Here is a 72,089-nt window from a genome sequence, read left to right on the forward strand (position 1 = left end):
GAGAGAGGGGCTTATTTCAAGATTCTAAAAAACAAATCATGCCCCTCTAAAAACTAAAAACAATAAACGACGATGGGAAAATAAAATCTAATAACTTAACCCGTAAACATAATCTTGTATACTCCTGTAACTCCACACTAAACCTTCGCACTTGTAGCTGAAAATGATGGAAATAAATAGGGAGTAAGAACTCGAGAGTTTTTAGTAGGGTCGAGGATAGTTAGTCAAGTCAAAATTATCACAATTTAATTAATTCACAACGAAATATACAAGTGCCACAGAGAAATATTTAATCACAACAATTTAGAATAACATTAAGGATTGCTTAAACACAAGAAGACAATCATAAACAATTTTACCGTATCAAGTAAAATGCAAATGCGCAACAAGGATGATGCATGTCTAGCCCTATTGCAGGTCATGAGCTCATGTGTCAGTTGTCTATCTGCTCCCGACATTACCCGGGTACGAGTCCCAGATATACCTTTCCAGATACATACAGTGTGCATATAAGTCTTACGGCCAGGCCGCATGCAGTGTGACTTTTAAACATGTTGTAATATGCTTACATCTGGACAACAGTTCACAGTGTGTTGGTGTTCCCACTATACATTTAGCCATAAAACCCAAACAACGTTGCATCTGCTCTCTTGTGGCAGGCAGTCTTTTTATCTTTGTCCTCTACTCTCCTGTGGCAGAGATATGCTCTCCTGTGGCATATATCCTTTTAGTTAATACATTCTTTTCTTTCCTGTGCTCTGCTCTCCTGTGACAGAGGTTCGTTAGATTCTTTTAGTCTTTGCTCTCTGCTCTCCTGTGATAGAGATTCCTTTAACTAATATATTCTTTTCTTTTCTGATCTCATTATTTTTTTTAATTCCTTACTTTCAACATCACAAACTATCTTCACACTCTTTCCTCATATTTTCCTAAATGTTCTATGAAAAGAGGATCATGAGATCCTTAACTTAGATTTGTCTTTCTAAAACTTTTAGAAAAATTTGTCTATTTACCATTTTTTGTTTTATTTTTCATAATACATACAATAATGTTCTTATAAAATAATATCTTGATAAATAATAATTATAATAATAATTTACTCTAATGTAAATGAGTAATTTTAAACAAATATTTAAAATAATATTTATAATACTCTTAAAACTTATTTTATAAAATTTTATTTTCAAATTTTTATTAACTACTTTCTAAACCACGAACTCCTCGATATTTTATAGAATTATATTTAAACATTCACTCTTTATTTCATATTTATAAAAATAATCCTGAACTTTTATAAAATATCCGGTTTATCCCTAAACTTTATTTATTATCCAAATTACCCAAAAAAAACTTATATAATTATAATATTAAACTTAATCTTTTCATAAAAATACATTTATATCTCTCAAAAATAATTCTTCATAGTTGTTTCTTCTCTTCACAAAGAACCGAAACTCTTCTTTCAAAAGACAAAAGAATAATCATTTATTAGTTAAATCCCTCGACAAGGCCTCTAGACTTTTAGGGAAGCGACAACCAATCTCATTTCAAAACCAACTCATTTAAACTCAAACATAATTCATTTTTTTCTTAAATAAATCAAAATCAAATAAAACAATTCTTCAATTCAAATTAACCAAAATAAAACTTCTCAAAATTCTTCTAAAAATTTCGGTAGCACCTCTTCTAAAATTCGGACCTTGCCACCCTTCTCGGGTCCCATCCAAACCATTTTCAAATTCCAACAGCAAAATCATTTATAAAATCGAACCAATCTTAATATTAAATCTCTTTTAAAATCAAACCAACTCGAAATCCAACCGCTTCCAAAATTAAATCATTTTCTTTAATAACTCAAAATCAGCTAATATAATTCTTAAAGTTTTTAAAATTTTATTTTGACCCCTAATCTTTTTAGAAATTACATTTTAATCACTAAACTTCTAAAAATTCTATTTTAACTCACAAACTTTCTTTTATTTAACTTCTAGTCCCAAAACTCTTTCTTAATTATATTTTGGCCACAAAATAGTCAAAACATGAGGTTTTTTGTGTTTTTCAAATTACCAAATCAAACTCTTCAAAAGTTCATCAAAATTACTTGATTTTTAACTAGTATTTCAACAATTTTGGTAAATAAATTTTCACAGCTTTTGATTTAATCTCGTGGCTATCAAACCTCATCAAATTTATCTCGAAATACCACATCACAACAATCCCAAAATTATTAAAACAGCCACAGCTGAGTTATTCCTCATAGTCGAACCAACAAATCACAAGCAACAATAATAATTCAACATAAACTAATTTAAACTCAAACAATAATAAACCAAATCAACATTCACTTATCAAATTCATATTTAATTATTATAAAGTTACCAAACTCTACCTTCGTACGAAATCAAAATACTCGAAGCCCTGGAGAAACTTTTTGACCAAGATGCCTAAGAAGAAAACGTCAGAAATCGTCTATGCCTCCTAAAACTCCAATTGGCCAAACTCAAAGGGAAGGGGAACTATGTCACTGTCAACTCCTACCGAACAAAAATAACATTAACATGAAGAAGAAGAAGATACGAACACTTTTATCGGATTAGATTTTTTATTGGAAATACAGATCTCAAGAATTTGAACGCGGAAAATTTGGTATTCATGAAGAACACGTTCACTTTCTCTCTTTCTTTCTTTTTTCCCAAATGGCTTCGTGAATTGATGATGATCAATGGTAATAAAAATGATTTAGGTAGTTTGGTGACACATGGGGTATGTATTACAATTTGGAGCTGTTGAGTCAGCAGTTTAAGTTATAAATATTTTAAACGGAGAACTATTAAAATTGAATATATTAAAACATAAGTAATAATATGTATAGAAATAAATATATATGAATTATTAATATAAATGATATTAGTACCAAAAAGATAAAAGATATACGATGAAGTATTAGAAAAGTTAAATTTACCGAAGAGTACCGATATTTGTTTATATAGACAAATTTTGAATTTGATAATAATAATATTAATTAAATTTTATTTTTAAATTAAAAATATCAATTATTTAAATTAGAATATACATATAATTATTTTATTATTTATAAATTATTAGAATTATAGTTTTTAATTATGTAAAATATTTTATCATAAAAAGTATATGTATAATAATATAAATTTGATTAAATTCAAACTGTTATAAAATTAATTTAATTATTTATAATAAAATAATTTTTAAAATTGTGGGTGTAGTTACATTTATAACTATGACTCAGAGACTTCTCGTGGCAATAATAATCCATTTCTTCTCTGTTCTGTTAATTTTCACCCTTCTATTTGGTGCTCTCATTGACTATGGCGGTGGCGGATAACACTCGCTTGAAGAGTATGGAGACATACATCAAGTGCTTGTTTCAAATGCTTGAGTTGGTGATGGAAGAGTCCCGAGTGGAACGCACACGAGTGATGGAAGCTACTGATCGGAAGGGCGAGTTACAGATTCTCCCTGACCCTTGTCGCAGTCATTCTGTGAATTACACTCACCCCATGGTTTGCACTCAGGGGCTGACCATCCACAGTGCAGTCTAGCGCAGTCTACCCCCATACTGAGGGGTGAGCTTTGATCTTCCCAAATTCGACGGCATAGATGAACTAGGTTGGATTTTTGCCGTGGATCAATATTTTGATTTCTTCCGCATTCCGGAGGAGGAGCAAATCAGGTTGCTTCAATCCACATGTCCGGTATGATCGTTCTGTGGTTTCAAATGTCAAAACGCACAAGCCAATTTCGTTCGTGGAATCATCAGTTGAAGCGTGCGATCGAATTGGAGTTTGGACCGTTACTCTTAAATTTTCTCGTGAATTACTCTTTAAATTCTAGCAAAACGGGTCAATAACTGATTACTATTCGAAATTTGTGACTCTTGCTAATAGAACTAGCATAGACCCTCTAGATGCTTTGGGTGATTACTTCATTAGTGTGCTTCGAGCCGATATTAAATGGAAGCTTAAGGCACAATGTCCCCCATCCCTGATGTGTGCTGTGAGTCTCGCCCGGTTATATGAAGATAAATTCTCCACAGTTTCGCGAAACACCCAGGGTCCTAGCTCTTATCGTGCTCAGCCAACGGCACCCAATTCAGGTACCACAACGTAACTCCTTACTCCCTTCATTGCCCTCGCCAAACCCTCGACCCCCTACTAGTACCAATCGGGCTCCAGTCAAGAAGCTCTCCCCTACTGAACTTTAGGCCAAAAGGGAGAAGGATTTGTGTTTTTGGTATGATGAAAAGTTCACAACCTTTTACAAATGTCCTATCAAACATTCGTTGTTATATCAACTTTACGAGGATGAAGAGCAAAGTGTTGCCGAGCCTAGTACTGATGATGTGGGTATGAAAAATTCCTTACTGCGGTTAGAGCTGTAGGTCATGGCTCACCACTTGTCTTACTATGCCATGCATGGGACCTCAGGCACAACCACTATCCGCGTCAATGCTCTCATTCAAGGCTTGGAAGTTAAAGCCTTCATTGATGGAGGTAGTTTTGACAATTTTATACAACCACGAATTGTCAAATTCTTAAATCTGTCTATTCAACCTGCACCAGGGCTGAAGGTAATGGTTGGTAATTTTGTTGTTATGATTGTGGAGGGATATATCCCTACTGTTGAAATTTCAATGGATGGTTGCAAGGTTCAAATTCATGATGTATTTGTGCTGCATGTAGCGGGTGGTGACTTAATCATTGGCACACCTTGGCTCAGGCATTTGCGTGCTCATATTGTGGATTATGATGCATCTTTTATTCGCTTTCTACATGAAGGAAATTTTGTTACGGTGCATGGTGAAAAACCAGCATTACCACAGCAGGCCCAATTTCACATAAGACGGTTACTACATATGAATGCCATTGCTAAGGTCTTCACCTTGGAATTGCATCAACCACCCGATGAATCCCCTCATACCTTTCAACTGTCAGAGCAAATGGAGCCTGAACTAATAACATTGTTGCATGCATATGCGAAGGTTTTTCAACTCCCTTCAGGTTTACCCCCGAAACGCTTCCAGGATCATAGCATTCCACTGATTCCAGGGGCTGCCTCTGTGAAAGTTAAACGTTACCGTTATCTGCATAGTGAGAAGGCTCAAATTGAGGCTATAGTCCAGGAAATACCTGAGGAAGATATTATTCAACCAAGAAGGAGTCCCTTTTCGTCCCCTATTTTATTAATCAAAAAGAAGGATAGGTCTTGGAGGTTTTGCACAGGTTATCGCGCATTGAACAATATTACCGTGAAGGATTGTTTTCCTATACCAACAGTTGATGAGCTTCTTGATGAGCTGTTTGGTGCGAGGGTGTTCTCAAAGCTGGACCTCAGGTTTGGTTATCACCAGATTATAGTAAAGTCTGAGGATAGGTTCAAAACGGCATTCCAGACTCCCCAAGGCCATTATGAGTGGCTTATCACATTGTTCAGGTTTACAAATGCCCTGGCTACATTTCAAAACCTGATGAATGACATATTCTGCCCTTGCTTGAGGAAATTTGTGTTGGTCTTCTTTGATGACATATTAATTTATAGTCTCTCATGGCCTCAACACTTACAACACCTTGAATAAGTGTTGCAGATCCTCCAACATGAAGCTTTATACGCAAAGCTTTCCAAATGCTCCTTTAGTGTCAATGAGATTGACTATTTAGGACATACTATTGATGAGGTGGGTGTTCACATGGATAAGGTGAAAGTTCAAACCATAATTGATTGGCCTGCTCCTCAAAATTTGAAACAACTTCGAGGTTTTCTGGGTCTCACAAGATATTATAAATGCTTTATTAAAAATTATGCCTCCATAGCTGCCCCTCTCACGGACCATTTGAAGAAAGATTCATTCACTTGGAGTGCCAAAGCAGCTTCTGCATTTACCCTCTTAAAGGCTTCCATTACGTCTAAACCGGTATTGGCCCTACTGAATTTTGACTTACCCTTCATCATTGAAATGGATGCTTCAGGGTTTGGGATTGGAGCTATTTTAATTCAGTAGAAGCACCATGTTGCTTATTTTTCCAAGAAGTTCTCTCCAACCATGCAACGTCAATCCACCTACACAAGGGAGTTTTACACCATCATTGAGGCAATTGCCGAATTTTGCCATTATTTGCTTGGAAAGAAATTTATTATTTAAATGGATCAACAAAGCTTGAAATCACTATTCCATCAAAATCTGCATACTTTGGAGCAACACAAGTGGTTACACAAGTTGCTTGGCTATGATTTTGAAATTCAATACAAGTTGGGTATTGATAATGTTGCTGCTGACGCCTTATTTCGGAGCTTCCTTGGGGCGTGGTCTTGTCCCAGAGTAGATTGGTTATGTAATCTAAAGGTAGACGTTGAAGCTTATTCGAATCTCAGGTCCATCGTGCAGTCTTGTTTGGAGGGAAGGCATGACATTGGTAATTATTCTATAAGAAATGGAATTCCCTTATGGAGTGACAGGGTGGTGATACGTTTGGCAAGCCCCTTGATCAAGCTACTTCTACATGAGTTCCATGATAGTGTGATTGGTGGGCACTCCGGGGTTGCTAAGATAGTTGAACGAATTGCCTCAAATTCATAGTAGCCGAATATGCAACACGATATCTGTGACTGTTCTTTCTTGCACCATATGTCAGCAGGCCAAGGTAGATACTAAGTTGCCAGCTGGGTTAATACACCCTTTGCTAGTACCGTTGCAAGTGTGGGAAGCAATTTGCATGGATTTCATCACCGCGCTTTCCCCCTCCCATGGATATTTTGTGGTCATGGTAATCATTGATAGGCTTACTAAGTTTACACACTTTGTTCCCTTAAAGCGGGATTTTGCCGTAGAACAGTGGCGGAAGCATTTATCAGAAACATTGTGAAGTTACATGGTTTTCCTAACACCATAATTTCTGATCGGGATCGAGTCTTCATTAGTAGATTTCGGCAACAATTATTTAAAATGCAGGGCACAGCCTTGGCAATAAGCTCTGCGTATCATCCTCAAACCCATGGACAAAGTGAGGTGTTGAATAAAAACCTCAAAATGTTGCGATGCTTTTGCTTTGAGAATCCAAAGAAATGGGGTAACATGCTTCTGTGGGCGCAATATTGGTACAACACCTCTTATCATAGCGGTATTAAGATGTCTCCTTACAAAGCATTATATGGCCACGACCCTGCCAGCCTCATTTGTTATGAATTTTCTTCCCATGATGAGCCATCCATTCAAGAGTTGTTGCTAACTCGAGACAAACTGTTGGAATAGCTTAAGGCTAATCTCGCAAGGACCCAACAATTCATGAAGACTTATGCTGATAAGATTCACCGAGATGCTGAATTTGAGAAAGGCGATCTCATTCTAGTCAAACTCCAACCCCATTGGCGGCATTTAGTGGCTTTATGCAAGAGTCAAAAGTTGGAAATGAGATTTTTTAACCCTTTCTGAATCATTAAGAAGTTAAGTGTTGTTTCTCACAAACTAGCATTGACCTCTGAGGCTAGGATTCATGATGTTTTTCATATAGCACTTTTAAAAAAGTTCAATAGTGACTCGCAGGCATATTACTTACCCTTACCGTTGCAATCAAGTGACTTTGGACCCATCTTGGAGCTGGCAGCAGTTTTGGATTCTCAGACAATTCTTAAGCATGGAAAGGAGGAAAGACAACTCAAAGTAAAGCGGGGCATTGGTGAAGCAGCTGAGGTCACTTGGGAAAGTGCAGCAAAATTCACCAAGAATTTTCCCCGGTTCAACCTTAAAGGCAAGGTCGAAGTGAAAGAGGGGAGTAATGTAAGGAAGAAAATTGTTGCCCATGAGATTGTTGAGGGCAAGGATGAAAATAGTGAGAAATTAACTAATGAGGAAAGATCAGTTGAAGGCAAGAGACACGTGGCAGCCGATCCAAACAATTCAGGTGCTACAAAAAGCAACAAAGAGAGAATATTAAATAAGAGGCTACAAGACTATGCTTGGCAACAAATTACTGGTATTGCTCCTTTTTCTCTCTGACAAATTCTGTTAGAGCCTCTCTCTCTCTCTCTCTCTCTCTCTCATTCTTCTTCTGCATTCCTTGGCTACCTTCTAAGAATTCTTCTCCTTCCTTCTATGACAGGTTCTCATGCCCGATGATGGGTCCCTGAATTCTTTCTATTCCTCACATAACCTTCATACTTTACTGTTACATTGCTTTCTTTTCCTGCAAGTTATAGTTTACGACACTCATTTTTCCATTTCTTATTCTCTGTAATTCATAGACTTCTCTTGTGGCAATAATAATCAATTTCTTCTCTTTTCTGTTAATCATCACCCTTCTAGTAGCATTGAAGTCTAGTCTTTATTAAATCTTGAATAGCAAGATACATAAATGAAGAATTATGATTATTGCCATTTTAGTGATCCCAGTTTCACCAATTATTTCCCTTCTCCTCCTTCTAGTCCATCTTCTTCTTGTGTTGTGGCATTAATCCAATCAATTTTATCACCAAAATAAGAAAAATGACAAAAGCAAAGCTAAATAGTAACTTCAAGTCCTAATCCCAGAAAATTTTTCATCCGATTTTTTCAACCGTAATCCATTATTCATATATCAAACTGATGATCTACTATAAAATATCCGAAATAAAAATATAAAATTTTCACCCCAATTACATTGCATCTCGACATTCACTTATACATAATAAATACATACAGGCATTCTGATGAAAATTTCCAGAAAAAGAAAGCAAGAAGAGAGAAAATAGTTTTGGTAAGACAAAAGATTGATACTTGAGCCAAATTTGAGAGTTTTCAAAATTATGAATTTTGATCGCTAAATAGTAATTAAAAAAATGTTGATTTCTCAGTGTGAGAAGAATTAAATATAAATTTGTGTACATACTCGTGTTTTGATTTCTTTTTTCTTGCTTGTAGTTGTGGTTCTTGCTACACACAGATTTTGTTACCTTCATTACTAGCTAGCTTTCTCCTTTGCCAGTGCCAAACAGTAGAGAAAGAAGAACCCTAATTATGGCATTGTTATTGTTATTTTCATTTTTCAATAGAAACTACGTTTTCTTTTGGTCCACAGTATTCTTAGTCTTAATAGCTCAAAGAATAATCCGTCACGAATCTTGTATGCCGCTAGCCAACAGAAACTGTGCTACATGCAGAAGCATGCATATGAAACAATTTTGTTTTTGGTATTGATAAAATGAAATAATTTAGTAGAGGTATGAAGAAATGAGCCGAAATGAGAGGCTCATTTATATAAATGTTTCATAAGGGAGAAAGTGGGCTTTTAATTCATGCCAATGTAGGCCTAATGAAAGGTTAGCCCAAATTGGTTTGCTTAGCTTACAATTCACGCTATGTTGCCTGACCCATTTCAGAACCGAAAATATTAAAATTAGGTGATTATTCATGAAAATATTTTGATATAAAGATATTGAGAATTATTTAAAAATTTCAAAGTAAAATTAAAATAAAATACAACTTAAGAGTAAAATTAAAAATACAAAGGTTATGAGTATAAAATATATTTTTTTCTACCTAAAACAATTTATATATCTCATTGATCGGATACATTATCAATATAAAACAATGTTATATACGCATTCAATTATATAATGTTATATCAGTAAAAATAATTATTTTTTATATTGATCGTATGAATAATTATCTAAAAGAACAGATAAATTATACGATTATATAAAATATTTTACACAATTAATATATCAAAATTAAACTTCATATTTTATAAGAAAAAAGTTTATTCTCAGGAATATGCTCTCTTTATCTTTCTCTCCCCTAAACGGCCTCTAATAATTATTTAGAAAGATAATGAGGCACCAACAAAAAAAAAAAAAAACTCCTTTTCAACCTTTATTTTCACTCTAGGTTAATGAAACACATACCTACGTAATACATAAAATTGTTGATTTGTTTATTAAGTATCAACTAGGATTGACAGCTTTTTATCTTGGAGACCTTGTTATCTTTTAGGAGTAATTGTCAGGATCGTTTAAAATTTTTTTTTTTTACCTTTTTCATATACATTGGTTAAATTTACTATATAAAAACTGAAAAAAAATTTTATTTATAAAAATTAAATAGAAGATATATTCTTCTTTTAATCTTTTTATTATTGCTTAAAAAAGTTGTTAAGATATTATATTATTAGAATTATGTTAAATCTTAGGTGTATTTAATTTAAATTAACCATCTTAATTCATATAAATTTATTATTATTAGAGGAAGTGCGTATTCTATTTTATGATAGATAATGAAAAGTTTACGTAATATTTTATCTAAAATAGATACAATAAATAAAAATATTTATGTCAACTAACTAAGTAAATATAAAATTAAAGATTCAAAGTACAAAATTTTGGAATAAGTAGTAAAAATAAATAAGATTGATAACAACAATCAGGTCATTCTTATTAATGTCATGATATATATATATTCTATTCAATATTTATAAGTAAAAAAATGACTAATATTTTTTAATTCTTATATAATAAATTTAGCTAATGTATATAAAATTAAAAATAAAAATAAAAATAAATTTTAAACAATTCCTGATAATTATCCGAAAAGAGATTCCTAACAAAAAAAATTATCAATTAATCAACTTATTAATGTGTCGATTCTTTTGTAACCCTTGTTGAGGTGATGAGTTCCATGCGGTGTTTTTCTGTTCGATTGTTGTGGTCTATGAAGCACGGACACTTCGCTAAGTTATCGTGTCTGCGTGTCGGACACATTTCGGACACGACACTCACCGACATTCGTCCGACACGCGTGTCTGCTGTGTCCAATCGTGTCTTAATAAAAAATAAAATTTTTTTTTCGGACACGCCTGGACACACCTAAATACCATCACTTGTCCGCGTGTCCAGTCTTATTCTTAACATATATTCTTAAAATAAATTTATATATAGTATATATTATTATTTATTAAAACAAAAAATATTTTAAATACTTGATATAATTAAAATAAGATATTAAAAATAATTAAAAATTTTAATTTATATTTTAATATCAATAAGATATCAAAATATCATTACAATTTATCTAAAAAATACTTTATATTTTATATATATGCTTGTCCCCGTGTCGGCGTAAGATTTTAAAATTCGCGTGTCGGCGTGTCCCGTATCGTGTCGTGTCCCGTGTCCGTGTCAGTGTCCGTGCATCATAGGTTGTGGTTGATTGTACTACAGTACTACACGTCCATGTTTGAGTCTTTGTGAATATTAACTATAGAGAGATATTAAACCACCATTTTAATCATAAAAATGACGGTTAATGTAATCAATTAAAACGAACAAAAAATTGTCATTTTAATTCGATAGAAATGACGGTTTTAACCTCTTTTTTAAATGACAAAAATTGCATTTTAGCTGTTATATTAAATGATCAAAATTTTTGTTTTTACTCGATAAAATAGCACTTTTAAACGCCATTTTAAATAAAAAAAAACCCATACTAGTAAAAACGGTCAATTTGAATTTTCGATTTAAATAAGAAAAACTATTGTTTTATCTAGTTAAAACGATAATTTTAAATATAATTGTTAAAACTGAATCGAACCGATCGGTTCAACTGAAAACCAATAAATCAGATTCTGTATCAGTCCGAGTTAGTGTTCTAACCGTTTAAGAAAATAAATCGATCAAAATCAATACGAACTAGTCCGGTCAAATAATCATCAAGCGAGATTAACCCGCACGCTGATGATGTCATGCTGACGTCAGCGCGGGGTTGAGAAATTTGTAAAAACACATTGCAAGAGATGGGCTGACTCTTCTTATATGAAGAGCAAGCTGACAACGAGAATAGATCCTCTCAATTTTTTTAACAATTGAAAGAGTAAAGTATGATCTCTCACTATTAATTTTTATATTCAACATTTTTAAATTAATTAGTTTTTTAATTGAAGTACAAATTAATTAATTTTAAAATAAAAAATAATTAATATAAAATAAAATAAAAATTACTTATTCTGTGAAGAAAAATAAACTTATATATAATTATTTAATTATATAAAGATATCCAAATTTTGAAATTACTCTTTGGTTATAGTTTATGGACTGTTATTCTTATTGTATTCAATTAAGATGCTATTACAATAGTACTAACTAATTTTATGTTTATCTTTATATTAGTTATTTTTAGAATTCGAGACTTAATTGTTCTTAAAATGTTAATAAAAATATGTATTTCAAATTTTAATTTTAAATTTTTAACTATTTTATATTTTTTATTTATGTATGACCGATTTTACCGTTCAACAAATAATTTACGATTAAACTAATAAACCAGTAACTGACCAGTTCAATCACCGGTTCGGTTTTGACAACTATGATTTCAAAACCATTTTAAAATGGTAAAAATAATCATATTAACCATAGTAATTGTGGCCACTTTTGGAAACGACCAAAATAACCATAATCCAGGATTATAGCATTTTTTGTAAACCCCGCTAAAATCGGTAAATAATTAGTTAATAATTAAATTTTAATTAGGAAAGCTAAATGCAAAACTAATATCAAAATAGAATAGAGCTCGTCGAAACGAGAATTTTGATACCAATTTCGAAAATTTGGCCCAAAATCGGACCGAAAGGACCGAACCATTTGAACCGGGACCCAAACCGGACCCGTGGGTCCAACCGGACCCATAACATAAAAGAAGTAGCAGCTTCTTCCCCTTCATTTTACACCAATGCTGCAAACAGAAAGGGGAAGAGAAGGAGCTTCCCTAACCCTTATCTTCCTTCTCACTACCATAATTCCTCCGTCTGGGCTCTGATCGCCACACCGTTCGCGGCCACGCGCTCAGCGCGTCGAGCTCTACCTTTCTATCCGAATAATTTCACTGGTAAGCCCCCTCTTTCTTTGGTAAAATTGAAAACCTATAGTGAATCTTGTCCAATTTTTGTGTTCTAGGTTCAAGTTAGCTTTCGAGATTTATGGGCTCAAGCTATTGAGCATATGGGTATGGTAAGAATACCCTAAGCCTAGCTCAATCTTGTATTTATAATGGAAAAACTGAAATTGAAACATGTACATGTATTAGGTGTAGATTAAGTGGGTATATATGCATTGGAATTGAATTGGGAGTAATTGGAGGCTTGTTGGTGATCAAAGTTTGGTTTGGGGCTATATTAATTGAGCTTGGAGGGGCTGTATTTTCTGTTGTGAGGCTGCCTTGGGTGAACTAAGTGATTGGCCAAGGTATGGTTTAAGTTTTACACGTTTAATATTTACGGTGTTGTGAAAACTTAGGTTAGAGGAACCATATGATAAGTTGAATTTGTTAATTGCATTTAATGAGTAGTTTTGTAACGTTGTTGGCACAAATTGTTGATGAACATATATTGGAATTATGAGTTATTGATGTTATTAATTTTATGCTCTTGGACTTGCTATGATGGGTTGTGTTGGTGTTGATATAGATTGATGGAATATGTTGGTGTTTGTTTATAAAGAGTTGATATCAAGGTAGTAAACTCGTAGTTTTTACTTTAACTCGACTGACTATAATAAAATCGTAATTTGTAAAATCGTAAGACGAAACGTAAACATAATTCGTAAATTATAAAAAAATATAAAAAATGTAAAAAAAGATTAACAAATAAAATAAATTTTATAACTAATTCTCAAATTAATTTTAACAAAAACAATTTAGTAATTCATAATTATATCATATGTATATATGTATATGCCATAAGCCCAAAACACCACTTGAACAAAAAAAATTGACTAGGCTAGGCTCTTCTAACTAAAAACAATAAAGCAAATAATAAATAAAGGATATAAAAAAAACAATCAATTGGAGATATTCATTAAAAAAAACCGACTCCAAAAAGAAAAGAACAAGGAAAAAAGTTTAAAGTTTTCAAAAGAAAAATAAAATAAAAATAAACCAGTTTTATTAATCATTTCAGTTCCAACGCCACTCTCTTTTCGATTGCCCTCTTCCATCTTTACTTTCCTTCAAAATTTCCATTTTCCACAATACCATTTCAACTTTTTACTTCTTTTTATTTTTTTGTTCAAAATAATAATTTTTTTTTTAGATATGTCCTTATCCCTCTTCTAATAGAATAACCCCTATTGAAGTAATGAAATAGAAAAAAGAGACATAGTGGGTTACACACATAAGAAGCAAAGTCTGAGAGGGAAAAATGGAGGAAAATCGAAGGTTCCAACTCCTTCTCAGCACATTATGCTTGGGATTCAAGTTGGATTCTGTATTGCACAGCAAAACCAAATTTTTTGTCCAACTTTTTTCTCCAACCGTAGGTGCCTGTAGAACTGCGATTTTGACAACTCTGCGATTTTTCCGGCGTTTCTGTGCATAAGAAACTCCATGACTCGGGTATTAGAAGCGTGACGGAAAGAGAGAGTAGAACGTAAACTCATACGTTTTCGCGAGTCAACTCGCGATTCTGTCTACCTTGGTTGATATGTGTTAATGAAGGGTTGATTTATGTTAATGGTATTTAATTGGTATATGTTGATAATTATTGATGATTAAGGTTGCTGAATTGGTTAAAGGTAATGTGGATAATGGTTGTTAATGAAATAGGTTGATAAGGTATTAAAATGCAAGTTGTAAAGGTAAGGGACATGATGGGTGAAAATGAGGTTTTGTTGGAAATTGGTTAAAAACCAAAATTTGATGAACTTTGGACGTCCATAATTTACTCCTCAAATTCTGCAAGTAAAAGATGATTTTAAGAGCTTTTGATTGATATCAATTTTGTGAAAAACAGAACTTCGTAGAGAAAGTTATGGACGTTGCAAGTTTAGGGTATAAAGTTGTGTTGCAGGGTGGCAAAAACTGGTTGCAGTATGCTTCTGGACATTCTGCCCATTTTTTTCAAAAAACGCCCATCCACGCGTACGCGTGGCGTGGAATTTTGGCGACGCATGCGCGATAAGCATGCATACGCGTGTGTGTATATTCACGCGTACGCGTGGATGCTGCCTGCTGCAAAAACCGGTTTTGACTGTTTTTAAACCAAATTACCACTTCTAAACCTCCATTTTCTTCTCTTTAAGGCTTAAAGTATGGTTCTAGGTCCAGTAGATAAAAGAAGCTAGGAAAACAAGATAACTTGAGGGTGAAGAAAGTTGTAAATGGTGGTTTTTATGAAGAAAATAAGAATGTTAACGAAGTTTACCGCTAAGGCTTGATATTTGATGATGTATTGATGATAATTGCCATGACTTATGAATAATGATATCTGAGATATGAGTTTTTTTGGGTAAAAACCGTGGCTCACCACCACGTGTTCCAAGTTGAATCTCGATACTCTGTTGACTCTACGTCGTAAGGGTGACCGGGCACGTATAAATTCCCGGGTATGGATAGCCCCCATTGAGTGATTATATGATGATTGAATGTGAACTCTATGCATAGACTCTTGGGGATGCGCGACGGGGGACAGTCTAAGGTTTTCGGACTTGTCGGGTTGGCTGGATAACCGACAGATGGGCCTCATCAGCCATAGGACAGCGATGCATCATATGCATTTGTTTGTTTTGATTGCTATGCATTTCCTGGGCTTGCCTAATTGATATATATCTGACGATTGGATTTTTGACGATTTAGAATTTCACAAACGAAATCTCGTTGTAAAGTATAGTTTCTAAACCAATCACTAATCCTTTCATACAAAAAGTTGTTTGTCACAAGTACAAACCCCTAAAATTTATAAACCGAAGTATTTAAACCTCGGGTCGTTCTCCCTAGGACTTACAATGAAGTGTCTTGTTATTGGTTATGAGTTATTTTGGGGTTTTGGATAAGGAGCATGAAAAGTAAATGGCAATGAAAATAAACTAACAACTATAAAAGGCTCTTGGCAAGGTGTGAGAACTAGAAGTCCTATCCTAGTTATCCTTCTCAATTGTGATGAGAATTGTTCATTGCTACCACTTAGTTAACCCTCACTGATTGAAGGAAAGTCAAGTGGATGAATCGATTTGATTTCTCAAGTCCTAATCAACTCCTAAAGGAATGACTAGCTTTAGAGGTTTTCAAATCAATTAGCAATCTATCCAATTATCAATCAACAAGGGAATTAGATAACTCAAGTGTCACTAATTACTCTACCAAAGCCAAGAGATACAAAACCTATACTAAAATCCAACCAAGCATTTCATCAAACACTTGGAAGGCACAAAAGAAAAACATAGTAAATCAACAACAAGAATGAAATCTAACAACAATTATTGAGAAGAATAAACAACAACAATCAAGGAAATCACAATTATCATGAATTACCTCAAATTGCATTATTAAAAGAAAACCAAGGAACAACAATATATCCAAAACAAAATGAAGAATTACAATTATTAAAGCACACATCTAGAAAGAGGAAGAGGAGGAGATTAAGAATTGGTAAATGAAAAGTGAATCAAAGCATGAGTTTAAACCTAGATCTAAGAAGAGAGATTAACCTAAACCTAATCCTAATCCTAGAGAGAAGAGAGAGCTTCTCTCTCTAGAAACTAATTACAAAGATAAAACTAAACTAATTGGTAACTAACACCTAAAAGTGATCAATGATGATCCTCCCTTAATCCTTCATCCTTTTATTCCTTTCCTTTAGCAATTTGGCGCCAAAATGGGTTCAGAAAACCTCTCAAATCGCCAGGCACGTGTTGCATTAATGAGTTCATGTGCCATCATCGGCGCATGCGCGCATGGTACGCGTGCGCGTCCCTAGTCGATTCTGCAATGTGCGCGCGAGCGCCTTGTGCGCGTGCGCGTGCATGGCTGACTTTGCTTCTTTGACTTTTTTATGCTTCTCTCCACTTGTATGCTTCCTTCCTTGCTTCCTTTGATCCATGCCTAGTTTCAACCTGAGGTTACTAGCAAACACATCAAGGCATCGTATGGAATCAAATAGAAACTAGAATTCACCAAGACAAGGCTTAAAAAGCATGTTTTTTTACACTTAAGCACAATCATGGAAGAGATAACAAAACCATGCTAATTCTTAGGCTAAATGTGACAAAAGGTTATCAAAATGTTCTAAATTCAAGGCAAAACAAACCGTCAAATTGGGGTTTGTCAACCTCCCCACACTTAAGCCTTAGCATGTCCTCATGCTAAAATAAGAAGGAGCTAAGGGGTATGGCATTTATTGAATGCAACTAAACTATATGAGTCCTATCTAAATGCAACTATCTAAAGCAATTAGAAATGCTTAGTTCAAACAAATCAATTCCCAAGAGAGCATGTGTAAGTACAAGAGCTAAGTAATAAGGGCCAAGTTCAAACCACAATTGTATTGAATTGTTAAAAGGAGTTCAAACTTGCAAGAATATAGATGATGTGGGTGAACACATGTGATTGAACTTTTGAACCCTTACCGGATGTGTATCCGCTCTATTCACTCAAGTGTTTAAGGGTTAATTCACTCAATTCTCTTCTAATCATGTTTTCCAAGATTTGATTTTCTTCTAACAATCAACGTTTATTCAATGCATGCATACATTTATCATGAGGTCTTTCATTTAGGTTGTAATGGGGTTAGGGTCAAGGTAGGATCATTTATGGTCAAGTGGGCTAGGATTTGAGTCTTTGATTAGCATAGACTTTCCCACCTAACCTAATTAATGACCTATACAAATGCGAGCTATTCTAACTACCCATTCTTCACTTTTTTTCTTACATACTCATGCATTTTTTTCATTTCACAACACTTATGCATTGATTCCTTTTTATTGACTTCACTTTGGGGCATTTTGTCCCCTTTTTTTTCTCTTTTTCTTTCATTTTATTTTTTTTCTTTTCATCATTTTTTTTTCTTTATATATATATATATATATATATTTTTTTTTCTTTTTCTTCTTTCAAGCTAAATACAAGAACATCAATGCATAAGGTCTCTACATTTGATTAATACATGAGTATGTGCCCAATTCCTAAACATACAAGTGTATTGCCCCTTTCTATCCCGTCCAATGTTCCCAAGCCTCACCAACTTGAATAATACACACTCTCACTAGCCTAGGCTAATCAAAGATCCAAACAAGGACTTTTCATTGGTTTTCCGCCTTGGGCTTGTAATGAGCTAAAATAAGGATGAGTTGGTTAAGCATAGGCTCAAAATTGGCTAACAATGGAGAGTAAAAGGTTGGCTATTTGGGTAAGTGGCAAGTGAAATAATGGCCTCAATCATATAAATGCACAAACACAAGAAATAAACGGATATATAGAATCAAGCAAATTAAGGATCACAATCATGGAAAGAGAACAATTTCACACAAGAATGGAAAATAAGTGGTTATAAAATGTAACCACATCAATAGGCTCAAGTCTCACAAGCTTGTGTTCTCAATTCAATACATGCTTCACAAGGTATGAATTTCAAGCAAGTTTCAAAAATTTTCTTTCAATCAGTTGGGTTAATGCCCTATATTTAAACTTTCTTGAAAAACCTCAATGTTTGACTAAGCATTGTTGTGATTGAAAAATTCAAAAATTTTTCTTAGTTTACCCTTTTCTTTTTCACTCAAAACCAAATTCTTATGCAAAAAGGGGTGACTAAGTTTCACTTAAAACATGATTTCTAATCACAACCACAAACTAAAAGGAGAATATACAAAAGGAGATATGCAAAAATGTATAAAGAAAAATCAAACTAAAATATGGAATCTATCATCCAAAATATCTAAAAGTATCCAAAAGCATCAAAATATCTAAAATCCAAAATAAGCAATAAAAGTATCCAAAGCAAACTAGAAATGCATCAAAATATATACAAAAATGTGCAAAATGAGATAACTAGGCCGAAAAAGAGTTCACCGGTTCCCAAATAATGCTACCGGTGCCCTCCCCACACTTAAAACCAAGCATCGTCCTCGATGCTAAACCGGAGGATCAGTGGGAGGTACAACGATAGGCTCTGGCTCTGACTGTGGCTGTGGGACCGGCTGAGCAACAGGCTGAGGAACAGGCTCCTCCTGAGTCTGAGGTGGCTCTGTAGTGTCAGGGGCATCCTGCTGAACCGGTGCCTCCGCGTCCTCCTCCGGATGATCCTGCTCATCGGAGGCCGGAGAATCGGGAAGCGGAGGTAGCTCGGCGCCCAGAGAGATAAGGGCCTGGTCCATCCGATCCAAACAGCGTCTGACATGGTGTCGCTCGCACTCTAAGAACCGGAAGAGACGCTGGACCAGGAGATATGTAGGCTCAGGTGCTGCTGGAGGGTCTGTAGATGGTGGAGGAGCTGCGGCTGTAGAAGATGATGGGCCAGCTGCAGGGGCTGGTGGTGAAGGTGTCCCTATGGCAGCCCGAGCCCGAGAGCGGCGGCTAGCAGGTGGCTTCTCATGCACCCAAACACCCCAGGGGATAGTAATCTCCCTGTCATCTGCATCAGCTGGTGGTGGTCGCACATCATCATCTGACCACGGGACATCGGCCAGGGCTGCCATACTCGTGACCAAGGTAGGAAACGGGAGTAGGCCACGAATATGCGCCCGCCACATGCACTGTCGGATAAGTCTAGGGAAGGAGACATCCTTCCCTTCCATAACACACCCGATCAGCAGAAGCATCTCCATGGGGACCTCAGAAAAGTGGGTGGTAGGCAGGACGTAGTGGGCGAAGATCATTTGCCAAGTCTTGGCCTCCCTAGTCAAATGATTGAACAACATCCCCTTTGGCCTGGTGTTGCCCGCATCCATAACCCAAGAAGCCTCCGGTATCCCAATCACGCGCCGAAGCGCCTCATAATCAAAAGTCATGGTGTGGATGGCTATCTCAACTTGATGATGGGCACACTGGTCATGTGGAATGTGCCGGCAATGTAGTGCCTCTCCAATGGCGGCCTCGGTGAGCAGAATCTCTCTACCCCTCACCTGAACTGAATCCAAGGTCGGACGGAAGAAGTTGTAGTAGAATTCCTTCACCCAAGATATATTGATGTCACCCAAGTCCCGGTCAACAAAATCAATACCTAACTCAAGGATCCGACCGTTAATGCGCCGTCTCACATCATTAGGCAGGAGCAACTTCTTCTCAATATTCAGCTTCGTGGTTCGATATCTAGAGAACCGAAGCTCACAGTAGAGATTGGGGAATTTGCCAGGATTGGTAGAAGGCAACTGCTGATTCTCTTTATCCTCGTCCTGCAATGGATTCCGAGCATAATTCTTGTAGATGGAAGGAATGGAGGGGGTAGAGTGTTTTCTCTTTTTGGAGGCGGTGGCTACGGCTTTGCCTTTATCCGACATCCATGGTGGGGTGTCTCCCACCTAGCACTTTTAGTTTAAGTCCTTAAGTTGGACATTTTGAGATGCTTATTGTCATGGTGGCTTATGTTTGTATTCATCCTTGAATCTCCAAGGATCCTTGCTTCTCAATTGGTTGACAGAATTTCCAACCATATTCATCAAACTTGGGTAAAGTTCTACCCAAGATATGAGTCCCCATAGTTGGTCTTTACATAGCGAACCGGGATCCCATATCTTGTCTTCACACCCATCCGTTAATTGAGTTTCATGGTTCTGTCGGATGAGCGGTTGACATAAAGGTGATTGGCACATAGAATTCTCTTTACTCCACCAATGCTTTCTCCTAGATCCATATAAAGTAATTCTTGTCCCAACATCATCCCTATGCCTTGAAGCTTTGACCTCAATGAGCCTAATTCCTAACTTGCAACCACTACACAACTCATTCTTGCTTTTAATTCCACAAAGAGCTCTAAGTTGTCCATCCGTTTCAATCAAACCATATTCAAGTGAGAGATTAAAGCTCAGGGATAGAGATTTTACCCGCTTAAATGTCGTATTGGATGGTGACTTGGGAAGTGAGACTCCCCCACACTTAGACAATGTACGGTCTACTTCCTTGTGCTCTTCTTTGTGTATTTCCACCTCTTGACAAATTTCTTCAATTTCAACCTTTTCCTTTTTACTTGGCTTGGTGTTATCTTCAAGAACTTCATCTTGTTTAATGGGGGACGATTCAATTTTGGATAGAAATTCATTGATGAACGAGGTCATCTCTTGATCAACCTCTTCATATTCGTCAATTTCAATATACACCATGCCCTTCTCATCTTCCTTGGGAGGTTGTGCACACTCTTCTATAATTTCAACTCCATGTCCAATGGGTGAAGATTCCATTGTAGAGAGCAATTTATCTATGATTGAATCCATTTCTTGATAAACTTCTTCCAAGTCTCCATCGACGATATGCCTTGGAGATTGCGCACCCTCCTCAACATCAATATCAAGCTTCTTGGAAGAGTTCTCCATGATGCTACATTCCCTTGGACTTTCAACATCTCCTAAATCTTCAACCACTTCTTCCTTTTCTTCAATGATTATAGGTTCCTCTAGTTGCTCCAATACAAAATTTGACTCCTCTTTCTCCACCGAATTTTCCAATTTCACCTTCATACTTTGCTCTTCTTTTGACTTTTCACATGTGGTCACGGAAGTACCTTGAGTATTCAAGCATTGGTGGGCTAAAGTGTGCACCACCTTGGTCAAATTGGTCACAAATTCAAGTGTATCCCGCTTCATGGCTTCTTGTCCTTGGAGTAACAAAGTGAGAGGATCGTCTATTGGGGCTTGGGGTGAATAGGAAGGTTCATTATTTTGGAGAGAGGGTTCATAGTTGGAAGGTGGTTCTTCTTGGTAAGGGTATGGAGATGATGAGTATTGAGGTGGTTCTTGGGAGTAATCTTGATATGGTTGTGGTGATTCTAGAGGTTCTTGCTCATAATGGTCAGAAAAATATGGTATGGATGATTGGTTATATGATGGATATGGATCATAGGGTGGTGCTTGGTGGTGAAAGGCTTGTGAGAATGGTTGAGGTTCATGTTGAGGGTGAGAGTCATAGGCATATGGTGGCGGTGCTTGGAAGTCACAAAGTGATTCACCATAGCCATTGGATTGACATGCATTAGGATGAGAATTATACCTATAAGTGTCCGGAGGTTGATGCCAATAGGAGTGATCAATTCCTTGAGGCTCCTCCCATCTTGGAGTGTTCCATCCTTGGTACATGTTAGCATTGAAGTTCACATTCCCTACAACACAATTAGAGCCAAACTCATAGCCAAAGTGAGAATTCATTATGGAAAAACAAAATAAAACTAACAAAATCTAGTAAACAAGCAAAAGACAAACTATTTACACTATTCACATATGTACAATAACCAATAACATAACACCATTGCAGATCCCCGGCAACGGCGCCATTTTGACGATTGGATTTTTGACGGTTTAGAATTTCAAAAATGAAATCTCGTTGTAAAGTATAGTTTCTAAACCAATCACTAATCCTTTCATACAAAAAGTTGTTTGTCACAAGTACAAACCCCTAAAATTTATAAACCGAAGTATTTAAACCTCGGGTCGTTCTCCCTAGGACTTACAATGAAGTGTCTTGTTATTGGTTATGAGTTATTTTGGGGTTTTGGATAAGGAGCATGAAAAGTAAATGGCAATGAAAATAAACTAACAACTATAAAAGGCTCTTGGCAAGGTGTGAGAACTAGAAGTCCTATCCTAGTTATCCTTCTCAATTGTGATGAGAATTGTTCATTGCTACCACTTAGTTAACCCTCACTGATTGAAGGAAAGTCAAGTGGATGAATCGATTTGATTTCTCAAGTCCTAATCAACTCCTAAAGGAATGACTAGCTTTAGAGGTTTTCAAATCAATTAGCAATCTATCCAATTATCAATCAACAAGGGAATTAGATAACTCAAGTGTCACTAATTACTCTACCAAAGCCAAGAGATACAAAACCTATACTAAAATCCAACCAAGCATTTCATCAAACACTTGGAAGGCACAAAAGAAAAACATAGTAAATCAACAACAAGAATGAAATCTAACAACAATTATTGAGAGGAATTAACAACAACAATCAAGGAAATCACAATTATCATGAATTACCTCAAATTGCATTATTAAAAGAAAACCAAGGAACAACAATATATCCAAAACAAAATGAAGAATTACAATTATTAAAGCACACATCTAGAAAGAGGAAGAGGAGGAGATTAAGAATTGGTAAATGAAAAGTGAATCAAAGCATGAGTTTAAACCTAGATCTAAGAAGAGAGATTAACCTAAACCTAATCCTAATCCTAGAGAGAAGAGAGAGCTTCTCTCTCTAGAAACTAATTACAAAGATAAAACTAAACTAATTGGTAACTAACACCTAAAAGTGATCAATGATGATCCTCCCTTAATCCTTCATCCTTTTATTCCTTTCCCTTAGCAATTTGGCGCCAAAATGGGTTCAGAAAACCTCTCAAATCGCCAGGCACGTGTTGCATTAATGAGGTCATGTGCCATCATCGGCGCGTGCGCGCATGGTACGCGTGCGCGTCCCTGGTCGATTCTGCAATGTGCGCGCGAGCGCCTTGTGCGCGTGCGCGTGCATGGCTGACTTTGCTTCTTTGACTTTTTTATGCTTCTCTCCACTTGTATGCTTCCTTCCTTGCTTCCTTCCTTGCTTCCTTTGATCCATGCCTAGTTTCAACCTGAGGTTACTAGCAAACACATCAAGGCATCGTATGGAATCAAACAGAAACTAGAATTCACCAAGACAAGGCTTAAAAAGCATGTTTTTTTACACTTAAGCACAATCATGGAAGAGATAACAAAACCATGCTAATTCTTAGGCTAAATGTGACAAAAGGTTATCAAAATGTTCTAAATTCAAGGCAAAACAAACCGTCAAATTGGGGTTTGTCAATATCACCTGCTACTTGTTATACTTGCTACTTGCACTATCTGCTCATTACTTGTGCGTGAACTTGTTTGGTTGCTTGTTTCTGTTGCATTATAAATGATGGAGGAATGGAGGAAATGGAGAAACAGTTGGGTGTCAGGTTAGGATTGAAATTGAGTAAGTTAGGTAGATTTAGAACACATATCCCTGTTTATGGCTTCTGTTTAGTAATTAAGTTGGATAACTGAATAACGGAGTTCTAGGATTGCCTATGGCATTCTCAGGACCTTATTTATTATATGCGTGACACTTTTACCATGCTAAGAACCTCCGGTTCTCATTCCATATTGCATTGTTGTTTTTCAGATGCAGGTCGAGAGGCTCCTCGCTAGGCGTCTGGATCCTGGGAAGCAAAGTAGTCCTAGGGTGTATTTTGGTTTTCTGTTTGTATATATGTATATATGTATTTAGCTTACTCTCCAAGTAACTTATGTATGCGGCTCCTCTTAGAGGTTGAGGGAGAGATAGGAGTTTTTCTTTGGTATTTTGGTGTATTTTGGGGATACTTATGTATGTTTATATGTATATGTATATATATATCCTCTGGCCAGCCTTAGCTTCGCGGGCTGAGTCAGGAGCTAGTTATGCTGTTTCCTTGACTTTCCTTTATGTTTTTGCTTATCTTTATCATGTTCCTATTAGGTATCTTAGCACGCAAGTAATCATTTCTGTTGAGCATTGCGCTTTTCATTTTGCGATTTTTGTTTACCGTTTTGTCTCAAGGCTCCTAGTATATTACCCTCTTCTCTATTATGTATTTATTTTGTTGTTTAGAGGTCCATAACACCACACTACCTCTGTTCTACGACTTAAGCGTAAAATTCTGTGTAGTAGGGTGTTACATTTCTTGCATATACCATTTAATTTTTGGGGACAATGACTGTTAAAATCGTCATAATTAACAAAAAAAAATTACCGTTTTAATTAAAGTTTTTTGTAGTAAAACATTTTTGTAATGAACATAGTATCAGTGACGAATTCAGAAAATTTTGACAGTTGGGCAAAATATACATAGTATAATAATAATTTTTTATTATTGTATTATGATATTGTAAAATATGATTACTCTTTAAATTATCTAACCAACAAATTAAAAAACTAAAACAATAAATCAAAATAATAACAAATAATTTATAATTCCATCCTTCTTGGTTTCATATTTTAAAAAGATTGAATAATATTTTTATTTTTAATACAATCAAATATCTCTTTTTTAATATATGTCACAAAACAATCATTTAAAAAGGTGAAGAATAAAAGAACAATATCCGAAATTCCTAATTCAAAATAAGTCGATACACACAATCAACAAGTCACTTAAATTAATTTTTAACAACAATATAGAGTGAAGAACAGAAGAATAATATCCTAAATTTCCAATTCAAAATAAGTCAATACAAAGTTACACAAACAATTAACAAACAAAACAATGAAAGTATCAAGTATGATACCAATTTAGCAAGACTCTAAACAAATTACTAAATCTAAGAAATGAAACAAGAAGGTCACAGATCAATGAATGTACCAAAATTGCAAGACTTCAGGAGGCAGCAACAAGCAGCAATGTGGTGCCCAGCAGGCAATAAGAACAACCAAACTTACTCAAGAGGCTGAAGAGTCGAAGAGGTGCGATGCGGACAACGCCTGAAGTAACAGGAAATTGGAGATGACGGAGTGACGAGAGACGAAGTGGCGTGATACAAAGTTGGAGTGGTGAGATACATCGGCAAAGAGGAACGCAGTGTTAGGAAATTATTTTAATTTCCTATTTTGTTTGTGGGCAATACATATTATTAATTATAATCACAAATTATGCTATTTCAAATTAAATGACTTATATAATGGTGATCTCATTTATTGTTATAAATGCTAAATTGAATAAGTCGTTATTACTTTTGATTTGGAATTAAATGAGAATAAAATTGGATATTATCTTTTGTTCCTTAGATAATTATCTTTTGGATTTTAGATATATTATCTTTTGGACTTTAGATACTATTTTATTTGGGTTTTAGGGTTTAATGGGTGCCATGCTCAAATATAAATAGGCCTTCAGGGTTTCGGTCCCCAATATACCAAAAGTCGCCTTTGTTGCTATTTCCCCATCAAAAGAGTTGCAATTCAGCCGCCTAGGAATACAGAAGGCTTTGGTTGAGGAAGATCGAAAGAACCACAAGATTGAGACAATCCTTCTATCAATATCTGATCTCTAATTCCTGATTTCTATGAGTAAAGGAGCGCTTCCGCATTATGATATATTTTGGTGATTCAATATGGATGATCTGGGTTATTGAAATTAATTTATTCCAACAAGAGGCGTTTGTGCCATAATGATGCCGAATTCTCATTTAGTTTTCGTGTTGTTACCTGTTTGCAGTATTTCATTATTATAGGAATTTAGGTCAAGCGTATATAGATTATCCACCAAATGACCAGAGCAAATATTATTCGAATTATAAAAGAGACTGACTTTATTATCTCCGAATGAACAAAAATAACCTGATTTGTCCAAACGAGAAACAGAAATCAAATTCCGTCTAAATGACGGTACATAAAATGTCTCTAATAAATCTAAGTAAAATCCACTCGTGGAACATAATCTAAAGGTTCCTATAGCTTCGACTGCAACTATACTGCCGTTTGCCACATAGATATATCTTTCAGCATCACTTGGCGGTCGGCTCCACAGGCAACCCTGCATAGTAACACTTACATGAGTATTAGCAGCAGAATCTATCCACCAAGTATCAATAGGTGCATAACTTAAACTAGCCTCAGAACAAATGAAAGTAAGAATTATACCCTTCTTTACACACCAGGTAGCATATTTGATACAATCCTTCTTCATGTGTCCCACCTTCTTACAGAAAAAATAAGTTGAAACTTGATCCTATTTTTTATCCTTTTTCTACTGAGAAGGCACATCCGCAGTAGTATCACGCTTTCTTTTATATTGAGAAGATGAAGCCATGTGAGCACTTTCAGTCTTATCTTGCTGTAGCCTTTCTTCTTCTTGCACACAGTGAGATATAAGCTCATTTAAAGACCAAGTGTCCTTCAGAGTGTTATAACTCACTTTGAATTGCCCAAAGTGTGCAGGAAGGGAAATCAAAATGAAATGCACGAGTAAATCTTCAGACAACTCTAACTTTAGTGCTTTCAATTTTGAAGCAAGATGAGACATTTCCATAATGTACTCCGTTATGTTCCCTTTACCTTTATACCTCATGGAGACAAGTTTGCTCAAAAGACTACTTGCCTCCGCCTTTTCATTCTTAGTAAAGAATTTTTCAACATCCTTTAAGAACTGTTTGGCATCTTTATCCTCAGTAATTGAGCCCCGAAACGCTTCAGGAATTGAGCGTTTCATGATCATAATGCTCATTCGATTGGATCTCTCCCGCTTCTCTATTTTAACCTCATTAAGGCTTTTCGGAGTGGAAGTAGGTTTCTCCTCTCGAAGAGCTATATCTAGATCGATACAACCGAGGACAATCTCCACGGTATCCTTCCAAACTTTAAAGTTTGTACCATTCAACATAAGAATACTGCTAATTTGCGCAGAAACATTGATAGCTAAAACCATAGTTTCTGGATTAGAACAAAAAGAGCATGCAGTAAATATTAGTTAAATAAAAAAAAATCCATATTGAGATATGTAGAACATTAATTTTCAATCTTTGGATAGAAAAATTAACTGTAAGTGATACTCTCATTGTAGTAATCAAATATTGTCAAAATTCCTGTCACACATTAAGCCTTTCTTTAGACCGACTTAATGCACACATGGAAACTTAAACTTTGCAACCTATTTATTACCGCATATATTTTCTATTAATTGGTCAAACAATAATCTTTCTTTGGGCCAATTATTGACCGCATAATTAATAAAAAATAAACAAAAGTGTGTAATACTTATTATTTGGCCAAACAATAAACTTTCTTTGGGCCGATTATTGTCCACATAAATAATAAGCATTACTTTATTCTTTATTTGTTACCCAAACATGTATTTACCATCAATATGGGTATGTAATTCGGCCAAATATAGACCTTTCTTTTGGCTGATCAATATTTGCATGAATTACATATCACTATATTCCTAATGTTTTGAATGAATCAATTTTCACAAAAGAGACTACTTTAGCAGCATAATGTTTAATCAATTTATTCCAAAATCAAATCCAGGTTAGTGGGTATAATAATCCTTATATTCTAAGAGGATAATCCATTAATTTTATATTAAATTAAAGGTATACACATAATTAAAAAAAAATGAGACAATTTTAATTTAATAATATTCCATCAATATTTATTTATCAAAATAATTTTTATGAGCATCATCTCAAAAGAAAAAGAAATAACCGAACACAGAACATATCCATCACAAATACACAGCACTCCGAATTTACATACATAATAGTACGAGTATATATATATATATATATATATATATATATATATATATATATATATATATATATATATACATATACTACGAGATCACCCCAAGGACGCTTTCGATATCCAGGGGTCGCGGACCGACCATAGAACCCTGTTCAAAAAGCGGAACGCATTAGCTATCCGCTCTCAGGTTGGGCAGTAAGGGTCGGAGAAGGGCAATCACTCATTCTTAAAACCAGCATTCTTAAATCTATCTCTCCGACGAACTAGGACACGAGTAGAGGCTATCAATATGCTTTCGCAATAAGAAAATTGGTGTATACGAATAATTCTAAAAAGTGAAATAAAAAAATAAAATAGAAGAAAATATACAAAAAAAAGGTATAGGTCGAACTTATTAGCTACCATAGTCTATATATATATATATATATATATATATGCAGCACAAAAAATTTCAAATGTATACGACGTACGCATATACATATATTAATTCAAAAGGAATCATAAACTGAATATTTTGATGGCTAAATTATGGATGACTCTGATATCACTTGTTGGAATAAATTAATTTCAATAATTCAGATCATTCATATTAAATCACCAAAATATATCATAATGCGAAAGCGTAACTTTACTCATAGAAATCAGGAATTAGAGATCAGAGATTGATGGAATAATTGTCTCAATCTTGTGGTTCTTTCGATCTTCCTCAACCAAAATCTTCTGTATTTCTAAGTGGCTGAATTGCAACTCTTTTGATAAAGAAAGAGCAACAAAGGCGACTTTTGGTATATTGGAGACCGAAACCTGAAGACCTATTTATATTTGAACATGGCACCCATTAAACCCTAAATCCCAAATAAAATAGTATCTAAAGTCTAAAAGATAATATATCTAAAATTCAAAAGATAATTATCTAAGGAACAAAAGATAATATCCGGTTTTATTCACATTTAATTTCAAATCAAAAGTAATAATGACTTATTCAATTTAGCATTTATAACAATAAATGAGATCACCATTGTATAAGTCATTTAATTTGAAATAACATAATTTGTGATTATAATTAATATATGTATTACTCACAAACAAATTAGGAAATTAAAATAATTTTCTAACACGCAGAAGTGCAAAACGGGAACGGGAGTGGAGGCGTGGAGCAGCGATGCAAGGAGAAATATCGAACAGCAGCGACGCAGGTGTTGAAGAAGCTTGACGGGGAGAACGCCAGAACGTGGCAGTGTCGAGTAACATTAGCGACAGTGAAGCTGGCGAGAGTGGCGGCAGTAAGTCTGGAGGCTTGGAGTGGGGCAGAGCTGCAGAGAAAGAAAATTGAAGAAAAGAAAAAAAGGGTTAGAAATTTGAGGATGGGTCAAAATTAGATTTGTAGCGGGGGCAACTAACTTTTATTATTGAAAGTTATTAAGTAATATTTAAAATTTCACTAGAACACTTGTCCCACTTTTATATGAGTTAATCCGTCCCTGCTTAGTATTGATCACAAATTAGAGCATTGATGTACATTTGAAATCAACATTTTAAATGGCTTCTGAATCAAATAATAGGAGGAGAATGCTTTGCATATGAATTTTTTTATTGGTCTTATATTAAAATACTTTTTTTAGGTCAATAAAGATCAAGTTTTAGATCTTTAGATTATAGAAATTTTGATACCATATTATCAAATTACTTCTACTAAAAAATTAAACTGATAAAAAAATATAAATATTTATATCTCTGACATTTTCATTTCACAACATTATTTTCAAAAAACAATAATAGGATCATTTAAATTCTAAGACTAATTAAAGCATATAACAATAATAAAGTAAAGATTGTAATTAAAATCAATATACATCCCAAATGGATGGTTTAAATCACTTTTTGGCCGGTCTTTCTCTAATTCTTTAATTGTTTAAGTATTTTTTCATTTTATATTTCAAAATGAACAAGCTTATAACAAAGCATAACTTCTAGCTATGGCAAATAAAAAAACTTTTGATATAATTAATATAACAAAAACTGTATGAGGTCAATAGTTTTTAGTAATCTTGGCCATCATTTGACTAGTAAAATTATCCTCAACAAATAAATTTTACTAATTAATTTGTATAAATTATAGAAAATATGAGTACAAAATGTATCGATTCTTATATACAAATACCTGCAAATATGAGTCTAAACTAATGATGGCCAAATATTAGTCTAAAATATTATAGTATCACAATTATTACTCCATTTATTGGGCAACCATTTCGTCAATACATTCATCCTTTATAAAAATGTGATTAGAGAAGGAAGTTAGAGAGAAGGTGAAAGCAAAGATTGAAGGGGGAGGGGTGATGTTCATCTATTGATCTGAGATGGAGCTAGAATCCTCAACCTCTAACAACACGGTGGAGTTTTCTTATATACACATGTGTAAAGGGTTGAGTCTAACTAATTGAAGCTTTTAGAGATTAGGCTAAAAATGTGTAACCAACTTTCTACTCTACTATATTTATAATTTTTATATCAGTAACATTCTCCCTTAAGCTGCATTTTAAGATAAAATGACAACTTACTAAGCAAGTCCTATCACGTGACTGTTATGCCTATTGCCTAATTAGGATAGTTGCTAAATTAAAGGTGATTAGTGGCAATGTAACCTACTTAGTTATAGCTTGTACATATATATATTGGTACTATTTGTTTTCAAAATAAACAAGAAGGTTCGCCGTTCAACATTTGTATGCCCCTGTTTCTTTCTTCTTGGTAACCTTTCATTCTTTTTCATTCATTGTTGATGTGCTCTCAAAGCTTCAGTGCTTTATCCTGGTACGGTGAGCTTTTCTGCCCTTCTCTTTTCCTTCCTTTTCACAACTCTCCAACAGAAATTGCTGGAAGTGCATCGCCTCCCTTTTCTACAATTGTGCAAGACAATGACTCCGATCAACAAATAAGCGAAGGAAAGATTTCGATTTGTTCAATTTGTGGTAACTCCATGGTAGACTCTGTTCCCAGCGATGGTGCTTCTCCAGGGTTCGATGTTCACACTCTATCTCATCTCCTCAATCAACTCATGCACTTGCAGTCGCACTTGAATCGTAAAAGTGTGAATCCTCTTTCTGATCCCTCAAGTGTATTCTTTCTTCATCCAAGCGAAAATCCTGGGGTTTCAATTATTTATGTGAAATTGGATACCAAGAACTATAATGAATGGTCCAGAGCGATGTTAATTGCGATAAAATCTAAGAATAAGCTTGGCTTTGTGGATGGCACATTACCAAAACCTAGTGTAGATGATCCTAATTTTTTAGCTTGGGACAAGTGTAATACCTTTGTTGTGGCATGGATTCTTCAATCCTTGAGTAATGAAATTTCAAGAAGTGTCATTTGGAATGATATAGCTGTGGATATCTAGAATGATTTGAGGCATCGCTACTATCAAGGTGATATCTTTAAGATTGCAGAATTGGAAGAAAAATTGTTCTCTTTGAAGCAGGGGGATTCAAGCATCACTGCTTACTTTACAAAATTGAAGGCTATTTGGGAAGATATTGAAAATTTTAAGTCTATTCCTCTTTGTGTAGCATGTGATTCCACGTATGTTTGTGGGTTGGAAAAGCTTCGAATTCAGAAAAAGGAGACTTATACTGTTCGATTCCTTAGGAGACTAAATGAGCAATACCACAATGTTTGTTCTCAAGTCATGCTTGCTAAACCTCTTCCAGATGTTAATGAAGTCTTTTCTTTGCTCACACAACAAGAGAGACATTTGAATTTGACTGACGAAAATGTACATGATCCACAAATCGTGCTCACTGCTGCAAATTTTGATAGCTTCGTTAATCGTGACGGTAATTCAAGATTCAATTCTCGTGGTAGGGGTGGGTCTGGAAGAAGCAATAGAGGGAGGGGTTGAGGTAGTTTTGGTAGAGGCTACCCTAAAATCTGCTCATTTTGCAATAAGGCTGGCACTTGGTAGATGTTTGCTACCAAAAACACGGGTTCCTTCCCCATATGAAGCAGCAGCATAGAAGCGCTAGCATCAACATGGCCGCAGAAAAGAAATGTGATGACAAGAGCAGTTCAAACTCAACTCAACTGGCAGATCCAACTAGCTCTACAGTGACATCGTCTCTTGAACAAAGGCAACTCCTTATGTCTATCCTCCAACAAGAAGACACTCAGCCTCAAGGTGCCAACACAGCTCCTCACTCAATCAATCTTTCCAACACCTCAGGTAACTTTTATGCTTTGTCAATGAGCACACATATTTCTTACTTGCTTACAATAAAATTTTTTTTTCAAAATCTTGGATTGTGGACACAGGAGCCACTGACCATGTTACTCACACCATATCAAATTTTACAAGTTATAGACACATCAATCCTGTTTTAGTTAAACTTCCTAATGGCTCGTAAATTATAACACAAATAATTGGCACCATTTTTGACCTATTTCTCACCAATGTATTGTATATTCCTTCATTCAATTTTAATCTCATTTCAGTTTTAAAATTAACTAAAATTTTGCATTGTAAGTGTTCTATAACTGACTCAAGGTGTGAGATTTAGAAATTGAATACCTAAAAGATGATTGGCACAGCTGAGGTGAATCAAGGACTTTACATGCTCAAACTGCCTGCAAATCAGAAATTGGTTTCTCCTCCAACTCAAGTTATATCACACATAGCACAAATAGACATAGCACATGGATTAGATAATAAAAAAGTTTTGTGGCATTTTAGACTAGGACACATGCCACAAGATAGGATGCATAGCATTCAAAAACTACACCCATTCATTCATTGTAAAAGCAACATCATACCATGTGATTCTTGTCATTTTTCAAGACAAAGGAAATTGCCATTTATTGACAGTGTTACAGAAATAAAATGTTGCTTTAATCTTATTCACGTGGATATATGGGGACCCATTGCTACTCCTTCTATTAATGATTACAAGTATTTTCTTACTATTGTGGATGAAAAAAGTAAATTTATATGGATATTTTTTTTGAAACTCAAATCAGAGGCAGGTTCCCTTTTACAAGCTTTTGTTAATTTGATTTTAACTCAATTCGGAAAAACTATAAAATGCATAAGTGATAATGGATCTGAATTTCATCTTAAAACCTTTTTTTATTCCAAAGGCATACAACATAAAACTAGTTGTGTTGAGACTCCACAATAAAATGGTGTTGTGGAAAGGAAACATCAAACCATTCTCAACACAGCTAGAGCCCTCATATTTCAATCCAATATTCCTAAAATTTTTTGGCATTTTGCTGTTAGCCATGCTGTCCATCTTATCAATCGAATACCTAGTAAAAAATTGCATGAAAAATCTTCATTTCAAATTTTGTTTCATGAATTACCTAATCTAAAAAATTTGAAAGTGTTTGGGTGTTTAGCTTATGCTTCTATTTTAACTGCTAATCGAAGAAAATTAGATAGCAGAGCTAGAAAATGTATATTTTTGGGATTTAAACAAGGAACCAAAGGATACATTCTATTTGACCTGAATTCTAGAGAAATTTTTATTTCAAGACATGTACAATTTTATGAGCTTCATTTTCCATACAAGTTCAAAGACAATAACTCAAGCTCCCAACATGTATCACATACATGCATACCATCTCACAACATTAATAACCTTGATTTATTCGCAATAGATCTTGAGCCACAACATATTACACACACTCCCACACATACTCCACACGTTATCATGGAACATCCCATGCCTTCCCTTACACAAGCACCAAGCACCGCCTCACACACTTCAGGCACAACACTGCATGATATACAAGATTCACAAACATCTTTAGCATATTCATAAAATGTACAACTGGCTGACATTACACCACACACACATATGGCACCGAGAAGGACCACTGGAGAGAGAAAACCCCCTTCTTATTTGCAGGATTATCATTGCATGCTCCTGTCCACATCCACCAAAGCTCAAGTGCCAACCACACACAGGTATCCACTCTCTGAGGTAGTAGATTATGATGCTCTTTCGCAAAATCATAAATGTTTTGCACTACATCTCTCATCCGACCCCGAACCAAGATCCTATCAAGAGGCTGTGGTGCACGAATGTTGGAGAATAGCCATTCAAGATGAACTTTTGGCTCTTGAGAACAATAGAACTTGGCGTCTAGTTAATTTACCAATTGAAAAGAGACCCATTGGCTGTAAATGGGCATTCAAGACAAAGTACAATCCTGATGGTATAGTAGAGCGCTATAAAGCGCGATTGGTTGTGCAGGGATTCACTCAGAGGCCTGGCTTCGATTTTATCGACACGTTCAGCCCCGTAGTAAGGATGACCACTCTACGAATATTACTTGTTGCCACGAGTAGAAACTAGTTCCTTCATCAGCTGGATGTCAACATAGCGTTTTTACATTGAGACTTATCCGAAGAAGTTTACATGCGAGTGCCACCAGGTCTTGATGCTCTAAAAGGAAAAGTCTGCAAGTTGGAACGATCCTTATATGGACTAAAACAAGCAAGTAGAATGTGGAATTTGAAGTTGAGTGGAGTGCTACAAAGAGAAGGTTTTGTTCAGTCAAAACATGATTACTCTCTATTTACTAAAGCCACCAAGAATGGATTCACAACAATTCTAGTTTATGTAGATGATAAACACCAATTTTGTGGTTTATCTTGTGCTTATTTTGGGGGATTTTATCACCTTTTCTCACATTTATTCAATGAAATAGCATGATTTTGTAATTCTCCCTGAAATTATGCTCAAGTGTAAAAAATGCTTTGTAGGCCTCTAAGTTGGTAATTTTAACTCATTTTAATTCCATTCGATGCCTTGATGTGTTTGTTGAGTGATTTCAGGTTCATAGGGCAAGTATTGGATGGAAGAAATGAGGAGAAAAACATACAAAGTGCAGAATGCATGAGGAAACAAGAATTGTGAATGCATCGATGGGCGCGCAAGCGTACAAGGCGCGCGCATGCAGAAGTGACATCGCATAGTGACACGCACGCGCACATGGCGCGTACGCGCAGATGAGAAAAATGGCCAAACGACGCGCACGCGCACATGGCACGTACGCGCCGTTACTCGCACGTGACCCACTTAAAGGCAAAACGCTAGGGGGCGATTTCTGAGCTACCCAGGCCCAAATCCAACTTGTTTATGAGTGTATTTCATGCAGAATTTAAGCCCAAGCAAAGGGAGAGCAATTGTTTGTAGTATAGCATCATGTAGGTTAGTTTCTAGAGAGAGAAGCTCCCTCTTCTCTCTAGAATTAGGATTTCTAGGGTTAATTTAATCTTAGATCTAGTTTCACTTTCATGTTCTCATCTTGTTTTCTTTACAATTTCATGCTTCTACTCTTGATTCTCTTAGTTTGTAGTGTTAATTCTACTTTTATGTCTCTTTTGTGATAATGAACTCTTGTTGGATTTGAATCTTTTCTTTAATGCAATTTAATGTTTGATGTTCTTCTATTGTTGATTTGAGTCGTGATCTTACTTTCCTTGCAATTGGTAGTTGGTAGATTTTATTATTCTTGCAAATTATGATGTTTACTTTTATTGCACTCTAGATGCATGTTTGATGAAATGTTTTCTTTAGTTTTTGAGTAATTTTCTTTACTCTTGGCCTAGGCTAAGGGAATTGGGTATAATGAATTTGGTGATTTGCGAACCTTTGGTGATCAATTTGATACCCATTGACACTAACCCACTACTAAGTTAATTAGTAGATAGGTTGGGACTTATGGGTTGATGTGATCAAATCTATTTGACGTAATTCAAGCTTAGGAGTAGACATTACGTACTTAAGGCTTTTGGAAAGTAGACTTAATAGGTTGGTCCCTCATAATTATCAATATTTGGTTTGTTGACAAGGATGGTGATCCCAATTACCTATGTCTAGCCAAGAGTTCTTTCCTTTATTTTATTAGTTCTTGTTGTTTAATTTCTTGTCATTTATTTTTCTTGTTAATGACCAAATCAAACCCCCTTGCATTTTCATAGCCAATAATTGAGCACTTCATTGTAATTTCTTGTGAGACGACCTGGAGTCTAAATACTTCGGTTATAAATTCATTGGGGTTTGTACTTGTGACAACCCAAATTTTTGATGTGAGAATTGTTTGTTGGTTTGGAGCTATGCTTACAACGAAGTCCTTATTTCTATAAGAGAAATTCTAGACCATCGAGCAAATCTCATCTATCAAAATGGCGCCGTTGCTGGAGAATTGCAATGGTGCTATATTGTTGGCTATTGTATATATTGTGAATAGCTTGATTTTTGGCTTGTTTGTTAGTTTTTGCTAGTTGTAGGATTTTGCTCTCTTTGTTTCTTATTAGTATTTGTTTTTATTTTTTCTTGACACTATGAATTCTCATCCCTTTGGCTATGAGTGTGGCTCTAACTATATTGTAGGAGACGGAAATTACAATGGTAACATGCATCAAGGAAGGAACAACCAAAGGTGGGAGGAGCCTCAAGCATTTGATCAACCTCCATGGCAACAACCTCCACCAATGTACTATGAGCAAGAACCACTCCAAGATGCATATCAATCTAATGTATGTGATGACCCTCATTGTGGTTGTCAATCACAAGCATCATATGCATATGATCCCCCTCCTCAATATAAACCTCTACCATACTCACAAGCCTCATACCACCATTCACCTCCATATGACCCCAACCCATATCCATCATATCAACCACCATATCAACCATACCTAGAGCCACCACCATTCCAATACCAATACTCCCATGGACTACAAAGTCCACACACACCACCTCAAGAATTTCACCAATATGAACCACCTTCCAATTACAACAACCTTCCCTCAAACAATGAACCCTCTCTTCCACCATCACCTCCCGATGAAGCTCTCATGCTAGAAGTGAGAGATCTCGAATCTCATATCTTAAGGCGACATGAGGAGGATGAAAAGAAGTTTGACGAGTTAATAGCAAAAATGTCTATCATGGTAGAAGCCATTGGCAACATAGTCTCATCCCGCCTAAGCTTGCGCGATCAAGGCACTCCCATTGTTGAATGTGGAGAAGCAACCAAAGAGCTTAGTGAGGGCGTGAATTTGAAGATCCAAGGTGAAGAAGAGGAGTTAAAGCAAGAAATGCAACAAGAGGATGAGGTAGAGATTATTAAACAAGAGAAAGTAGTGGTTGGAGTCTTAGGATATGTTGAGTACGTAGAGGAATCACAAATTGAAGAGTCTTCTTCCATGGAGTTTGAAGTTGATGTTGAGGAGGAGAGTGCATAACCTCCAAGGCACAATGTGATTGAAGAATTGGAAGAAGTGTCCCAAGTAATAGGCCCTCCTATTTATGATGATTCCATACCAACATATGATCCTTTTGAGCTTAAAAAATCCTTCTCCACTATGCTCGGAATTGATGAGGAGGTAGACTTCACTCAACCTCCTATTTATGACTTGAGTGACGGGGAAGAGATAGAAGAATTTGGTGAAGAAGAATGTGAACTTGAGGAGGCTTGGCAAGAGGTAGAGCTTGAAGAACCTTGCCAAGTGGTGGAAACCTCTAGAAGAGGATGGACGGGAGTGGAGCGTGCTTTGTCAAGACAATTGGAAACTCCTCCACCTAGGTTGTCATCTAATCCTTCGTTTGAATGAGTAAAACTTCTAACTCTTAGCTTTATTATCCCACTTGAATATGGTTTTCTTGAGACGGATGGCCAACTTAGGGCGCTTTGTGGACATAAGCATAAGAGGAGGGTGTTTAGTGGTTGGCGTTGTAAATCTAGGCTCATTATGGTTGGAAGCTCAAAATTGAAGAGCATGGATTGGTGTAGTGCTCAATTGAATGGGTCTAGGAGGGTAGTTTAGTGCTTCCATGAGAATTCATCCCTCTTGCCACCCGGAGAAAATCACCATGATCAACTCGAAGACGGGTGTGAAAACAAAGTGTGGGATCTCGGATCGCACAAGGAGGATCAACTTTGGGAGCCTATGGTTTGTGAAGAACCCCATCAAAGCTTGGAGTTATTAACTTTGAATGATGAAGCACAATGGAAGTCCAAGCATTGGTGGATGTTCAAGGATGGATTCAAGCACAAGCCACCTTGATGAGGAGCTCCCCATAAGTCCAACTTAAGGACAATAAACAAAAGTGCTAGGTGGGAGACACCCTACCATGGTAACATCTTTTCATTTTTTCCTTTTGTAAATATTGGTAAAATAGGTTTAATTCCTTATTTTGATTACTTAGTTGAGTTTATTTGGGAGTCTAGTAGGTTAAATAAGGTTTTATGATGTTTTGGTAGCTGTTTGGAGGTTTGGAATGCTTGGTTTGGTGCAAAAATATAGAAAAATTTTGAAAAAAATAGAGCACCATCCACGCGCACGCGTGCTTCACGCGTACACGTGAATTAAGCAATTTCGACCACCCACGCGCACGCGTCATGCACGCGTACGCGTGGATTGAATTCTCCCACTTCCCAGCCATTTTTCCGAGAGTTGTGCCTGCACTGTGCGCGTTTTGTGCCTCTCGCACAAGGCTATGCATGCGTACGCGCACCTCATGCGTACGCGTCACTCTCGAAATAACCTATCGACGCGCACACGTGCCTCACGCAAATGCGTCGCTGCCATTTCATCAATCCACGCTTACGCGTACATGACGCGCACGCGTGGATTGCCCTGTTTCACCCACCTTCTTTTCTTCTCTTCTTTCCATTTCTTTCTTTCCTCTCTTCTCTTTCCACCCTTCAATCATCATCCAACACTACCAAACACCATCCATAACCACTTTTTTTAGTTAGTTAGTTAATTGTTTAATTAGTACATTTTCATTTTGTTTTCTATTTTTCTTTATAAGTGTTGGATTATTAATATTGTCTACTGTTTCTTGCTGCTGATTATTGATGAGATGTTATTTTAACATCATTATTTTTAATTTTTATTGTTGGATTTAATTGTTGAGGTTATATTTTGTAGCTTGATTTTGAGTTTTCATGTTTAACATTTGTGAGCACCAAGTGAATGTTACATTGCCTTTAAGCTTCTTAACTCTTTTGAATTGCATGTTTTGGCCACCATGCATTCATCATCTATTGTTAGACAATTGTATATTATCATTGCATTTTTTTAGGTGATGCTTGTTTATGGTTTACCCTTATTCACATCACTTATTTCATGCATTGAGATTGTAGAATTGCGAAATTGGATCGAAAGCTTACATAGTGACATATTTTTGAGCTTTGTAAAGCTTTGTGGGCCATGCTTGCTATGTGATTGATTTTTACTTCTATCTTCATTTTCCTAAGTTCCATAGCATCCATGTGTTTCACCTCTATGTCACTTAGGTGTTGCAACAACTTCAATATGTGTCATTGATTGTTGTGTGAGTTTCATATACCATTTTGTTCACTAAGTCTACCTACACATCAATCAATGTCCATGCATTATCCAATTTCACAATTGCTTGATTAATTGCTTGAATGCTTTCATGCCTCTTCACTACTTGTGTGGTTGACTTAACCTACAAGTATTTTGAAGTATTTCAAGCACACTAAAATGAGTGAAATGTGTGTCTTCTTTTGTATAATTGTGACATGGTTTCTAAATACTAGAGTGTGAGTTCTAAACCGCATGCAAGTTAGGACCCACACACTTATTTTTCATTAATGTCACACTAATTCACTCACTCAATTCTAGTGATTTACCTCATTCCAACAATCCATGCTTCCTTGCTTGTGCATTTACTTGTCTTATTATCTCCTGCTTTCTATGTTCAGGATGAATCATCATAAGCAAAAACGGAAGTGGGAGAAGAACATGCAGCATCAGTTGACCTACCAGCTGAAGGTAGCAACTAGGAAAGTCGCCGTACCCCCTTGCTCATCTTTGGCTGCACTGAGGACGGTGCAAACTTTTAAGTGTGGGGAGGTCATTTGACCGCTCGGCATTTTTGGGTGACAAGTTTCTAATCCAACACTTTTGCATTTTATTTTTAGGTCTTTTAGGATTTTTGGTTGCATTGCATATGTATATATTAAGCTTAGTCAAAACCATGATATTTTTCAAGGATTTTATCTATAGGGCACCCCAATTGATTGAAAAAAAATTTAGAACTTGCTTGAATTATACAATTGTGGATCATGTTTTTGAGCTAAGAACACAAGCATGTGATATTTGAGCCTAATTGTGTGGCAACATCATATAGCCACTTATTTTCATTCTTGTGTGCATCATTCTCTTTCTATGATTGTAATTTTTGATTTGTTTAATTCTATATGTCCATTATTCTATGTATACATGCAATTACATGATTGAGGCCATTGTTCAAATAGCTCACTTACCCAAATAGCCTACCTTTTATCTTCCATTGTTAGCCAATCTTGAGCCTATGCTTAACCCATTTGTTCTTAATTGTAGCACATTACAAGCCTAAGTGAAAAACAATAAATATTCCTTAATTTGGATCTTTGATTTACTTAGGCTAGTGAGAATGTTTATCATTTGATTTTGGGAGAGTTGGGAACATTGGGTAGAGATAAAAATGTATTTTTGTATTTGTATTGAGAATCTTGGGAATTGGGTACATACTCATGTATTAATCATGTGTAAACCATATGCATTGATGTTCTTGTATATATTTTAGTTTAAAAAAAAAGGAGAAAAAAAGAAAAAAAAAATATATATATATATATATATAAGAAGAAAAAGAAAATATATAGAAAAGAAAGAAAAAGAAAAGCAATAAAAAGGGGATAAAATGCCCCAAAGTGAAGTTCAATAAGAGTCAATGCATATGAGTTGTGATAAAAAAGAGAGTGCATGAGTGTGTAGAAAAGTGAAGAATGGATAGCTAGGTTGTTTAGAATTGTATAAGTTGTCATAGGTTAGGTGGGAAGTTTAAGTTAATCAAAGATCCAAATCTCAAGCTCACTTGACCATATGCATCCTACTTTGACCCTAGCCCCATTACAACCTATGGGAAAGTCCTCATGATATTTGTATGTATGCATAAAGTAATTGTTGATTGTTAGATGAGAAACAAATCTCGGAAAGCATGATTAGGGGAGAATTGAGTGAATCAACCCCATACACTTGAGTGCCTAGAGCGGATACACATCCACCGAGGGTTCGATCGCTCAATTACATGTTTCCACCCATGATCATCTTTTCTTGCAAGTTTGTAACATCTTTCAATGATTCAATTCAATTGTGGGTTGAGTTGATTGCTATTGCCTTAGCCCTTGTGTTTGTGTATGTATTCTTGGAAATTGATTTATTTTGACCAAGTGGATGCATTCATGTAGATAGATTGCATGAAGATAGATTGCATTTAGTTAGTTTGCATTGAATAAATGTTGATACCCCTTTGCTTCTTTCTTGATTTTAGCATGAGGACATGCTTAGTTTAAGTGTGGGGAGGTTTGATAAACCCCAATTTTGTGGTTTATCTTGTGCTTATTTTGAGGGATTTTATCACCTTTTCTCACATTTATTCAATGAAATAGCATGGTTTTGTAATTCTCCTTGAAATTATGCTTAAGTGTAAAAAACATGCTTTGTAGGCCTCTAAATTGGTAATTTTAACTCATTTTAATTCCATTCGATGCCTTGATGTGTTTGTTGAGTGATTTCAGGTTCATAAGACAAGTATTGGATGGAAGAAATAAGGAGAAAAGCATATAAAGTGGAGAATGCAACAAGAATTGGGAATGCATCGATGGGCGCGCAAGCGTACAAGGCGTGCGCATGCAGAAGTGACATCGCATAGCGACACGCATGCGCACATGGCGCGTACGCGCGGATGAGAAAAATGGCCAAACGATGCGCACGCGCACATGGCGCGTACGTGCCATTACTCGCACGTGACCCACTTAAAGGCAAAACGCTGGGGGCGATTTCTGAGCTGCCCAGACCCAAATCCAACTTGTTTCTGAGTGTATTTCATGCAGAATTTAAGCCCAAGAAAAGGGAGAGCAATTGTTTGTAGTATAGCATCATGTAGGTTAGTTTCTAGAGAGAGAAGCTCCCTCTTCTCTCTAGAATTAGGATTTCTAGGGTTAATTTAATCTTAGATCTAGTTTCACTTTCATGTTCTCATCTTGTTTTCTTTACAATTTCATGCTTCTACTCTTGATTCTCTTAGTTTGTAGTGTTAATTCTACTTTTATGTCTCTTTTGTGATAATGAACTCTTGTTGGATTTGAATCTTTTCTTTAATGCAATTTAATGTTTGATGTTCTTCTATTGTTGATTTGAGTCGTGATCTTACTTTCCTTGCAATTGGTAGTTGGTAGATTTTATTATTCTTGCAAATTATGATGTTTACTTTTATTGCACTCTAGATGCATGTTTGATGAAATGTTTTCTTTAGTTTTTGAGTAATTTTCTTTACTCTTGGCCTAGGCTAAGGGAATTGGGTAAACTTAAGTCATTGGGTATAATGGATTTGGTGATTTGAGAATCCTTGGTGATCAATTTGATACCCATTGACACTAACTCACTACTAAGTTAAATAGTAGATAGGTTGGGACTTATGGGTTGATGTGATCAAATCTATTTGACATACTTCAAGCTTAGGAGTAGACATTACGTACTTAAGGCTTTTGGGAAGTAGACTTAATGGGTTGGTCCCTCATAATTATCAATATTTGGTTTGTTGACAAGGATGGTGATCCCAATTACCTATGTCTAGCCAAGAGTTCTTTCCTTTATTTTATTAGTTCTTGTTGTTTAATTTCTTGTCATTTATTTTTCTTGTTAATGACCAAATCAAACCTCCCTTGCATTTTCATAGCCAATAATTGATAACTTCATTGCAATTCCTTGTGAGACGACCTGGAGTCTAAATACTTCGGTTATAAATTTATTGGGGTTTGTACTTGTGACAACCCACATTTTTGATGTGAGAATTGTTTGTTGGTTTGGAGTTATGCTTACAACGAAGTCCTTATTTCTATAAGAGAAATTCTAGACCATCGAGCAAATCTCATCTATCAGTAGACGACCTCATTCTCTCTGGAAATGACACGGAAGAAACCAGCACTGTGAAAAAGGTGTTGGATGAGAAGTTTAAAATCAAGGATATCGGCCGATTGAAGTACTTTCTGGGACTGAAATTTGCTCACAGTTCAAAAGGATTGGCAATTTGCCAACGCAAGTACACATTAGACCTCTTAGAAGAATTTGGTACGTTGGGTGCCAAGCCAGCAAAACTCCCATGCAATATTCAGCTTCCCTCTCCAAGAATTCAGGGACGAAGTTGAGTGATTCACTACGGTACAGGAAACTAGTTGGCAGGTTGCTATATCTCACCAATACTCGATCAGATATTTCGTATGTTGTAGGATGTTTGAGCCAATTTCTTGACTGCCCCACTGATCAACATTTTCAAGCAGGTTTCCATGTGCTTCGTTATCTCAAGGGTGATCCAAGTTCGGGTTTGTATTTTGCCAAAGACAATAACTTGAAATTCACAGGGTTTGTTGATTCGAACTGGACAACTTGTCCAGATACTAGAAGATTTGTAACTGGTTATTATTTTTTCTTGGGTGGAACTCTTGTATGTTGGCACAGCAGGAAGCAAACTACTATCTCCTATTCTTCGATCATCCGAGGCAGAATACAGGGCAATGATCCAAGCAACTAGAGAAGGACAATGGCTAGTGTATCTTCTGAAAGAACTCCAGGTTGAGCATAAGACACTTTTTAGTCTTTTTTGCGACAATCAATCCGCTCTTCACATAGCTGCGAAACCTGTCTTTCATGAAAGGACAAAGTATTTGGAAGTGGACTGTCATTTGGTCAGGGACAAGGCTCAAGAAGGAGTGGTGAAGTTGCTGCCCATCAAGACAACTGAATAAACAGCAGACATTCTTACTAAAGCTTTATCTCCGGCTCTCTTCAACACGTGTCGTAGCAAGCTAGGATTATTGAATCTCTGTACTCCCAGCTTGAGGGTGGGTATCACGTGACTGTCATGCCTATTGCCTAATTAGAATAGTTGTTAAATTAAAGGTGATTAGTGGCAATATAACCTAATTAGTTATAGCTTGTACATATATATATTGGTACTATTTGCTTTCAAAATAAACAAGAGGGTTCGCCGTTCAACCTTTGTATGCTCCTGTTTCTTTCTTCTTGGTAACCTTTCATTCTTTTTCATTCATTGTTGATGTGCTCTCAAAGTTTCAGTGCTTTGTCAAGTCCCAATTTGTGAAGTTGGTACAACCAAAATTAAGTACAGTAAAAAACAAAATTGTAGTAAAGATCATTCTTAGGAATTAACATTCCCTCTTGTGCTGGGACTAAAGATGTCTACGAGGCCAAGTTTGGTGAAGCATGTCTGAACGGGTCCGGGTGCAAGAGCTTTAGTAAGGATGTCAGCATTTTGATCTTTTGTCGAGATAGGTAATAACTTGATTAGGCCTGAAGTTGATTTTTCCCTCACAACATGACAATCAACCTCAATATGTTTAGTTCGCTCGTAGAACACAGGATTGGCTGCAATGTAACGAGCAGATTGACTATCACAATATAGAAGAATTGGGTTAGAGAGTTGAATGCCAAGATCAGAGAGCAAATAAGAGATCCACTGTGCTTCACATGTGGCTAGTGCTAAAGCTCGATACTCAACTTCAGAGGAGGATCTTGCCACTGTTGGTTGTTTTTTGCTCTTTCACGAAATTAATGAAGCGCCTAAGTAAAAACAGTAGCCTGAAATAGAACATCGTATGTCTGTGCACGATGCCCCCAATCTGCATATGAATAGCCTGAGAGAGCCAAATCAGAAGTGGTTGGGAAGAAAAGTCCGGATGCAGGAGATTGTTTAAGATACTTGAGCACGTGAAAACCAGCTAGTGCGCAATGGTGGGGCAGTCAAGGTATTGGCTGAGCTTTCCAACAGCATAGCAGATATCAGGTCTTGTAGTTGTCAAGTAAACAAGTCTCCCAATTAGTCTTATATATGATGAAATGTTGTCAAAAGGTAGTGCTGAGTCCTTTGCTAACTTAATGCAATAATCCATTGGCGTTGACACTGGTTTGCAATCAGTCATACCATACTCATCTAAGAGATCTAGAACATATTTCCTTTAATGTACTTCCATGCCTTTGCTGTTCCTTCAAATTTCGAGTCCCAAGAAAAATGTTGGCTCCCCAATGTCTTTGATTTTAAAAGTTTCATGGAGTCTGGACTTAGTGTGTGTAATTTCTTCAAGATCATTTCCGGTGAGTACTAGATCGTCAACATAAGTCAATATGGCAGTGAACCTATCATTATTCCTCTTTGTGAAGAGTGAGTAATCATGTTTGGATTGTGAATAATCAAGGCTCAACAACATGGAGGTCAATTTGACATTCCATTGTCTGCTGGCCTATTTTAATCCATAAAGTGATTTTTGGAGCTTGCACACTAAACCACTTCCATGAACACCCAGACCTTATGGCATTTGCATGTAAACTTCCTCTTCTAAGTCACCATGGAGGAAGGTTGTGTTGACGTCTAGCTGGTGTACATGCCACTTCTTGGCTGTTGCTAAGGCCAATAATGTCCTCAATGTTGTCATTTTTGCCACCGGACTATAAGTATAAAAAAAATCATAACCTTCTCACTGTGTATACCCTTTCGCGACTAATCTGACCTTGTACCTTTCAATTGAACCATCAGCCTTTAGTTTGAGTTCAAAAACCCATTTGCAGCTTATATCCTTTTTGCCTTGAGGTAAAGAAGTGATAATCCAAGTATGATTTACTTTAAGAGCTTCTAACTCAGCTGATATAGCTTCCTTCTAGCAAGATTGAGAAACGGCCTCCTCATAATGTCTTGGTTCGGATGAAGCAGAGATGGCCACAGACAATGCATGATGTGTATGTAAGAGATTGTCATAAGAAATATAGTTAGAGATAAGATACCTTGAGGTTGGTTTGGCAGCTGACTCAATAGAGGTTTGAAAGCAATGAAAGTCATTCAAATACGAGGGTTTCTTTCTTTCTCTACTAGTTCTTCTAATGTTGTGATGTTGTGTGTCATTGGTGGGTGCAACATGGAAATTGTGAGTGATTTGTGAGTCTTGAGTTTGATTGTCATGAGAAGTTATGATTGGGGGTGTTGAACCTAAATGAGTATGCCGTGCTTTATCATGGTAATAAAACAAAATGTCAAAATTGTGAAAATGCTGATTATGAGTATTTGATGAAAAATGATAAAAATGTGTATCACTGACAGTTGGTGAATTAATTATTGAGTCTTGTGATAAAGCTTGATTATTAGTGGATGATTGAAAATTTTTTAAAGGTAAAATGTGTTCATAAAAAACTGCATCCAATGATAATGTGATTTCATTGGTTCTAATATCTAAAACTAAGAACCCTTTGGTTCCTGGTTTAAACCCCAAAACATACATTTCTTAGCCCTTGGGTCCAATTTTCTTTTGTGATTTGTCAGTATAGAAATGTATACTATACTTCCAAAAACTTTAAATTTCAAAAAATCAGGTTGTGTGTTGTACAAAATATCAAAAGGGGATTTATTCTTAAGCAATTCAGTTGGAAGGCAATTAATGATATCAGTGGCATATATGACAGCTAAGTTCCAATAACAGTTTGGTATTGAAGAGTGGAATAGTATAGCTCTAGTCACTTGTAAGAGATGTTGGTGTTTCTTTTTACAATACTATTTTGTTGGAAAGTTTTAACACATGATTTTTTGTGTAAAATTCCTTGTGAGCTATAAAATTGTCGTTGTTGAAATTTTTTGCCATTTTCTGATCTAATACACTTAATTTTGCTTCCAAATTGAGTGTTTGCAAACTGAAAAAATTGTTGGATGAGCATAGCAGATTCAGATTTTAGTTTCATAGGAAAGACCCAAGTGAATCTACTGTAGTCATCAACTAGAGTTTAAAAAGTACTTATTGCCATTGATGGATGTGACATGAATAGGTCCCCAAATATTAACATGTATTAAATTAAAGCAAGAATTAGATTTTGAAGCACTTAAAGGAAATGGATTTCTTTTGTGTTTGACATAATGACATGAATCACATGGAGAACGCATAACATCTTTATTCATTTTGAGTTTTTGGATAGAGGGATACAATTGTGACAAAGTGTACAATTTATTGAAAGAAAGGTGACCAAGCCTGAGGTGTCACATTGTGGTGTCATCAAGCTTTGGCAATGGTGTGGTGTGTGATGCAATGCATGAAGCTTGTGCTATAGAATGTGAAGTAATCGGGTTCTTTATTTTATATAAACCTGCATTAACTTCATCTGTTCCATCTTCATTGTATGGTAGTCTTGAATCTCACATCCAAATTTATTAAAAGTAAATTGACAATCAATCGATATAATTAAGGCTGACACAGAAACTAAATTTAGTGCAAACTCAGGAAGGTATAGAACATTTGTGAGATAAAGAGAGTTTGATAATTTGACAATACCAGAAATTGATGCAATTAAGATTGATTTGTTTGGTAATTTGAGGATTGGTGACTCCATTTTGTTGTAGGAGAGCTAGAAGAGCCTGTTTCTGCTCCAAAGTAAAGGATGTGCTTGGGTTAGCACTTTCTTTGTACAGATCAAGCGCGTCACTGTCTTCTGCATCATCAATCTTAGTAGTGAGGCTATTAGTGGACTGTACCATTCTTTGCTTGATGTGGGGAGGAACTCCATGCTTCTTATAGCATACATCAACAAGAGGGCCTATCTTGCCATAAAAGGAACACTGTTTGGACTGTGATCTACCACCAAAGGTTCAATTTTGACCTCCCCTTCCATCTGTCCCTCTGCCTCTACCTTGATTAGAATGAGTGTAGCTGGGATTTCTATCAATTGCATTATTAACGGTTTTGAGCTCATTGCCAATAATTTGTCATTTTTCTTGCAAGAGTAGAGAAAAGGCTTCATCAATAGATGGGAGTGGTTTCATCATCATAATATTTGATCTCACAGTTGAGTGTTGTTCATTGATCTTTCTAAGAAAATGAATCACAAATGTGTCTCTCCTATAAGCAAGAAATGTGATAGGACAAGTGCATGGAGGTGAACATGTGCAGGAGGGAATTGGGCGAAAGGTCTCCAATTCTTCCCAAATTGCTTTCAACTTTATGAAGTAAGTAATGACTGTAAAATCACCTTGTCTTGTTGAGAAGAGTTCCTCATCCAATTCTGCCACCCTAAACACATCTCCCTAGTAAAATCTTTTTTTCAATTCCTCCCAAAGATCTGAGGCAACACCGGTCCAGATCATACTTTTGGCAATATTTGGAGTTAAAGAGAGTGTTATCCAAGAAAGTACATGAGTATTACAGAGGTGCTATGCAGCAAAAGTAGCATCATCACTGGGTGGTTTCGGTAAGGATCCATCTATAAAAGCGAGCTTATTCTTCGATGTTAAAGCTAGTAGTATCAATCTTGACCAAGAACTATAGTTCTTGTTATCTAAGACTGTTGAGATCAGTGAGGTACCTGGATGTTTTCCAGGATGCAAGAAAAGTGAGGTACCTGGTTAGTAGTGGACGGTACGATGGTACAATGGAGGTTAGGAGAAGGGTAATAGTGAGGTGCTGTGAAAAGTGGTATATGAGATAGGATGTTCACTGAAAGCAAATGTCTAGAGCTCGGCATGCTAATAAGATGGATAGGAACGCAAGGTTCGGCGAGAAGAAGGAATAAGCAGATTGAGTCTTTGGTGATTAATGGGAGGTTAGTGAGGAATCAAGCAAGAATCAAGGTTGCGGTTCGGGACCTTTATAAATGTCTGTACTACCAGGAAGCTTCTCCAAGTGTGAACTTTAAGGATGGATTAGTTAAACGATTAGAGATGGAGGAAGCGGAAGCCCTAGAGGTGATACCTTTAGTAGAGGAAGTGAAAGAGGCAGTGTAGAATTGTGAATCTGCTAAGACTCCAGGGAGTGACAGATACAACATGAATTTTGTAAAAAAGTGTTGGAATGAGATTGGAATGGAATTCACTGTAGCTGTGATGATATTTTTTAAGACGGCAAGATTACCAGCAGACTCTAATATCACATGGATAGCGTTGGCTCCGAAATTCATTGGGGCTAAGGAGATAAAAGATCTCAGACCTATCAGCATAGTTGGATGTGTCTATAAAGTTATCTCTAAATTGTTGACAGGAAGAATGAGGAGTGTAATGCCAGGTTTAGTTGGGGAATCACAGAGTGCCTTTATGAAGGTAAGGAAGATACATGATGGAGCTTTAATTGCATGTGAAACTGTGCAATGGTTGAAACTAAAAAAGAAGGCATCAGCAATTATCACACTGGATTTCCAAAAAGCCTATAATAAAGTGAAATGGTGTTTTGTTGATACTATGCTAGAGAAGATGGGCTTCGGTAGAAAATGGAGGGCATGGGTTAGAGAGTGTGTTAGATCGGCATTTATCTCTATTCTGGTTAATGGGTCACCATCGAAACCATTCAAAATGGAGGGGGAGCTTCGTCAAGGCGACCCATTATCGCCATTTTTGTTTGTTCTGGTGGTGGATGTGCTTAACAGGATGATCGGAGAAGCGGTAAGGAACGGTTTGATATCTGCACTCTTAGTCAGTAGGGATAATATAGAGTTATCACACGTACAATTTGCTTATGACACTATATTATTCTGTTCGCTGGAGGAGGAGATAGTGAAAAATTATAAGAGACTTCTGAGGTGTTTTGAAATGATGTCTGGTTTGAGCATTAACTTTGAGAAGTCCAACTTGATACCAGTGAACTACAGCCAGGAGTGGGTTAGCCGGATGTGTCAGCTACTGAGTTGCTAGGAGGCAGCCCTACCGGTGAGGTATCTGGGCATCATCCTAGGAGCAAATCCGCGGTTGGTAAAAACTTGGAAGTTGGTTATAAATAAGGTGGAAGAGAAACTCAGCTTGTGGAAAGCAAAGGTCCTTAGTAAGGCTGAAAAGTTGGTACTCATTAAGTTGGTAATCAACAGCCTACCTATTTATTACCTTGTGTTTGTATAAGATGCCAAATGTGGTGTGAAAATGGGAGACAGATACCTTGGAGCAGCTGCTTCATGTCTTGCAATCTATTAGATTGATAGTAGAAGTGCAAGATAGAGTGGTGTGAAAATTAGACAAGGAAGGCGTCTATTCTACTGACTCATTTGTACAGGTATTGCACAAAGAGACTTTGGATGAAGAGTTTCTGAGCTATAGATTCACAAAGAAAATTTGGAAAGGTTTGGTTCCACCTCGTGTCGAGTTGTTCACTTGGTTTGTATTGGTAGGCCGGGTCAATACAAAGAATCGGCTAAGTAGGCTGGAAATCCTACAACAGAATAATAATTTGTGCGTGTTGTGTAAAAAAAAATGTTAAAAATATACAACACTTATTTGTTACTTGTGAGTACTCTTGGCAAGTGTGGTGTGCATGGATCTCGGAGTTTGGACAGGCGCCCGGTACTTTGAAAGAACACCTTGAGAGTTGGAGATCCATGCCGATGAGAAAAGAGATGCACAAATATTTGGCTAGTTGGGTTCTTCTCAATTATATGGAATATTTGGTTACGACGGAATGATGTCATATTTCAGAGCAAGACAACAGGGGTCGTAGATTGTGTGACTCAATCGTTTTCATGTGCTATGGAGTGGTGTGATAAATAACTCATGTTGTTGATGGCTATGCCTGAGATGACATAGAAGTTGTTTTGTCTTTTATTATTCTTGTCTTTGTCTTTATTTACTCCACTTGAGTGTTAAGCTCTTTTTTTTTAAAAAAAAAAAAAAGAAAATTTATATATAAACAAAATATTGCTCAAATAAACTAAGACCCACACCCATTATTCCACAATTATTATCATGAACATATATAAAATTAAAATTTGCAATTAAAACAGAAGGAACGCACCTTATGGCTTGCAAATTTCCTTACTTTAAGACTCAGCAACAGCATTCAGAAAAGCTCCAAAACTTGCACACACTTTTCTCCTTAGAAACACTTACACCAGGTTTATGATTGGGGGCAAACTTTTTAGAATTGCAAATCAGGGCTTTCTGTTGTTAATGTATAATGATAGTTAGCTTTTACTTAGTCTAGCTCATCAATTAAGATAAGGTAATTTACCTTTATTTAGTTACCTTTTATATCTTTATTTAATCACATTTGATCCGTGTTATTTTAAATAAATTCATAAAGTCAAAAAATTAATTTATTTAATAAATATAGTTAATAGAGAACTTTAATATATATAAGTTATTTTCACAGCTAATAAAAATTAGAGTTATTTTTATTATAATTAAAAACAAATTTTTTGAAGAGAGAGAAAATGAAAATTAGATAACAACCTTGAAAATGAAAATAAAGTTGTCATATTATTTGAAATATTCTAATTTCTCTACTCAATGATCAGAAAGATCATATACTTTAATGAATAGTTTATTATTATTTATTTTCAGAATTCATCCAATCCAAAAGGCAATCAAACTTAATCGAATAAACAAACTATTCGAAGACAACACTTTGCTATTATGATATTTTTTTTTTTTAGGAAAAGTGTAGGGCCAGCAGTTTTATTAAAATTTGGCCAGTATTTAACCAGCAAAAACAAAGTGAGTAATCTCACACTCTTAGAAAAAATCTCACACCATTAAAATTACCAATGATGGCTAATTGATAGTTATAAATCACAAAATTTGTTAGTCCTAGCACTCCTCTTTTTTTTATATTCTTTATCTTTATCTTGGTATTTACAGATCTTTAATTTCAAGAGCCAAGCAACAAATTTCACCAAAACAATAAATTATTCTAAAACAAATTTTTGTTTTGTTTTGTTTATATTGATAATTTATAACTAACTATAAGAAGGAATAGCATCAAAGCTAGAAATATCCTCATTCTATAGGGCTATTGTAAATTGACGATGATGACGAGACAAAAAAAGGAATTTGTATCTAAAAACTGCGTGATATATGCAATTGCAGCGTTGATAATTGGAGTGGTTATTTGTTTTATCTTTACTGAATTCGATGGCATTATTCCTGAACAACATTTTGATGGTGCATCTAACCTGAAAGCATGTTTGGATGACTGCAGGAAACGGTTTCGACAAAATCGAAGAAAGCTATATGATTGCGTTCATGATTGCTATCATGAGTACAATTGATACTTTAGTAACGGTAAACGTTTAAGTTACTATTAATCTTTTTTTAGAGGTTTATTTTATTATTATTTTAATAATCATGGTACTTAAAAGTAGTCCTTAATCATCTATCAAATAAATACTTGAAAAGTTTCTTTTAGTTTTGAATCTTTTTTATTGCTGCACTAATTACTATGCATGCTTTCTAGTTTTTTATGTTGTTAAAGGAATACCGATAAAGCAAGTTCTTCGAGGAGTTGCTATTATATGTAAATGGTTATTTTATCACAAATCTAAATGGATTGTATTTCAAGCAGCTGTAAATATTAATCTTCAAGAAATTAAATTAAGGAAAGACGAAGGGAAATTGAATAATAATCTGTGAAGCTATTTTATTTGCAAATTAATGAATCTAATTATAACTAAGGTAGATCATATCGCAAGTTGACTCGCCAAAACGTATGGAGTTTACGCTTTATTCAAGTTGGTGGATAGGGTGGCAAATGAGCTTAACTCACCAAAAGGGCGGATCAAAATAGAATTTTAAGATTGTCATATTCAAAAAGCCCGCCTAACCTGCGGGCTTCGGTTGAGCAAAGATGGCTTTTGTGTCTTGAAAGTTAAGAGCTTTGAGTCTATCTCTCCGGCCCATGACCTTTCACCGTCGTAGAATATGCTAGTTGAGCCACAGTTGATGCTGAAGCTATCAACTGGAACATAAGCTTCAATGGATCCGAGCGGAAGAAGAAAGAAAGGCAAAGGAGAGTGGATATAGCAGAGATTATGCACATGATTGAAAAAGGAGAGTCGAGTGTTTAACTGCAGATGAGGGTTGGAACATAACGAATCAGTGAAATGAAGAAGAATTAATGAGGTGAGACCATTTTTCTGATTGCCGGTAGTTACTAGGTACTAGGAAGAAAAAAAGCTTGAAAGGTACTGGGCCAAGTAGCAAAGTGTATGTCACCCCGGTGCACACACTATATTGCTCATTATTTTTTGCCAGCAACTTTGTTAAATTCTGGCCAGCATGTAATTAGCAAAGAAAAGTGAATCATTGGATAAAATCTCACACCATTAAAACTAGGGGTGCACATGGGCCGGGTGAAGCCGGGTTTGATGTAACCCAGACCTGGCCCGAAATATACACCGGGTCTATTTATTAGACCCGAACCCGACCCTAGACCCGATGAAACCAATACACTTTCGGGCCACAATTATACCGGGTGAAAACCGGGTGAAAACCGGGCCATTAACATTACATTACGTTGATACCTTCTTGTAAGCTAGCATGTAAAAATATCCAAATTTCCAAGACTCCAACCATTAGTTAACATGGTAAAATTCACTTAGAAAAATATAACAAGAACCAACCCTTCTTCAATACTAAAGCATAACCACAATCAATATTAATATTGTCTAATAATGCCAAATATTTAAATCAATACAAATAACACAATCTTATGTATTAGTCTAAAGTCTTATGCATTCTAAACATAAAACATTAATTTATAGTCTTATAATGACTAATAACACAAAATATTAAAGTTTACAATACTTAAATTCCACATAAGAATAGTCATGATCCATCACTAATAACACAAAATATTAATTGTGTATGATGACCGGGCCACCGGGCCGACTTCGAGTGACCCGAGCTATGGCCCGGACCCGACCCGAAATATTGACCGGGCCTATTTTTGAGACCCGTACCCGACCCTAAACCCGATAAAATCACACCAAATTAGTCCTTAAAGTATTCGGGACCGGGCCGGGCCGGGTCTGTGCACCCCTAATTAAAACCATCATTGATGGCTAAAAATCACAAAAGTTGCTGTCCTCCTAGCATTCTTCTATTTTTTAATCGGAAATGTTTGGTAACAAAAAAAAAATCATTTAAACACAGCCATAACTTGCTTTATTTAGCATTCATTAATTGTTGCAATAATTAATTAATATTAAATAAGGTAAGTTCTGGCTGTTTTTTTTTTGTCTACCTAGCATTACCCTTTTTTAATAAACAACCACTCTTGCATTACCAATTTGACCACATTTAGACAATATTTGTTTGATAATTTTATTTTTAAAAATTTGATTGATGATTATGTTTATTAAAAATTTTATTATTTGTGAATTAAAAAATTATAAATTTATGAGTAATATCTTATCTTAATTCTTTATTATTGTTTAAAATAACAATTTATTTTTCATTGATTGAAAATGACAACGCAGATCTTAACTACTAATTCTATGAGACTTTTTAGCCCTTCTATTAAATTTTCATTCAGAGATAACGAATCTTACCTACGTATAACGTTAACTGATTACGTGTCAAGAAACTATTTCAAAGGACAAAATTTCTCCTATTGTGTCAACAATAAATTGCACTAAAGTAGGACAAGTAAATTTCTGTAAAAAATTTTATGAGACACTTAAACTCCTAACTAATTATATAGACACATGAATTCATAATGAATCATTAAGTAGGACTTATCCCTAAATTTCAACAAGCTATTGTACCTGCTATTGCACTAGTTGTTGCCTTTGGTTGATAGTGGCCTCGGTTTCTTGTTACTTCTTCTTCTTAGGTTGTAGAGATTTTTGTTTGATGAAATGTGTAAAAAATGGTTAGTCTTGAATGGTATTACTTCCACCATTTTGATTGATGGGGCAATACAAATATGGAAAATTGATTTGACCTTGAAGAATTTTCAGGTAATAATCAATCAGCGCATTAGGTTGGACTTGATCACGTATAATGCACTGATCAATAGCCTTTATAAGATTTGCGATTTGAAAGAAGCTTGTGAATGAGATGAGTGAGATAGGTTTAAAGCCTGATAAGATTTTGTTCACAATACTAAGGTAGCGTTTGGTGGAGAGATAGAGATAGAAAGACTAAGACTGAGAGACAGAGACTAAGAGACAGAGATTGAAATAAATTTCAGTATTCTGTTTGGTGCAAAGTGGGAGACAAAAATTAAAACAAGAATAAAATTCTAATTTAATTTGTACAAAGGATAAAATAGGAATTAATTAATTGAAATGAAAGTATTTTAGGTATAAAATATTATTAAAATTTCAGTCTCTATCTCTAAAAATTTTAGTCCCCTGTGTCCCTACTTTTTGGAGGTACTGAAATACTGAAATTTTAGAGACAGAGACAGAAATTTTAGTACCAGTCTCTGAACTAACAAACATGATACTGAGTCTCAGTCTCTCAGTCTCTGTCTCAGTACCTCAAAACAAACGCTACCTAATAGATGAATATTGCAAGGAATGGAGACATGGAATCTACATTGGAGATTAAGAAGAAAATGATAGATTGAAGGAGATTGAAATTGATGAAGTAGCTTTTACTGTGCTCATATAAGGGATTTGGAGAGGAAAAAAAAGAAAGAAAGAGAAGGAGGAGCATGGAACTAAGGTTGGTGGGATTTGGAGAGGAAAAAAAAGAAAGAAAGAAAAGGAGGAGCATGGAACTAAGGTTGCCACCAACTAAGGGTAGCAAAAATTATGGTAACATGCCCTTCTTTATAATTCATTATGAATTTATGTGTCTGTATTTATATTTAGTTAGGGGTTTAAGTATCTCATTAAAATTTTGTTTGAGAGTTTACTTGTCCTACTTTATTGCATCGTATTGCTAACATGATAGGAGGCGTTTTGTCTTTTAGATTGGTTCCTGACACATAATCAGTTAATGTTACACGTAGATAAAATCTGTTAATTCTGGACGAAGAGTTTAACAAAAGGGTCAAAAAGTCTGACGGAATTAATAATTAGGGGCCACATTGTCATTTTTCAATCGAATAGAGACGGATTGTTATTTTGTGCAATGATTAGAGGTTGTAGTGGAGTTTTACTCTAAATTTATTAAAATGTTTGTGACATTATGTTTTTTTTTCGATGTTTAAAGAAAAAAATTAACACTAGCAAGACTTAATGGTTAGGCAGAACAGGGTCGAGGTTCAGGACTGTCACACTAGGCGTGGTGGAATGGACTGGACCGCCTACTACCCCTATTGGTAGAGTTGCTTCCGAATAAAAATCCCAGAGAATGTCACAGATTTGTGAAAATGCAATTTAGCCAGCGACCCACCTTACAGGCAAAAAATTGAAAACTGAGTAGAGACTAAAATTTTTGAAATTACTAAAATGTCCTTATTAATTAAACGGAACTAAACCCATTGTTGCCGTTCTTGCACTTGGGGTCGAATACATTGCGCCTTTGTTTCCTGCGCTTGTCGCGCCGCCTCTGTTCCCTATGCTCGCCGATGGTCCTCCATGCCGTCTCTATTCTCTATGCTCGCCATGCTGCCTGCTGAGATTTTTTTTTTTGATGAGATTGTTCTTGGTTTTTGGTATTATTGTTGTTATTGAATCTCATTGATGAGATTGTTATTGTTGTTGTCAGCATTGTTGTTGGTGGTGGTGAAGATGTGGTGGACTAGTGGTGGAGTGAGAGGTGGGATAGGGTTGGGTGGTGGAGTGAAAGGTGGGAGTGAAGAATAAATTTGGAATATGAAATTTTGAATGAGGGTTTTTGAGGAGAAAAAAAGTTATTAAAGTTTCAGTTTCCATTTCCAAAATTTTAATTTCCTGTATCCCTAATTTTTAAAGATACTAAAATTTTGAAGACGGAAACTGAAATTTTAGTTTCAGTCTCTAACCACCAAACACAATACTAAATACCAGACTCCAGTCTCAATCCTAGTCTTCACTACCAAACACTACCTTAGTGATTATCTGTTTCATCATTTTTGGTTAAATGAACTATATTGCTCTAGGGAAGCCTAGCTTATCTTTTGAGAAATGTTAGGACCACTATTTTTAATCAATATGCCAATATTTTGTTCATAGTAAACTACTAAAATAATATCTAAAAGTTTGTATCGCTAACAAAATAAACCCCAAAGATGTTAAAAACAAATAAGTCTCAAAACATTTAAAAGCACACATAAAAATTTAGATATTGAATATATATTCTAAAAATAATTTTAGAGATCAAATTTTAATACAAATTTTTACAATCATAATTAGAAAAATAAATTTTTTTCATTCTTAAAATTTGATAATTTTTTTGTTTTAAGTAAAATTTTTTAAGAAGTTTTTTTTATGGTGAATAACCACATTTTTTTAAAAAAGAAAAAAAAAATTAAAGATCAAATTTTGCTTTAAATTTTTTTTTTGGACCTTTTAAATATTCATTTAAATATTACCATAAAATTTAGACCTAATGAATACGCTGTTTACTAAATATTAAAAACTGTTACTTATAAAAAATAATATTTATTAATTTTTCTTGTCATATTTTTAAATTATTCAAGGACTAATTTGTCAATAACATATTCAACGATATTTTTGTAATCTTTCGGGTAAGGAATTCATAGTTAACCCTTTTGCTCATCTAAAATATAAGCACTACTAGCACTGATGTGAGGTCATCAACACATGACCCCCTAAAGAATAAAGAGTGCGATAGCATTGTAGCAACAAGCTAGAACAAAGTACTAAGACAAGGCCAATGAGTTATAGTTTAAATGTCATAGTCTCCCTATACTTAATTAAGAGGTTGCGGGTTCGAGTCTCCTATCTTTGGTAAAAAAAAAAAAAAAAAGTACTAAGACAAGATCAAGGATTGTTTCCCCAATTCTTAATCTAATCACACTTGTATTGTATCAAACCCTATTTGTGTTATTCCTCAGCTAAGTAGTCCAAGATAAAACCTCAAACAGGTATTAATATTGGATGATCAATAAACAAGAAATCCAGTAGCAAAGAAGAAGAATATCAGCAATAACAGCATAATCTGGCATTAACATTATTCAAATAAATAGGAGGTGACGAAAAACAACTACGAATAAATTCCCTGTAGGTTTCATCTCAATTTCAGTACAATTTTCAGCCACATAAAATGCACTTCAATATAGCAGCAGATCTAATAGTCTAGACAAAACTAAGAAACTCATTATTTAAGAAAAGCGTGAAAAGAAGCAACATAAGACGATTAACTGATAATCTAATTGCTTAACCAGTAACATAACCAAAAGAAAGATTCAATAGATGGAGTAATTCTCACTTGCCCCGGGCCAGAAGTTCTTATAGACAGCCTTCGCAATGGGGAGAATGGCGACAAGTGCAATCTGGAGCTGGTCTGAGCTACTTGTTCTCACAGTGATCTGTCCACTGAGCTTGTTGTTCAATCCAGCACGAACGGCCATCTTATAACTTCGTCCAAGTGAAAATTGGGACTGAAAATTGGCTCCCAAAGCCAAGTCTCCTCTCCACTTCACCAAAGAAAGGCTCAATGATGACTGATCCTGGCCAACTGGAAAATCTGCCTCTCTAAGCCGCACTTCGACATTAGCACCATAAGCAGCATCACCTTGACAACGCACGGTCCCTGTGCTTCCCACCAATACTAAGCGTTTTCCGAGAGCTATTTGATCCTCAACTTTCACCCCAGTGGAAACGTTCTCACCCAAAAATGTCATAGAAAACCCAGCAGCAGTTTTATTTCTTTTGAAATTTTTGAATTTTGTCTCTCCTCTAACAATGTAAGCCAGCTGCTTTCCAATGTTTTGAATGTCAAACCCTGCCATGGTCGATCCATTTTCTCCATGTTTCGCAGCTACTGATGAATCCAAGTGTATGCTAAAGTCTTTCTTGTCCTTTGTTATCTGAACAGTGACAGCAGTAGGGAATTTATTGATGATGGCTAGACTCTGTTCAAGGTTTACACCATCATAACCACAATCATGGTCCCAACTGTGAGTATCTAACACTGGCCTTGTCAGGAGCTGAGAAGTTGGCTCTAGGAATCGATATCTATAGGCTGGGTTATCACTGTCAAAGGACGGTGGAAGGACCATATCAGGCAATGGAACTGGCACAGCAGCTGGAGCTCCATTCTCCTGATCATCTTCGTCCCCGTAACCATAATCATTTACAGGGGGAGATTTGCCTTTTTTCTTTATCTCTCTCATCCTCCTCAACTCGTCTCTCCATTGCTTCCTCTGTAAAATCTTCACTCGATAATCATACTCATCAAAATATGCTTTTTTCTGCTCTCTGTTAAGCTTAGCAATCTGAGATTTCCTCAGGGGTTTAAATGGCGGGAGTTGGTCATATTCATCCTCATCTTCATCTAGATCTGAATCAGATAAGTCAGCCATTTCAATATCAGAATCAGCATTGTCAGCTCCACCTTGATCAGCAGGGAGCTTTGGGTGGGAACGTGATTGCAACAACCAAGATAACAAGTATGGAAGTGGCGGGGCACGAGTGCGGAAACCAAACAGTCTGCGGTGGTCAAATGATTCTTGAGTTTTTGAAAGGTTACCAGCTTCAGAGAGAGTCTTCATTGAATAGCATAGAAGCAACAACATTGGTCTCCAAGTTTGACCATTAGGAAGCACTTTCTGGCCATCTCTATTTTTCCGACAAGAAGGATGGTTTTCAACAAGAGAGACTGGATTCATCAAACTAGGATTCATAAGTCGCAGGTCACCAACAGCTTGTCCAATAGTCTGTTGAACAATGTGAGATCTTTGAGCAACAAATACTTCATAACTCAATGGGGCACCAGACGGCCCATCTGGGGGAGCAGAGGCAGCATGGGTCAGAGTGACTATAACATTTCGCCAGATGGATGGACCAAGGGCACCGGTAATTGATCTTAACAATGGCAAATCATTCAGATCCCTAGTTTGTAGGTCCAGTCGATCCACATAGAGGACAATATCAGGGGGAGATTTTTTAGTCACCTTCTTCACAGTAGCCAAGACTTTACTATTGAATCCTTGTTCCAAAGCTGATGACCTCAGACCTGGTGTGTCAAATACCCTTATCTTCACTCCATCAACCATCCCAACAATTTCCGTCACAGCAGTTGTAGCAGGACCATATGCACTGAAGCTGGTCTTCGTTTCACCAAAAATTGAATTGATTGTAGCACTCTTGCCAACACCCGCTTTCCCAAGAACCAGTATATTTATAGAATAATTTAAATCATCTCTTCCCTCAGCTTCAAGCTTGGAAGCAGTCTCCTTTGCAGCATCTAGGCTAAATATTTGGCCAGTATGCCTCCCTGCAACAAGTGTCAACCGGTACAGCACCTGTGCCACTATTGATTCCTCTGTGGTGAACCCCATTCTCTGAACCAGTCTAAGGTACTTAATTCTGATTTCTTGTAATTTCTCCAGTTTCTTTTTCTCTTCTTTACTCAAATTATCATCAGATTCCGTACTGGCTCTATTAATGGAAGGAGTAAAAATATTAGGACGATTTGGTCGCATAGCAGGCTTACCAGACTGAAGTGACGAACCCAGGCCAGCCGGGCGATCGACAGAGAAAAGCCTCGACCCGTCCTGAGAGGTTATTGTGATGCTACCACCATCTTGTCCCCCACCGGATGCTGCTTTCAGAAGAGCTGCCAAGGTAGCAGTATCGAACAGCTCCTTCCCATCTCCTTCATCATCAGTTTCCGCCTCTTCTTCCTCCGAGTCAGTGACAATCTGGCCATCAATTCTTTCATCATGTGAAATCTCTCCAGCACCTGCTTGTTGCTCCAAATCCTCCAGCTCCTTCTTGGAGGCTTCATCAGAGCCGCCAAAAAATATTCCTTCTTCACCCTTCTCATCAGACACCGAAACATCTATTTCTCTATCCCCAATGTCCCCCTCAATGGCACAAGCCTCTGCATCAATGCCATCTTGCACAGCCTCAAGATTGCAAGTTGCAACTTCCGAGTGTTCCCTATTCAGAACAGCACTGTTAACATTCTGAGCAGACTCAGCATCATCTCCACCTGCAACCTTATCAACAACATTCTCGCCACCCTGCTGAATCGGATCAAAGCCATTATCGAGGCTCACAGGAGCAGGAGGCTCCAGCCCCTTAATCTCAGACTCCTCAACTTGTTCCACATTATCTCCAACAACAGCCACATTAGACCTCAAAAGGTTAACTTCCACAGAGTCAACAAGGGCGTCTCCACCACTAGTAATCTCAACATTACCATCGCCGCCATTTTCACCAGCAAAAGACTTAGACTTACCATCATGTTCAGATTCCACAACCAAAGAATCATCGCCTTTCTGTGCATCAATCAGCGACTCATCATTCTTTTCTTCCTCTTCAGTAGCAAGAACAACCCTCTCCCCTTGTTTCTCCTTCTCCTTCAATTCTTGCACCTCTTCAACACCGACATCACCACCAGAAGACTCCATAACCACATCACCGGAATCGCCCTCCTTCACCTCGCCCAATTTCTCACCGCCGCCGCCGCCGCCGCCTGAACCCTCATCAGAAACAACCCCGTTATCGTTATCTTTGTCATCATCATCATGAGCATGAGCATGCTCGTCATCGTCGAGCGTTACCTTGGCAATAGGTCTGTCGCCGTCGGGGGTTGAAAATTGCGAAGAAGGTTCATCGGCATCAGCGGGTTCATCTTCCAATTTCGGGGTTCTGCCATCGGGATAGACCAGAATGGGCCTGGTGGGCTCCGTGTCGAAGTCCTCGGCGTCTTCGCCGCTGAGAAAGCCTTCATCGTCATCTGAGCCCAAAGCAGGCCCATTAACGCCGTTTTGGAGCTTGCGGTCAGTAGCGGATCTTTCGAGGGAAGAAGAAGAGGAGGGAGGAGGCGGAGAAAGAGAGTCAGAGACAGGGAGAGAGGGAGAAGCTTGGGGAAGAGAAGGGTCAGTGGAGTCCATGGAAGAAGAGAAAGAAGAGATAGGTTTTGTGGAAAGAAAGGGATAAGGTTTTTTGGGTTTGGGAAGTGGGCGAAGAAGAAGAGGAAGGGGTTTTAGAAATTAGAAAATGGAAATAGGCTTTTGCTGTTGCTGCTGTTGCTACTAATTATATCATATCTTTTTAGGAATCAATTGCCCAATCACAGTGCAGTGAATGAAGATTAGACCCAGATACATACCGTTTCCCACTTTCGTACTAAAACCAGCAACCCCTTCAGATTTTTTATTTTTCTTTTCCAGAGATATTTATTGGAAAAATGCTAAAAAATCATCAAAACTTATTATTATTTAATTATTAATATTTAAAAGTATAGAATAAAATATATTATTAAATTATTAAACTAAAAAAATTAAATTAATAATTAAATAATAACTAAAAATAATAAATTTTAATAGTCCTAATATTTCTCTTTTTATAATTTATAAATTGTATTGTTATTCAGTAATTAAAAACAATAAATTTGATGAGTTTGGTTTTATATTTTCATGTTTAATGTAAGGGATTTTTTTATTTAAAAATATGAAGTTGTTTGGACACACAAATTATATGGTGACATTTTTTATATATTTAGTGCCTTTGCAAATATCATATAATTATTGTGTGTGTTAGTAAGTGTGATTTATTTTTTTTGGAATGAGCAAACTAATTTCGGCCGTGTTTGATTTAGTTTTGGAAACGGAAAAAAACCTTCAAGTGTATTAAATAATTTTTTTTGTTCTGAACATGGAAGTGATCTTGAACAATTAATTGAAAAAAAAAAGTAAAGTATTAAATTGGTCTCCTAAGTTTGGGCGTAATTCTATTTTGGTCCTTAAGGTTTAAAGTGTTCTATTTGAATCCAAAAAAGTTTCATTTAGCATCAATTTAGTCCACAGTGAGGTCAAAATTAAATAATTAACAAAATGTCCTACATAACAACAGTACAAGAACAAAATCGATAATCTGGAGAATAAGTACAAGCTCCAGAGGCATAAAATCAACCATTGATACATCAATACATTTATTTATTATTTTTTTTATAATATAAATAAAATATTTTCTATAAAACTAAAGAAAATGATAAATAAATGTATTGATACATCAATGGTTGATTTTGTGCCTCTGGAGTTTGTACTTGTTCTCTAGATTATCGATTTTGTTCTTGAACTGTTGTTATGTAGGACATTTTGTTAATTATTTAATTTTGACCTCCTGTGGGACTAAATTAATACTAAATGAAACTTTTTTAGATTCAAATAGAACACTTTAAACCTTAAAGACCAGAACAGAATTACGCCCAAACCTAGGGACCAATTTAGTACTTTACCAAAATTTATACTTTCACCTAAGTTAAAGTTGTAGTTTATGCATTCACTTGTTATTATTGGGTAATTAATTGAAAATTTTATTTTCATCTTACCAACTCGGTTTCTTATTTTCTTCTTTAAAAATAGCACAAAAAACAATCTACCTGTATATCTAGTTTGCTATAATCTTTGGTCCCAATAGTTTTTTCATCAAGAATTTTTAAAATTATTTTAGTCACTACCAAAATAAATATTTTAATTTTTTATCATATTTAATACTCTCTTTTATATTTTGAGTTTTTTACTTCATTTTTATTATATTTTTTATTTATATGATAAATATTAGCTTTTTCATATTATTTTTCTTTAGTATTTTAATTTCTCATACATGTTATTATTGTTTAGAGTTCTTATTATTTCTTAGTTCATATGAAATTTTTTTATCATTTATTATATTATTTTTTTTATGAAGTCTTTTTTATTTTTATTTGAATTTGTTAGTATGATTTTTTATTTATTTTTTTATATTTTTTATTTATATAATAAATATTGTTAACTCTTTTTTCTATTATTTTTAGTGTTCTGATCTATTAAGTATGTTATTGATTTTTTATAGTGTGCTTATTATGTTTTATTCATATAAATCCTATTTTTCTATTTTTTTATTACACTATATTTGTGTTTTGTATAAATCTTTTTTTATTTAGCTTTATTCATATGATTTTTACTTGCCTTTTATTGTATTTTTACTTACCTTATATGTTATTTTTTATTTAATAAGTAAATATTAATGTTTATATAAAATTGGTTAATAAGATATGTTCAAATATTTAAAATAAAATGATAGAATAATATAAAAATATTATCTAAATTTATGTCTATTTTAATAATTTTTTATTTAAAAATAATTTTAAAGAGTACAATTCAAATTATATTTATTTAATATAATTTATATTGATATAAAAATTGTCAAACATAAATTACATTATATAAATTTATTTTTTATTAAAATCAAATTTAAAAAAATCAATTTGATGCAAACGGGACCAAACACACACTTCCTTCATTTCATGCAAGCATACTGCCTTCAAAATTCAAATGTCCCGATTTTATCCTATTGAAGATTCCTTCTAATAAACCATTATTCGGACAGAATTTGTTTCGTTTTGGATATTATAGTAAGGCTTAGTTTAATAAGATTTTTTGAAGTGATGTTTATGCTTTTTAAAAATATAAATTTTTTATTTTATGTTTAGTAAATTAAAAGGATCATGTATTTGTATTTATAATGTATATGTATTTACAATTTTTAAACAGTGCATGCAAGAGAGATTAAGATTGAGAAATTTTTGTAGTGTGTTTAGTGCAAAATGTATTAGATTGAGTTATATCTCAGTAGTATATAAAAATTGTATATCCAAATAATGGTACAGTAGTATAACAGTTACGGAGTAAATGAGTCACATTTTTTTTTTTTACCTTAGGAAAGAAGATAAGTTGGAGAGCCTTATTCCTCTCAATAATCAACGCTTCTTTCTTTCTTTCCATATGTGTCCAAACTGCTCCGAGCTCTAAATCTCTAATTCAGTAACCGTACATGTCTGCTAGAAATAAAGCCAACATGGTTTAACTTTATATTACTAGATTATAAGAAACATGAGTACTTTGCTTAAAAAAATTTAGTTTGATTTTGACTGAGATAAATATCTCTTTTTCTAGTTTCTACTAAGTATATATTTTACGAGAATAAAAGTGATTTACAGATGAAAAAGTCCTTCAAAAGTCAATTCTTTATATTTGGCTCGAGGAACTACTTTATTTTAATCAAACTTTAGCTTTAGTAGTTGACAATACTAAAACGTAACTAATAGACCAAAAATATTTAGTTTTTAGCGGCTAGTTTTTTCATTGGAATTGTCACCGGAAAGTGTAGAACCTGCTGCATGTATGTTTGCTAGTGTTAGAGAAAGGATAACGTGGTGGATGGGATTTCTTATGGTAGTTTTGTCATCATATCATGCTCTTGTTTTTTCTTTTTTTTTTTCCCAGCACTACGTGTTCCCAATTTCTCCCTCTCATTCCTCATCTGAATTGAAAGGTCAATAGTAGCTCCTACTTTCCTCATCCTCTAAATTATCCTAAGCTTTTATCAGAATATCAGAATGTTTGGCAATAAATTAAGTAAATAATACTCATATTTTAGCCGATGTAGCTCTCGAATTTTGTCACTGACAAGTAATCTGTTTACCAAAGACCATAGTTAATAAATAAATTATGGCCCTTCTGGTTTTCAAAAGTGCACCCAAAATAATTATTATTTGTATTGTATTTAATGAAAATTTTAGCATTATCTTTTTGCTCATTTAATTTATATGCACCATCAACCAAACATTCAATCTGTTTCATTACATCAACTATCTATTATTTAAAAGGTTTTACAAACATCATCTTCCAGGGAGAAAAAAGATGATGATGATTAGTTAGATATCCTTGTACTTTATCATGCATAATCGTTAAACTCTATATGCTTGAAAAGAAAACATAAACCAAAAGGAGAGAAGAAAGTCATTTACAATAATTGCAAGATTGAAGTACCATTCTGCAGTTGTCGACAACATTTTAGCAAATCAGTTTAGGTTCCACCTTAAAACTCCTTTTAACGTGTCCTCCCCTCTGACAAGAATGGATCAAAGGACATACAAGTACAACAATAGTCTGTCTAAATAAACATGATTCAACCAAACTTTCATCATGGCTTAGGATAATCTCTAACCTCTCCAAAATACCAGATACAAAGAAATACTCATCACCATAAAAATATCCCCTACCAACGGCTTAAAAGGCCAATAATATCTGATAAAATCACTTAAATTTACATTTTACCAGGATGAATGTGAAATCCTAAGGTACTACTACACAAAAGATATACCTATAGAGCCAGAATGAAGCAACACAGATATCCGCGCTGGTGTTATTTTGATATTGCGATATACAACAGGTCCCCAATTGTCTAAGGTAACGTCAGTTTCACCGTTTTAGACTGTCCTATCTGATGAAGTGATATCACTTTTATCAGAATTGGGGTTGATATTGCACTGTGATTTGTCAGTTGATGCCGCATCATTATGTCCGTTCTCATTTTCCTTTGCATTTAGGAATCGGCCTCCACATCCTCTTGCTCTTTTCAGCGCATGCAAATGCCGAGATTCATGCAAGTATGGCTGCAAGATTTGTTCGAAGAATGAGTGAGTACCTCAATCGAGGTAGGAATTCCAGCATACATGGAAATATCAGAGTAATTTTTTTCATGAAGGTACAAAATCAACATTAGCATCAATAAGCTAGAAGACAATGCAATCTCCAAAATTTGTCTTTGCTTTTTCCTCTAATCGACAGATTCAGAGAATGAGATACCTTCCTATTCCTAATAGCTTTATGCTCTGATTCAGCTTTGGCACGGGATTGCCTTCGTCTTAATATACCATGATATTGTTTCGCATTTACAAACACAGGCTCCTCAAAAGCATCACTTGGCAGAGGAACACCAGCTTGCTGAATTCCCATTAACTGAAAATGGACCTGACAAATTTTGGTAAGTGGATTATCAGGAAAAGACACTCACATCAAGCACCACATGATTGCAAGAATCAACAATAAATATAAGAGTCTAAGAGAGAGAGAGAAAACCATCGGTTGTCCACCATATCCATAAGGCTGTGGGGCATAAGCTTGTGTATCATAGGGAGCAAAGATGCTTCTATAGTAAGGATCTGGATATGGGTAACCAGGTGGTGCCTTCAGTTAAACCAGAAAGAGAAAAAAAAATCAGTAAAATGCGTCAAAGTTTTAAATGGGGAAAAATGTCCCCACACACACTTTTTTAGGTGGAAGGTTTTTTTGGGTGGGGTGGGGTGGGATTGGGTGGGGGAGGAGATGATAATTCAATTGCCTGAATAACCAAGGCATACTTGCTACTTCAAAAGTGCAAATTACGTGATTCTGAACGAGCTTCTTACTTCTTTCATTTCACACCTAAATAACTGATACAATTTCCTGTTTAGGATCATCAACTCCCAGAACCACACACCAAAAACGAAAACATCCTGGTTTCATAAATCAACTCAACTAACCAAACACAACTTCTTAATTACTCATCTACATAGATAAGCTTCAGATCACAATGAAAAGGCTTAAAGCCTTAAAGGGATATTAAGTACTGACAATAAAAACAGCTGCAAATTATTATAAGATTGCAATTTTCTGGCACCTAGAAATACTTTCATATTACAATCCTTTAAAGTTAGCTTGTTACAAGACATGCAGAATTTCCCACCTTCAGAAGAAAAAATGAGAGTGAAAAGAGCCAATTTATTTGTGGTTTAGAGGAAGAATAAACCTTGGAGAAAATGTCATCATGACTTGATAACATTCAGAGTCAATTTGCTTCAATGACAAAAAATTGCCATGTATGTCTATTTGTTATACCTACAAGAGAAGCAAGACTCATTGGATGGTGTCCAATGGCTATGGCCTATGGAAAACAAAATATTCTTTAGGATTTCTCAAATTAATTAAGTAATACGATGCCAAATCAATAAGGACCGAGATTGTCAAATCACTGAAGAAACATATTTTGTCTTTTAAGATATAATAAGAAAGCACATTGCAGACCAGAAAGAAACTTAAAGCTCATACCATAGCCAGAACATCTCCAAGCTGTGCAGGTTTTTCAAACTGAACATTCTGGGAACCCGTGTCTGGATCAGAAGTTCCATTTGCAGAGGAAGACTGCATCTCTGATTCAGACTGTTGCTTCCCATCAGCTTCATTATCTGGATAAACATTTCAATACGATGATAAGATACTTTTTGTCCTCAGGATACCAGTAAGAACAAGTAACAAATAACGCAAAATTTCGGATAGTATAGAAAAGGAGACTCAATTTAAAATTAACAGAATAACTTAACAATCAACCTAGAAAAAGTAGAAGAAGCTGAGAAACAGATAAGCTTTTCTGTGAAGCATAGTACCAATTAAATTATAGGGAAGTGGAATATGTGTCATTATATGTCCTCAAGCAATAGACAAAAAGAAATAATTTCATTTTTGCTAGAAAACCAAATTTTTTTCAGCCAACAATGAACCAACAAAATAATGAATAAGAAAAGATTAAAAGGAGGAAAAGGGAAATTTAAAAGAAAAGAGGAATGATGGCTAATTGTTGGCTGAAAAGAAAGTTGGTTCCTAATCTTTTACCAGTTACATTTTTATTAACACAAATGATTCTATTGGATGTCCACAAAGAGACAACCCCAAGTGCATACTGATATTTTCATCCCATACCATCTGAAAATATGTTATTACCAAACCACATCCTGTACCTTCGACCATTTCTTGGTATTAAGAAATATAATACTTTGATTATACAAAAAAACAACACTAAAGCAGTCTCTATAGCATTCACAACAGCAGTTATGCATCTTTCCGACCACCAAGTTTACCCATTTCTGTCGAACAGGAAAATTTTCCTCTATCAACTCCATTAGAGCAGACTCAAGAAATAGCAAGAAATTTTTTTTTTTCTTTTTTCATTTTTTGTTAACTAAAACTTGGGACAAGAATGCAATCTACTTATTATTATGAATGAAAAAGGAACAATAAAATAATAATATGAATCAAAGAATATACATATGTAATACCAGTGATGTCATTAGCAGAGGTCATGATTTCCTAATCACCCTCAAACGTGCCCAAATCTGGAAAAAAGAACAGTCATTGTTAACCAAATTCAGGCTTATTGCAGCTACATCCCATACAAACAAAAACCACAGGTGCTTGAAATAAAATCCTAAACCCTAAACATAAAAATTAAATAAAATCTAAATGAGACATTACAAGTTACCATATATCTTGAGAAATTTTTGAAAGGGAGTCAAAGATAGTAAAACATCCAATTTATTGTCATGGATCAATCAATCTCTTGACTCTTGATCAATTTCAAAATCAAGAGAGTCGAGAAAGCTGATTCCAACATGTTTAATACAAATCCATCCACATTTCGTAAACACAACAAGGAAGAGGAAAATGCTTCAATTCCAGAGTATTTTAGTGGCAGGTTCAGCTACATATTAACATCAAGTGGACATTCTTGCTAATGATAAGTTTGACCCTAATAATGATGAATCAGGACACAATTCTAAAACCCCAATTCAAAACAAGAAACAGAGAGAACAGGACAACTGGATACCCTAAGGTTCTGTACACAAGTTGAAACAAGAAGAGGTCAGGTCAAACAGAAATTTTAAATTTGCAGGTAAGAGTGTAAGACCGGTAACAAAAATCACAGCTGGTGTCTTACTCCATATCCAGAAGATCATTCATTCAACGATAGAAAGCAAGCAAGAAAGGATAACATAACCAACCAACCAACCAACCAATAATAATCCAATTAGTGCATGAATTTCCCTCTAGTCTACCCGTCCGATTAGCATGCACAAGAAAGTAAAAAAAAGAACGAACAGGTAAAGGAAATAACCAAAATTAAAAACATAATAATAAGAAGACAATAAGAGAAATGAGGAGGAACAAAACCTGGAGTGAAGGAGAGTGAATAATTGAAGTTGATTGAGAAAGAGAGAGAAAGGAGGAAGGAATGTAGTTTATGGTGTTGGTGTTGCGGTAGCAGCAGAGAGTATGTGTGCGCTTTCACACAAAAACATACGCACTGCACTTCGCTGCACTAACCTGGGGCCCCTACCTATCCACAACAACCACCAATTTCTTCTCTCCCCTTTCTCCTTTTCCTTCCTTTTTCTTTTCTTTCACAAAATGTGTGGTTGCCAAATGGTTTGCTGACGTGGCAAAACAGAGATGTCTCCACGTTTCTTCGCTAATGACTCTACCGAATCATTACTAATTGGAAAAGTATATGGAGACAAAATGTGACCAGCCAACAAGTAAAGAAAACCGTTTAATTAAAATCACTTTTTGAATAATATATTTAAAAATCGTTTCTGAGATCACGGAGCACAAACTAAAATCCAATTTTTCATAAAACCCAAACACATTTTGACTGATTTTTGGCTGATATTTTGATTCCCTAGTTGTTCTCTTACTAATTAGGTTATGATGATACTTTAATTAGGTACGCACAACATTTAATTTAATTATACACTTTAATTTTGATATAGGGACTGTCATTCAATTATATCTGTTCGTTTAGATAATTATTCACGCGTTAATTTTTAAAAATAGTTATTTTAGCTAACAGAATAATATATAATTATATGTACATATAAAATTCATTTATATTATTCATATATTAAAATTAATTTTAGAGTAAAATTTCACTTCGATCTCTAACAATTTTACAAATTTTTTTCGCCCCTTAAACGAAAGTATAATCCTATCGCGACTCCTATTCATTATTTTCATCAGACATTCTGCCTCTTCTGTCAAAGTTTCTATCAACAATAGTATAATGACAACCTGACCCCTAATCATCACTAACATCTACCACCATGCTCTGCACTCTTTTTTTTTTTCTCTCCACCATTTTTGGCTACCATCATCACCAACATCCACCACTATTCTCTATTTTCGCTACACCACTCCACTGCCATCATTCTTCTTCTTTTTGATCGAACCAAAATCACAAACCCATATCTCTCTCCCTACTTCTCTATTCACTATTGACAATCCCGTGCCGCCACGATTACCCTCTCTCCCTTTTTTCTTCTCCTTATTCTCACAATCCCTCTCTCATTAGATTGTCCCTGTCTTTATTTAGTTTCATACTAAATTCCAAGTCTGCATTCCAAACAGAGAACTTTGTCTCTATTTGGTTTCATACCGATGCACCCCATAATCACCAACTCACTCTTTCACATAAAAATCGACACTTTAAGTAAATATCTATACTCATTCATCAAAATCTAGAAAAGGACAACTCATAAGATCATATCCCAAACCAAATTCAAATATTTAAACAGATAAAATTACTCAATTGAAAGGAGGTGGCAATGGGTTAGTGCAGCGAAAAAGAAGAAGAAGGTGACAGTGAGTTGGTGCAACGAGAACAGAGAATGGTGGTGGATGTTGGTGATGATAGTGGCCAAAAATGATGTTGAGGAGAAGGAGAGAGGAGAGTTAGCCTGGTGGTGTTCTGGTTCGCATAGAGGAGGAGAGGAGAAAAGAAAAGAAGAAAGGACAATTTGTCCATTAAATTTTTGACTTAACGGTCCATGTGGACAAGATCTGTTAACTCTAGATGGAGACATTAATGGAGGGGACAGTAAGTCTCACAGAGTTAATCGTCAAAGGTCGCGATGGGATTATGCTTTCATTAAGGGGCGAAAAGTAGGGGTGTACATGGCTCAGCCCGGCTCGGACCCGAATACTTTAGGGGCTAATTCAGTGTGATTTCATTGGGTCCAGATAAGGGTCTCAAAAATAGACTCCGTCATTATTTAGGGTTGGGTCCGAATCAAGGCAAACCCGGCTTCACCCGGCCCCATGTGCACCTTAAGGGACTAAAAAAGGTATATATGATTTAAATTAATTCCAATATTATGTTATATTAATTAAAAGCTTATTGTTTTATTTTTAATCACACTTAGTTGAATTAGAAAATAGATCAAAGAAGTACGAAATTAGAATTTATAGAAAAATTCAAGTTCAAATATGGATATCAACTTCTCGATAACAAGTATATTTTTTTCTTTTTTATAAATAAATGCATCATAATTTTTTGACATAAAGTTTATCAAGGTCCGAACT

General features: G+C 35.5%; 4 protein-coding genes across 11 annotated transcripts; 2 read left to right on the plus strand and 2 right to left on the minus strand.

Moving 5' to 3' along the window:
* Positions 1 to 3,276: 3,276 nt before the first annotated feature.
* On the plus strand, positions 3,277 to 8,317 carry LOC112733341 (uncharacterized). The gene is made up of 2 exons (XM_025782265.2): positions 3,277 to 8,003; positions 8,130 to 8,317. Exon 1 carries the CDS (start codon positions 4,421 to 4,423, stop codon positions 5,609 to 5,611), a length of 1,191 nt encoding a protein of 396 aa, XP_025638050.1. The 5' UTR covers positions 3,277 to 4,420; the 3' UTR covers positions 5,612 to 8,003; positions 8,130 to 8,317.
* A 22,856-nt stretch (positions 8,318 to 31,173) lies between these two features.
* LOC112735398 (uncharacterized) lies at positions 31,174 to 32,094 on the plus strand. The gene is made up of 2 exons (XM_025784936.1): positions 31,174 to 31,467; positions 31,594 to 32,094. The coding sequence occupies exons 1-2, from the start codon at positions 31,174 to 31,176 to the stop codon at positions 32,092 to 32,094; spliced, it is 795 nt and encodes a 264-aa protein (XP_025640721.1).
* A 25,965-nt stretch (positions 32,095 to 58,059) lies between these two features.
* Positions 58,060 to 62,243, minus strand: LOC112733342 (translocase of chloroplast 159, chloroplastic). Its single transcript, XM_025782266.3, has one exon. It carries the CDS (start codon positions 61,983 to 61,985, stop codon positions 58,326 to 58,328), a length of 3,660 nt encoding a protein of 1,219 aa, XP_025638051.1. The 5' UTR covers positions 61,986 to 62,243; the 3' UTR covers positions 58,060 to 58,325.
* Positions 62,244 to 65,879: 3,636 nt separating this feature from the next.
* LOC112733343 (nuclear transcription factor Y subunit A-7) lies at positions 65,880 to 70,152 on the minus strand. 8 transcript variants are annotated; one of them, XM_025782269.2, is made up of 6 exons: positions 69,903 to 70,152; positions 69,011 to 69,067; positions 68,007 to 68,143; positions 66,999 to 67,106; positions 66,726 to 66,878; positions 65,880 to 66,532 (listed from the first exon to the last, which is right to left on the minus strand). In XM_025782269.2, the coding sequence occupies exons 2-6, from the start codon at positions 69,033 to 69,035 to the stop codon at positions 66,347 to 66,349; spliced, it is 609 nt and encodes a 202-aa protein (XP_025638054.1). In that variant the 5' UTR covers positions 69,036 to 69,067; positions 69,903 to 70,152; the 3' UTR covers positions 65,880 to 66,346. The 8 variants fall into 8 exon arrangements, with proteins under 8 accessions (XP_025638054.1, XP_025638053.1, XP_072068592.1 ...); XM_025782268.3 differs by having other exon boundaries at positions 66,726 to 66,890; positions 69,903 to 70,119; XM_072212491.1 differs by having other exon boundaries at positions 69,670 to 70,057.
* Positions 70,153 to 72,089: the final 1,937 nt, after the last annotated feature.

The sequence above is a fragment of the Arachis hypogaea genome, chromosome 13 (assembly GCF_003086295.3).
Source record: "Arachis hypogaea cultivar Tifrunner chromosome 13, arahy.Tifrunner.gnm2.J5K5, whole genome shotgun sequence".
Taxonomy (NCBI): Eukaryota; Viridiplantae; Streptophyta; class Magnoliopsida; order Fabales; family Fabaceae; genus Arachis; species Arachis hypogaea.

Coding starts and splice junctions, on each gene's coding strand:
- LOC112733341 (XM_025782265.2), top strand. CDS start 4,421: ATGGCTCACCACTTGTCTTACTATGCCATGCATGGGACCTCAGGCACA.
- LOC112735398 (XM_025784936.1), top strand. CDS start 31,174: ATGGTAGACTCTGTTCCCAGCGATGGTGCTTCTCCAGGGTTCGATGTT. Junction 31,468..31,593: donor GCACATTACCAAAACCTAGT/GTAGATGATCCT, acceptor GTGGATATCTAG/AATGATTTGAGGCATCGCTA.
- LOC112733342 (XM_025782266.3), bottom strand. CDS start 61,985: ATGGACTCCACTGACCCTTCTCTTCCCCAAGCTTCTCCCTCTCTCCCT.
- LOC112733343 (XM_025782268.3), bottom strand. CDS start 69,035: ATGACCTCTGCTAATGACATCACTG. Junction 67,107..68,006: donor TTGGAGATGTTCTGGCTATG/GTATGAGCTTTA, acceptor GTTTAACTGAAG/GCACCACCTGGTTACCCATA. Junction 66,891..66,998: donor GATATGGTGGACAACCGATG/GTTTTCTCTCTC, acceptor AAAATTTGTCAG/GTCCATTTTCAGTTAATGGG.